This window comes from Coffea arabica, chromosome 2e (genome assembly GCF_036785885.1).
Source record: "Coffea arabica cultivar ET-39 chromosome 2e, Coffea Arabica ET-39 HiFi, whole genome shotgun sequence".
NCBI lineage: Eukaryota > Viridiplantae > Streptophyta > Magnoliopsida > Gentianales > Rubiaceae > Coffea > Coffea arabica.
In genome coordinates this window covers 27764017-27835247 of record NC_092313.1, presented here as the reverse complement: position 1 = coordinate 27835247, position 71231 = coordinate 27764017, and the positions used below count along the sequence as shown (strand labels likewise).

General features: G+C 33.2%; 7 protein-coding genes across 10 annotated transcripts in view; 5 read left to right on the top strand and 2 right to left on the bottom strand.

Moving 5' to 3' along the window:
- LOC140036957 (disease resistance protein RGA2-like) overlaps positions 1 to 171 on the bottom strand; it is a 3271-nt gene extending 3100 nt beyond the window's left edge. The window contains exon 1 of the mRNA XM_072080247.1: positions 1 to 171. This exon is cut by the window's left edge and continues 3100 nt beyond it. The gene's annotated coding sequence lies outside the window, so the exon portion shown is untranslated.
- Positions 172 to 10279: 10108 nt separating this feature from the next.
- LOC140036956 (NAD(P)H:quinone oxidoreductase-like) lies at positions 10280 to 11856 on the top strand. Its single transcript, XM_072080243.1, has 3 exons — positions 10280 to 10504; positions 10943 to 11134; positions 11431 to 11856. Exons 1-3 carry the CDS (start codon positions 10420 to 10422, stop codon positions 11730 to 11732), a joined length of 579 nt encoding a protein of 192 aa, XP_071936344.1. The 5' UTR covers positions 10280 to 10419; the 3' UTR covers positions 11733 to 11856.
- A 914-nt stretch (positions 11857 to 12770) lies between these two features.
- On the top strand, positions 12771 to 14737 carry LOC140004325 (potassium channel AKT1-like). Its single transcript, XM_072080242.1, has 6 exons — positions 12771 to 13088; positions 13215 to 13460; positions 13537 to 13635; positions 13776 to 13808; positions 13941 to 14126; positions 14274 to 14737. Exons 1-6 carry the CDS (start codon positions 12864 to 12866, stop codon positions 14385 to 14387), a joined length of 903 nt encoding a protein of 300 aa, XP_071936343.1. The 5' UTR covers positions 12771 to 12863; the 3' UTR covers positions 14388 to 14737.
- Positions 14738 to 16602: 1865 nt separating this feature from the next.
- Positions 16603 to 18154, top strand: LOC113729415 (uncharacterized). Of its 2 annotated transcripts, none has more exons than XM_027253715.2 (3): positions 16603 to 16864; positions 17003 to 17215; positions 17906 to 18154. In XM_027253715.2, the coding sequence occupies exons 1-3, from the start codon at positions 16820 to 16822 to the stop codon at positions 18053 to 18055; spliced, it is 408 nt and encodes a 135-aa protein (XP_027109516.1). In that variant the 5' UTR covers positions 16603 to 16819; the 3' UTR covers positions 18056 to 18154. The 2 variants fall into 2 exon arrangements, with proteins under 2 accessions (XP_027109516.1, XP_027109515.1); XM_027253714.2 differs by having other exon boundaries at positions 17894 to 18154.
- A 22437-nt stretch (positions 18155 to 40591) lies between these two features.
- Positions 40592 to 41149, top strand: LOC140036196 (zinc finger BED domain-containing protein RICESLEEPER 1-like). The gene has a single exon (XM_072077501.1). The coding sequence runs from the start codon at positions 40592 to 40594 to the stop codon at positions 41147 to 41149; it is 558 nt and encodes a 185-aa protein (XP_071933602.1).
- Positions 41150 to 43711: 2562 nt separating this feature from the next.
- On the top strand, positions 43712 to 47412 carry LOC113732248 (zinc finger CCCH domain-containing protein 30-like). Its single transcript, XM_027257925.2, has 2 exons — positions 43712 to 44084; positions 44854 to 47412. Exon 2 carries the CDS (start codon positions 44866 to 44868, stop codon positions 47071 to 47073), a length of 2208 nt encoding a protein of 735 aa, XP_027113726.2. The 5' UTR covers positions 43712 to 44084; positions 44854 to 44865; the 3' UTR covers positions 47074 to 47412.
- A 4894-nt stretch (positions 47413 to 52306) lies between these two features.
- LOC140036955 (protein DETOXIFICATION 43-like) lies at positions 52307 to 67375 on the bottom strand. Of its 3 annotated transcripts, none has more exons than XM_072080239.1 (15): positions 67278 to 67375; positions 66597 to 66722; positions 56783 to 56958; positions 56440 to 56561; positions 55993 to 56265; positions 55666 to 55859; positions 55404 to 55539; positions 54969 to 55065; positions 54743 to 54843; positions 53876 to 54039; positions 53606 to 53677; positions 53196 to 53312; positions 52984 to 53079; positions 52747 to 52868; positions 52307 to 52624 (listed from the first exon to the last, which is right to left on the bottom strand). In XM_072080239.1, the coding sequence occupies exons 3-15, from the start codon at positions 56857 to 56859 to the stop codon at positions 52570 to 52572; spliced, it is 1626 nt and encodes a 541-aa protein (XP_071936340.1). In that variant the 5' UTR covers positions 56860 to 56958; positions 66597 to 66722; positions 67278 to 67375; the 3' UTR covers positions 52307 to 52569. The 3 variants fall into 3 exon arrangements, with proteins under 3 accessions (XP_071936340.1, XP_071936341.1, XP_071936342.1); XM_072080240.1 differs by having other exon boundaries at positions 56783 to 56925; XM_072080241.1 differs by lacking the exons at positions 66597 to 66722; positions 67278 to 67375 and adding an exon at positions 57895 to 57913 and having other exon boundaries at positions 56783 to 56925.
- Positions 67376 to 71231: the final 3856 nt, after the last annotated feature.

Here is a 71231-nt window from a genome sequence, read left to right as displayed (position 1 = left end):
CTAATCAAAAGAGGAGAAGGTTAATGGGAAACTGAGAATATTTTTTGTTTTCCTAAGCCTTGAGGTCATTGAGTCCTATAGATCTAGGAAATTAAGAGGAAACTTCAAGATGCTGACTAGCCATCACCTTCAAGTTTCTTGCTTCACACAAATAAGAGAAAAAAAATCAATTTAAATTGAGGATGTTGCTGAGGTATGTTTATTGGTAAAAAAAAAGAAAAATTTGTCAAATTGATCCCTAACATTTTCACAAAAAATTTTTTAGTCCCTAATATTTAAAATCAATCAGAATAGTACCTAACATATAAATTATGAACCAATTTGGTCATAATGCTCGTATTTGTTCTTTTTTTCGACTAAAAATAGCACACCGGTATAATTTCAAGGGCAAAATTGAAAACATTCGTTAATCCCGAATTTTCCAAGCTCGGATCTGACTGAAATTTCGGGATAAATCCATAATTTCCCAAGCCCGCATTTGACTGCTTCGCCATTTCAATATTTCATCCCTCGTTGCACTTTGCTTTTCGGTCACCTCCTTAGTCATGTTTCTAGCCATTCTCACGTCTAGGTACCAAGAAAAAGATTTTGGCACCAGCTTGCCCAGTAAGCTTTTGTTGGGTTTAACTTCGTTTGTATCCATAGCTTCCATGCTCATCTCATTATGCTCCGGCCACTTTTTTGTGCTCAAAGATAAGCTCAAGTTCGCGGCCTTCCCCGTTTATGCAGTGACTTGCTTGCCCGTCACCTTGTTTGCTATAGCCCAGTTTCCTTTGTACTTTGACCTTATTTGGGCTACCATTCAGAAAGTTCCCCAGCGTAGCTACAAAGCCGATTTATGACACAGATTGATGTATTTTCAACTGTATCTTCAACCCAAGCATGTTTATGTAGTACATTATTTTTTGACAAAAAAATTCTAAAAATACGGTCCAAACTGAAAAACTTATCAAAATTTCAGTTTCCTAGGCCTTTGGCCTTGGCTGTATTTGCAGATTTATCCCGAAATTTCAGTCAGATCGAGCTTGAGAAATTTGGGATTAACGAATGTTTCCGATTTTGCCCTTGAAATTATGCCGGTGTGCTATTTTTAGCCAGGAAAAAGAGTAAATACAAGCATTAGGATCAAACTGACTCATAATTTATATGTTAGGAATTATTCTGGCTGATTTTAAATGTTAGGGACTAAAAAAGTTTTTTGTGAAAATGTTAGGGACCAATTTGGCAAATTTTCCAAAAGAAAAAGAGGTGTGGAAAGGTAGGGGAAAAGAAGGAGCAAGCGATTGCAGCCACAGATAATAGGGAATTTGTCTTGGATGGGCACGTGTAAAGGTATTTTGTGACCTGGTACTTGAAGAGCCTTTGGGTGTTGAAGTTGGGTGGAAGGACCATACGAAGAGTTGGGGGGATTTGAAAGCGTAAATGGGAAAGGTGGAGTGCCTAAAATAATCAACTGCTAAAGGCAGAGGGTCGCGAGCGAAACTAAGGGCATTGAAAAAGGCGCCAAGCTTGACCGAGTAGCTAAACACTGTACACATATAAAATGAAGGTTCGCAAAATCGGACAGGAATTACCGCAAAAAGGGTATTCGTTATGGAGTTGGCGGCCGAAATAGATGCTTCAAAAATATATATTTATATATATCCTAGCATGCATGTCTATATATATATTTTTGTGAATGGGATAACTTTGTACAAACTCGGATGAGTGATATTTTCGAAATATCATTGGACTCCACTGAGTATAATTCTGTTTCTCGTGACAGTAGTTTAATATGCCAATATCAATGGTGAAAAATTATCTAATAATACCCTCATATTTAAATTTTAAATTTTTTTAATTTACATCTAAATTTCCTACTTTTTTAGAATGTGTATACATACATACATTTTAAAAATATACATTTATACATATATATAGATATATGATATGTATGTCTTTATATAAATATATTGTGAATGGGATAACTTTGTAGAACCTCGGATGACGTTATCTGAAATATCATTGGACTCCCCTGAGTATAATTTCATTTTTCGTGATAGTAGTTTAATATGTCAATATCAAAAGTGAAGAATTCTCAAATATTACCCTCATATTTAAATTTTAAATCTTTCTTTCTTTCTCTAAATTTCTTACTTTTTTTTACAATGTGTATACATACATACATTTTCAAAATATATAATTATATATATACATATGTATGTCTATATATATATATATATATATATATATATATATGGTAAATTCATATAAACAATTAGACTTGCAAATGTCAATGCAAACTGCTGTGCACTTGAACCTGGAATAATGGATAACTATGCAATAATGTATTTCTAAATTATAATAAATAGAATTTTGTTTTTCTTGTAGTTTTTGTGATTGTGATCAAATGAGGTATGACTATGCAAGTGTATTTGTTTTCAAATATCATTTTTACTTTTCAAATTTACAATTTTATCCGTGATTGTATAGCATTATGATGTAGTAGTAATACAAAGAAATACCATGTAAATGATGATATAGTTTTTTTCAAATGAACAAAGTGGTTTACGAATATTCCTATCTAGCGAGCAAAAGGGTAGTTAGGATATTTAAAAATCTTGCTACACAAACAACAAAAGTTAAGTAGGTGAGTGATATTTTTAAAACTTCAGGGGTTTCAGGCGAAATGAAGAGAAACCTCAGGGGAGGTTTACGATATTGACTTACTGAATACACTTCTTTATGCCAATTATACTCTTCATACTAATTATATTTTTAAACTAAATTACTAATTACGCATATTTTAAAACTTCAAATTCAATTGCTATTAGCGAAATTATATTGGTGTGTTTTTATACGAGTAGTATTTTTTTATTTTGGATACTACTTTAATTAGAATTTAGTTTAAAGACATTCACTGGAGTTTGGACGCAACCAGAGAGCACCGATCGATGTATCTTCACGCGTAAATTGGAATAAATATGGAACTTAATTTTTTTAAAAATAAATTACTACTCTATATCCAAAATTTACTTTTTGGAGAGTAAGTTTAGTTCATACTATTTTTCATAGTATTTTAAAATATATAAGTACAAAAAAATTTTAAATTATACCTATAATCATGTATTATATGAGTTTATTATGAGTACTTACTAACTAAGGTACTAAGCTTTAATCATTGATAAAGCATCTTATCGATATTTCAAATAAACTTCCTAATACTAGTTTGAGATAAGTTTTAAAGTAAAATAGTACATGTGTGCCATAAATCAGTAAATCTTGATTATTAATCAAATTTACCATGTTATCAGTAATAATTACTATTTATGTATAAAAACTTACTATTACTTGAATTAAACTTGCTATTACTTGAAGTAAAATAGTATATGCATTTGCTTGCCTTTTGCTTTGGCTAATTATAAAATTAGACATAATTATAGAAACCTCCTATAGGTTTCTGACATATTCATATGGCCTTCCCTAACGTTTGCAAAACTATACAAAACTCCAAAAACTCTAAGGTTTATATTACAAATTTAAGTCCAACGAAGTTTACTAACATTAAAAAAAATTACTTTACATCGGGGAGTGAAGTGAAAAATAGGAGTATAATAATATCCCTTAATTGTTTATTCCATAAATATCCCTTATACATGTATGTGAGTTGAATTTGTTTAATAATAGAAATAATTTTGGTGTAATGGGCCATTTTTGTGTGCAGTTGGAGCATATTTTGCCTGAATAAAGCTAGTTCTAAGATTTTGCCTGAATACCTAAATTATGTGTGCAGTTGGCGGATTTACCTTTAATATAATAATAATAGTAATAGAATTACTATTATTATTTGTTAGCAAAGCACAACATTATTTCCCTTCCCGTCTACATTCTCTGTTCATGCAGCACTTCCCCTCGACATTTCTCTACTTTTCATTGCTCTCTTATTCACCATACTAATCCAAATGGATATGCGATTTTATTAGTTTCAAATGGGTAGCTAAATAAAACCAATTAAATAGTGGCTATTAAATGGATAGATTTCGAATACCTATTTATAATTAATTCAATTAGACGTAAATTCAAATTCATTAGTAAGCAAATGAATTTGAATTCGTATACACAATAATTATATCAAAGTTTGTGCAAAGCCATATCTATCCGGTGTTTCCTATTCTATAATTTTCATTTATTAAAAGTTTTGGAAACGAAATTTGTTTTCATTTATTAAAAGTTTTGGAAACAAAATTGGTTATAGTAAAACAAACTGCCAACTATTTATTAAACACTCATGTGAAAGTATTTTCAAGTACCTTTGTCCGCTTGACATTTAAACTAATTTTTTATCATAACTTTTTATTATTGCCACACCCATTCGGTGTGTCAGAACTAGTGCTCATAATAATGAAGTTTTTGCACCAGAATACACTATGTCTAATGTTAATTGTTGGGGTTAAATGCAATAAAATCATGACTAACTATACACCTAGTTGCAGTTTACCCCATAAACTATAGTAATACGCTTTTCCTCCCTTGAATTATATGTTTGAACTTTGAACAACACTACCATTTATCAAACAATTTTTTTCTTTTCTTTTAAACTATTCCCTTTTCCTCATTTTTCCTGCTTTCTCCCATTTCTTTGTCATTTTATTATCTTCTTTTCCCCCCTTCTCTCATTGAACTAGCCAATGTTCCTTGTCAATGCAAAAATACTTACAAGTTGTTGTGTTTTAATCCTAGGCCCATTTTATTTACGTCAATTCCATCGCACCCCTATACATTGCCACCTTCCGCCGGGACGCATCAACACTTGCTTTTTTAAAAATCTTTCCTTTATCCTCCGTACATGTGAGTTGCCACGTGCCTGCTTCTATACGATTCCTTTTACCTTTCCACACCTCTCTTTTATTTGTTGAATACACTTCAGAAATTACCTTTAAATGGATGCCATTTACAGAATTAGATTAATGACTCTATAAATCACTTGGCTTAATGTAGAATGTGTTAACCAAGTTTCAGCAATTTTTACTTACCAAAAAAAAAAAGTTTCAACAATTTTAGTTGCAATTCATTTTTTTTTTTGTAACATCTCCTTTTTGTGTACCAAAAATGCCCTCAATACGACAGTACCATACGTTCACCGAGCATTACTTGAGCGTTCTGATCCATGAAAAATGTGAGAGCAGCCAGTGCTGTTGGGATTTAGTACAGTTTGATTTGGTTGCTATACTTTTTACATTAATTAGTGTATAATTACGTAATATTATTGTAATTAGGGTAAAAACGGTGCACATGTATAAAATATTTGATATATATTTAATGCAACATTATGATGTATTTGCATACCAAAAATTTAAATATGTACAACAACGGGATGGAATTGCATAAAGCACAATTGTACTGAGTCCTTGTCCAAAAAAACTCCTACTGTATCTTTTTTCTTTTTTTTTTTTAATTTTGAAATTGAATGTAATGAATGACATAATACGTACTTGAACAATATTTATAAACCCGGGGCAAAAAACAATTGTTTTAATGGTAGAATGATTTTAACCTAAAATTCGAAACTACCATGATTCAAGAAAAGAAAATGCAAAATTATCTTCGTGGCACATGACTTTGGCTTGAAAGGGAAAGAATACCAAATAAAGATACTAATCAAAACAAACTGTTTTATGACTCTTTTCCAGGAAGGAAAATTTGTTTAAAAAAAAGAATAATATATTTTATTCCTTTATTTATTTGAGTATTTAGTAGTAGTATTATTCTAATGATTCAATTTTCACAAATCATGTTCCCCACCTTGTAAAAAATTCTTTTCTTTTTGAAGAGAATAATATTTTGAAATGAAATAGACTAAATGATTCGTTTTGAAATATTTGAACTCTAGATTTTCTCACCTCTTGACAAAAAAAAATGAGTACTTCCTTCTAAATTAAATGATATTCCAAAAAAAAAGTGTAATTATACATCCGAAAACATAAAAAAAAAGAAGGAATATTGGACCCCAATGAAAGCTTTTGCCTTTTTTATATAGGAAATCTCTTTCCATAGAAAATTTTTAAAATATTTTTTTCTGGTACAACTGACAAATAATTAATAGAAGCCAAAATAGGTTTTTTTTTTTTTTATTTTAGCCAAAATAGGTTTTGTTTTCACTAGAGTGCTAATCAGCTTTATCTTTAATGGCGGGTTTGCTTAATGCGAACACTAGATTGGAGGAGTGGAAACTATTCAAAAGTCAACTAGTATTTTTTATGTCATTCATATAGATAAAAAAAAAGTAGAAAATGTGAAACTTGCACCTTCTCTTGTTTGTATCTATTTAATATTTCCAATGTACAAGTGTTTGAGTCTGGTGTAAATATTTTACTCCCACTTTTTATAATTCTGCTTTTACCTTTCTAATTAACACTCACTCAATAATTTTGTTTCTTATCCAAAGAGAACCGATCATGTTACGCAATTTTTCCTCCACAAAGATTATTTGTCCGCATTTAATTTTTTTGACAACTTTATATAATTTTTATGCTTTCCTACTGTCGGATACAGTTATACTATTTTCATATTTCTTACTGTTGAATACAATTAGACTAACGCTTAAATTGGATTTTTATCAAGAAACTATATATGGTAACCTCTTGTTACATGTTATATTAAATTCGACTTCGTGAAGCCCATGATGTATATCCTCAAAAAAAAAAAAGCAATCATTTGAGGAGTGATGTGTTACCTTACGTATATAAAAATAAAAAAAGACAAACATTCCCTCTACTAAGATGAACTAAAAATTATGATTTGTGGTTAATATTCCCTTCATTGTATACTTTTATAAATTATTGACTTAAAATGAATTTTTCCTTCTTTTCTTAAAGATATGAAGTAGCAAGGTTTAGAACTGTCAATAGAGTTCAGTCAGTCCAAACTAGATTCAGAAAAAAGCTGATGGGCCTCATTATTAGGCTCAAATTAAATGTGAGTCAAGTTTGAGTCTTACTAGATTTAGACACAATTGAGACCCAATCCATTTATAAGTATAATTATAGATATAATAAAATATACATATAATAATATTTATAATTTATAATTATTTATATTATTAATATAAAATATTTAATATTACTCCCTCCGTTCCATTATTAACATCATGTTTCACCTTTTTTATTGTCCCAAAATTAGAGTTATGCTAATATTTTTCCCTTCCACAGTTCCATTTTTATCCTTGTTGTGCACATGTAAAAAAGTCCCAAGAAATTTAATAGGACCCACCATTTATTCCCATTTAGAGAAGCTCAAAGAGTGTGCAAGACAACTCCCACTTTATAAGGCTACTATTGATGCGGGTCCTTAATGTACGAAGAGATGCAAAAATTTGATTGAGATGGGACTCACAAAATTATGACTCTTTGAAAAATACAAACTTTAGTTGACTAAAGTACTTGCAGCTGGGTAAATTTGGAAATAAAGCATCGGTTGGCAATAATAGTTTACTGTACATAAAAAGTTGCAGTCCCAAGAAACGTCGCTAAATTTGGGACGAAAGGAGTAATAATTTATATATAAATTTATAGTAATTCATAATTATTATATTTATTATATGTAGAATTATGTATTTAATCATGAGACTTGGGTTGAACTGGAAACTTATATAAAAGTGTGAGCTGAACTTGAGCCCGAAATATTTTGCTTAATCCATTTGTAAATATATATAAAATTGCTTTGTCGTTGTTTTCAAAATTTTTTTGAATACCAAGAAACTTTAAATGGGATCAATTTTACACTTTAGCGGATACAATATTCAAAATTAAAGTTTAAGGACTAAGAAAAAAGCAGGTGCACGTTTATAATTTAAGAGTCCAAAGTGGAACTTAATGGAATTTAAACTGTCTTACGACATGTTAGATCACTTGAAACTAGTGTAGAATATTTATAAGTTTTACATAGAAATAGTAAAAATAGTATATTTAACGGTTTTACTAAATTTAAAAATGAAAAATAAGAGAAAACACTTCTTCAAGGTACCAAAGTAGACGGAACTAAATTTCGAGGACCAAGGTTGTAAAGACCCTTAAAATCTTGTTCTTTTCAAGTTGGTACACAACTAGGGGTGGCAATGGGGAGGGGGACACCTCCCCCAACCCCTGCCCTGTTGCATTTTAATTCCCCCCGCCCCTGCCCCCGGCTTCTCCCGCCCCGCCCCGCTTCCCCCGCGGCGGGCACATGTGGGGTTAAAAAAATTTTATTATATAATTTCATTATAATTAAATTTGAGCAAATAATCAAGTACTAAAATATCAACACATCACCAAATTATTATTCATTGTAACTTCACAATTGAAACTCATAAAAATAATTAAACAAAGGTTATTTTGATAAAACAAATATAACTAAAATAATCAAGTTTTCACTTTTGATACAAATACAATCACTAAATTATTATTGTGTTTTTTTTTAGAAAAAAGTGTTATTGTATTAAGTGTAGTTAGGAATTTAACATAAATGTATTAATAAATTTAGTATAAATAATTAATAATTTTTATTAATAGACATATATAATTAGTAGTATAATTGATAATATCATTATATATATAATTATGTACATATATAAATTTTCAAACGGGTGCCCACCCCCGCCCCAATGACCCCGCAGGCACCCGCTCCCGTTGCCATCCCTATACACAACAGGCGCCACATAATTTAGCATCTAGAATAGTCTAAATCTGTAATGTAAGTGCATGCAGGCATACCTAACCATCCCATATCCTTGGTGATTATCATTTAGAAAAAAAGGGGAGGTTTTGAATATTCAGAAGTCACACTACTGCTAATTCATGCATGAAGTCTTTGTCAAACACTAAAATTGATTATCGAGGTTATCGTAATGGTAACTCATGCATGACATCTAAGTCGAATATTAAAATCCCGAATGGCCAATTAAACCCTTTTTGTTTATTTTTGACAAATATGTGTCTATGTAGCAAGTCAATGATGCTAGTGTGTCAAATACGAGAGAAATTTAAACTCAGAATTTTTAAGTATTAGAGTTTTATTTTTAGTCACTGAACAAGATAAATATTTCTAATAGATGAAAAATCTTGTAAGAGTCATCTTCAGACAATTGATCTTAGAATGATTCATCACCTTTTTCTTGCTCACGATTCAAACGAGTTTAAGTGTATCTAGTGAATTATTGAACTAACCCTAGTCAACTGAATTATATTATATGGTCTGTTTAATGAGTGTTCATTGAGTACTCATTAAGATATATTTCAAGTGTTATATTTTTAAAAATATAAAATTAATTATGAAAAGTAAATAAATACAAGAAAGGGTAGCTAAAATTAAATAGAAAAAGTATATAAATGTAACGAGGTTAATAATTATTAGTATGTATATATACATGATAAGTCAGATATATTTTAAATATGTTAATGGGCGCCCAAATAGAAAAACCCGATATTAAATAAATAACTAGAATGTACATAAAACAATGGAAGCAGCCTACATGCTACTATTTTGATGCGAGAGAGAAATATTTTAGTTTGAATGACATAGGCACTTCAACGCTGTGTATTGACTCCTAGCCAATCTACCATAGAGGCCATCTTGCTAGTCATAAAAAAGTTTCCACCCTATTAATGTTCAAAATTATAACAATATTTTTTACTATGAACAAAAATGTCAATTTCATGTAAAAATAGTTTTCTGCACGCTCTCTCCTTTCTACTGGTCTTTTTCTTTCCATATTGGTCCTCTTCCTTCACCTAACCTTTTATGAATAGTTTTTGGATTTTTTTCAATGGATATTTAGTCGGCACTTGTTTAAATATCTAAATTATATTTAATTTATTATGTGAATACCTATAATTATATTATTGCCCCCCTACAATTGGATACTTTGCTTTTTCAAATTAACTATAGTTTTTTAAAGAATTAATACATGAAGCCTTTCTTAATCAGTGTTCACTGGACACCTATTAGCCAAATCAATAATTTTAGCATTATGTCTAGACGGAGTGGTTTTAAATCATTAGTTTTGGCCAATAAAATCTTTAATCTGAACTCATTAGAAGTAAATTGGCATTCGTAATCAATTACTTTCTCAAAGGAAAAAAAATTGTCAAATTTTCAAACCTTTTAATTATTGGAAGATTTGGACACTCAAGATTAACAATGAGGCAAAGGAGTAGTATATTTCTCATTTGTCAATAATTGCGTGGTCTAAGACTATTCCAAATCACGGGCCCAAAAAAAGGAATACAACCATCATTAGGGGCGGTTGAGTTGACTTTGCTTGCTGCATCTTGTCCTTTTCGCTCAAAGCTCAATCCTTTTGAGACGATAAACATAGCACTTTGGACATCCTCTCTGGGAAGAAATACCAGATTGAGTGTACCTGGACGATTTTTTCTTGTTGGGTTAATAAAATTCAGAGAAGAAATGGCAGCAGCTCAGCCTATCAAGGTGGTCGCCCTCTGTGGTTCTCTCCGCAGAGCCTCCTACAATCGTGGTCTCGTTCGTGCAGGTACCCATTCTTTGATCTCTCCCCTTTACTGGATGGTATTCTAACTCTTTGAATTGGTTCGGAGTTAATTCTAACCGAGTTTAGAATTGTTTAGGAGACAACCCTCTTTATACATAGTAGTATTAGGTCCCATTTTACCTTTTTTTTCTATGAGAAACTCAATCTCCATGTATATTTATGCTGTGCCTATTCACAAGGATTTGAAACAGAAAAAGGGCACTCATCATCCAGCTTTATACCTTGGAAAAGATGATAGTGATGCAAGAGAAGAATATTGGAAGAGAAAATATGAAAACAATTCTATGGGGAAAAAGATGAAAAAAAGAAGGCTCCCTAATGTTTTTTCTTTTCGTTTCTTTTTTTTTTTTTTTTTTGGGTTTCTTTGGTTGGTATGGTATAAATGCAAGGCTGATATTTCTTATATATGGTCAATTTTAGCAACTGAGATTTGCAATGAGTCAATCAAGGATGTGCAGATCGAGTACGTGGATATTTCTCCTTTGCCATTTCTTAACACTGATCTTGAAGTGAATGGAACTTACCCTCCTGAAGTTGAAGGTTTCAGGCAAAAAATTCGCCAAGCTGATAGCATATTCTTTGCCGCACCAGAGAACAATTATTCCGTTTCAGGTACCAAAGCATTTGTATTTACGACCAAATTGCAAGAAATTTTACGAGTTTGAATTAGCTGTTTTTGAAAAATTTTACAATAACAGTTATAGATAAGATATTTTTTAATTTATTGTGTATTACTGTAGCATTATATTTGAAAATTTTATTTTTGAAAAAATGGCCAATCGAACGGTTGTGTTTGAATAGGAGCAGTGATAGTTAGCATAAGGAAGGGGAAAAAAAAAAGGAACACTAGGCCATGTGATTCTCAATAAATCTGTATGATAATTGATTTTTTATGGTAAATTTTGTAGCACCTCTGAAGAATGCCATTGATTGGGCATCTAGACCTCCCAATGTTTGGGCAGACAAAGCAGCTGCTGTAGTCACCGCAGGAGGAGGCAGCCCAAGAGCGCAATATCATCTTCGCCAAATTGGAGTTTTTCTTGATCTCCATTTCATAAACAAACCTGAATTTTTCCTCAATGCATTCCAACCCCCTCAGAAATTTGACAGCGATGGCAACTTGATTGATGCTGATAGCAAAGAGAGGTTGAAGCAACTTCTTTTCTCCTTGAGAGCTTTTACACTTCGCCTTCAAGGAAAGGCTGAATAATTACCGCACTGTTGGGACCCTATGGGTATCAAAAATTTGTTGCAAGTTTTGGTGAACTTTTGGAAGTGTATTTGATCAACTTTATACTTGTCTTTCCTAATCGACAAACATTATGCTCATCAAATTTTCTTTGGCTCAAAGCTTAATTTTCTGTTTTAATTTTTTAAACATTTGGTTTGTGTCAAAAAAAAAAAGTTAGTTGGTGTCATAAATTTGTATTTGTTTCAATGGTGGAGGTAAAGGTACTACTGGAACAAATCAACTTGAAGAATCACATGTTCATAGCAAAAACCATGACAGAGTACCACTAAATCAAGAAGTAGAGAATACCAGAAGTCCACATTATCAATAACAGAAGTCTTTGCATTTAAATTTGATAAGCATGCAATTACATGAATGAAAACTCAAGGAAATAAACTTGGAATTTAATAGCAATCATAAGTCCTTTTTTTAAGTGATAAAATCTTTTTGGAATGCCATAATTTGCATCCAGATTATTTTAGTACCCAAAATCTAGGGTGAAAGATGTTTCCTAAACATCTCCAAGGTTTCCTCAAAAAAAAAAAATGTAAAAGTTATGGATGGATAAATACAATAGAGGCACACCTAGGGGATATCAATTTATATCAAGGATTTCTCCTTGAATTAAATTCAATGAAAGTAGCTTTTTCAATTTATTGGAACCAATCAACCAAAAGAGTTGTGAATCCATAGCAAAAATCATGGGAAAAATCCATTTTTCATCCTCAAACTTTGTGACTAAGATATATTTGGTCCCCAAACTTTTTGACCAGACACATTGAGTACATGTATTAACTATTTTTTGCCACATTTAGTCAAAAAACGGGAAATTTTTCAATTTGGACGGTGAAACCCACGTGGCCGTTAACTTATGCATCGGGAATCAATGCAAGTCAGACTAAAGTCCACACATTCTCTCTCTAATGCAAGTCGACACAAAATGTTGACTAAAAGTACACTCAAAGTCTAAGGGTGTAGCTCCTTTTCCTCTCCAAGTTTATCTCTTTCCCACCGAGCTTGTGGAGTGAAAAGCTGCGTGAGATTAGCAGAGGTGGGTATCTGCTTGCTGCTCGTTATCACAATCACAAGAAGACATGGATTGGGGCTTCTATGGGGGACTTCCTTCGGGAAAGTCTGTGGATCCGTTATGTAACCTCAATGTACTGGTCCATCACTACTCTAACTACAGTTGGTTATGGTGACCTACATGCCGAGAATACGAGAGAGATGATCTTTGACATCGTTTACATGCTCTTTAACCTGGGGCTGACAGCATATTTGATAGGAAATATGACCAATTTGGTTGTTCATGGAACCAGTAGGACCAGAAAATTTGTGAGTAATACCTATACATTGTTTTTTTGTGATTTCTTAGAGTCAAGTCTAAGTTTAGGATATTTATGTTAACTGCTTGCACATGATCTTCAATTTTAATGAGGCCGTGCATTCATACATAAACAGAGAGATACCATTCAAGCTGCATCAAGTTTCGCTCAGAGGAACCAGTTGCCTCTTCGCCTACAAGATCAGATGCTCTCTCACTTGTGCTTGAAGTTCAGAACTGACTCAGAGGGGCTGGAGCAGCAAGAGACTCTAGATTCTCTTCCAAAAGCCATCCGGTCAAGCATTTCACATTTTCTCTTTTACTCCCTAGTGGATAAGGTGTACTTATTTCGTGGCGTGTCCAACGACTTGCTCTTCCAACTGGTAATTCTTTGGAACGGTAGAACATTTTCACTTTTCAAGTTTGAGGCCTTATAGCATATACTTCCTATACTGCCAGGTTTCAGAGATGAAAGCTGAGTACTTTCCTCCCAAGGAGGATGTAATTCTGCAGAATGAAGCTCCAACAGATTTTTACATTCTTGTGTTAGGAGCAGTGGTAAAATTGGGCTTCCTTTTTCATCTTTTTCATTGTGATTTATCGAAAGTCATGTGCTTGTAATTTGTTACCCTCATTTGGACTTGTAAAAAAGTTGTTGACTCATAAATGCCTGCTGCTGATGTTTGAACTGCTCACAGGATTTACTGGTTTTCAAAAATGGTGGCGAGCAGGCAAGTGCAATGCATATGCTCGGATCAAATACTCCCCCCTTGTTTTTCCCTGGACTAGACTATCTACTTCAACAAATAATGAAAGATTTAGACTTTCCTCTTATATTGAAGATGTTGTGACTGAATTTTCAGATTGTTGGGGAGGCAAAAAATGGTGATCTCTGTGGTGAGATTGGGGTTCTTTGCTATAGGCCTCAGCTGTTCACTGTACGAACAAAAAGACTGAGCCAGCTATTGCGACTGAATCGAACCACATTTATGAATATCATTCAGGCCAATGTTGGAGACGGGACCATTATCATGAATAATCTCCTTCAGGTCCGTCCGTATGCTTCGTTAACTGGAAGACGATTTTCAATTTTGATTGAAAATTTTCGTTACAAGGTCCTTTTGGGTTCACTACTGCACACACTCTGTCATTGACTATCATTGAATTGCTTTTGGCTTTCTTCATTGGTTGCGCAGCATTTGAAGGAGCTAAAGGATCCAATCATGGAGGGAGTGCTGATAGAGACAGAGAACATGCTAGCTTGTGGAGTGAAAAGCTGCGTGAGATTAGCAGAGCTCCTAAAATTATGATTTGTATTATCTTGATATTGGCCATGCTACTTATGATCTCTGTTGCTGGGAAAAATAGGGGACATGCAAGAGAAGGAAAATTGGTACTAAGCTTGGAATGAGTTACCGAATCTGGGGGTGATGACTGTGGTTCGTTCCTTTCATGGGGCAGAACTTTGACTGAATTTGTAAATGTAGAAATAGGATGCTTTCATGGGGCATGCCTTTCCTAAAATCTGCACTATCATATGTTTCATGGGGCATGCTTTGTAAACGTAGAAATAGCATGCTTTCATGGGGCAAAACTTTGACTGAAGTTGTAATAAAATCTGCAATCCCATATGTTTAGTATATATTCTTTATTTCATGCTTTTCCTATTATTAATTGCGTGAAATGGTTGTTGTGCATCTTCATATATGAGATTGTGTGATATGAAGATTGTGTTATCTCCTCAGTGCTTTTTCTACTTAATGGTGTAGGAAAAGAATGAGTTTTTGTTTTCTTTTTTTTTTTTACTTGTTCATTCCAAAACTTTGTCTCATAATCAACTTGAAACGTAATTTTTGAGGGATATCAGTCCATGAACATGAACCTTTAGAAACAATAAATATAGTGATCACAAGAACTACCAAAAAGAGAGCTACATGAGATCAATAAACAAAAAGATGTAAGAATTACCCTGTGAAGAGCTCATTGTAAAAAAAAAAAAACTGCAGACCTCAGAACTCATCATTTAGGAGCTCCACCCTTAGACTTTGAGTGTACTTTTAGTCAACATTTTGTGTCGACTTGCATTAGAGAGAGAATGTGTGGACTTTAGTCTGACTTGCATTGATTCCCGATGCATAAGTTAACGGTCACGTGGGTTTCACCGTCCAAATTGAAAATTTTCCCGTTTTTTGACTAAATGTGGCAAAAAATAGTTAATACATGTACTCAATGTGTCTGGTCAAAAAGTTTGGGGACCAAATGTGTCTTAGTCACAAAGTTTAAGGATGAAAAATGGATTTTTCCCCAAAAATCATAGTAGAGTACCACTAAATCAAGAAACAGAGTATCAACGGTCCACATTATCAATAGGAGAAGTCTTTGCATTTGGATCTGATAAAAATGCTATTACATAAATGAAAACTCAATTAGTTTTTGTAAGTATATGTCTAATGACAAAAAATAATGATAACATAGTTATGACAACATGAATCAATTATGGTTAGCTTGAACCAATGGTCCTTAATCCAGTCCATATTTTGATTCAATGAACGACATGAGTTTCAAAATCTTACAATGTATATCATCATGTCTATCAGAATGGATTTTCATCTTTTATTGTATCAAACAGCATTCTTCAAACTACTGTTAGAACTAGTTTGATCCATAGCTAGGTTTAGGAAATTAGTGTTTAATCGCGGATTAAAGAAGGGTGTGTGTATTCGCTTTCTAATTATCAACAAATTTATATACTAAGTGGTAATGAGATAGGTATTTGCATGGATTAGAATAAGAAAAATTCAAAGCCCCCCATGTTTAGGTAATAAAATAAGGATTAATATTTCATATACTGAAGATGTATACACTTTCATCATTAAATACATGACACATATCTCGAATTTAAATTTGAAACTCAAATCTTATATACGTATCATGCATCCAATCATGATAATGTGTATACTGTCAGTGTATAATAGATTTACTCACTAAACAATGCAAAAGAAAATAATAATTCGCAACACTTTTGGGTATGATAAGATGCAAAAAAAAAAAAAAAAAACTATGTCAATCAATTAATGAGAAAAGAACAAATTTGCATTTACTTAAAAACTTGGATAAGTTTTGAGTGATTTCCTACTGGAAAAAAAAAAAAAAAAACCCTGGTCGAAGGATTTAGCCTGCCATTGTGACAGCATGTGGTCAACTTTTTGTTGCGTTTTCTTGAACAATTGTTATTCAAAAATTTCTCCATTTTTCATAAAATCTTTATGGCTTTATCTAAAGTCATTTGGAAGCAATATAACAATTCATGATTTATTTTGCTCAATTTTTTTGATGAAATATATATATATATTACATGTCCTTAGAATGTTCTAATACATAGTCCACTGCACGTATCATGGGGCACGTGTATCTACAAAATCCACTGCATGAAGCATCGTACGTGTCCCATTTTCGTTACTCAGAACATCATTCTTAACTCATAACATTTGTACATTCATGCCATGTGTTCTTAGTTCTGAAACTATGTAACCAGAACCCCTTCACTATTTAACAAGTGTCACGTTTAAGCTAGTGCTGATAAAAACTCCTTAATCTTGCCATTATCCCCTCAATTCCTACCAAGGAAGGAAAGACGAGAAAATTAAAGGGCCAGTTTTGATTCCCTGGAAAATTCATCTTTTTTGTTTTTGGCTGGAAGAAGTTTTGGAGGGACGAAAACCAACCAAAATAATTGGCCACTATGGAAGAACCAGTTCTCTCTAGACTAGACCGCCTGGACAACATTGTAAGTCGATTGATTAATACATACATATCTATGTGTGTGTGTGTGTGTGGGATTTTCACGTAAATGAACAAACAAGAAAGAGCTTTTATGTTTGTCTGCTTCATTTGATTCTATACATATATGTATATTTGTATATAGCTGAAACAATTGGAGGAAATCAGAGGATCAGGTGACCATTCCCCCAAGAGTTCTACTGCATCAACGCCCTCAAGCGGGACTTTGACAAGTGAAGACTTTTCTCCAAGACGCTTGGAGAAGCATTGTCGCCCTATTGAGGATGTAATATTGGAAATTGGGATCAAAGGCACCCTTTTTGAAAGGATAGTCCATGTGGAAGATCGTTTATTAAAGGTAAGAGTCCAATTCCTCGAATAAAAGGTCTACTTTATTGGATGGGCTGCATGATTTTGGACCTCATGCATCGATTTAATGGGCTGCCGAGTTGGTGAGTTTTGTAAATTGTGCAGATGGGTTTTAATCTTATTTAAGTCCTTTTTTTTTATTTAAATCTTGCTAGTTGTTAGATTCTATTCTTTTGGGGGAAAAAAGAATTGGATTCTGAACTTTTATAATTATGAGATTTTTTTATTTTTGGGGGGAAAAGGACTAGTTCTATAAAGGATTAGTTCCATAAAGTTTTTCCCCCACCAAAGTTCTAAAAATTTATGTATTTTAATGTCCTTTGTGTATGGATGTAAATTAAAGGCATAAAAGTTATAAAAAGAAGTCCATGCATTCTTATGTCAATAGTTTTTTTTTTAGATCCCTTTTAAGTATTATTCATATGGAAGTTCTTGTGAATCAAGACTTTGTTTTAAAACAAATACTGAATTGCAAGTTAATAATTTTGCAGTAAAATTTCAGTACTAGTGATTGCTTGACTTTTGCTCATATCTTGATAACTAGCAAGTCCATTGCATTTATTATTTTCCCACAACTCAAAACAGATAATTCAACAATGGCTGCAGCATGATTAAATTGGCCATGTTCTGTGTACATTATGTAATTTAATCTGATTGTGGTTGTCAGTTATGTCTGCAGTTAGAAGAAGAAGAAGAAGTAGAGACTGAGAAGAAGAAGAAGAAGAAAGAAGGGATTTCATCTGCAGAGAAGTCTTCCCCAAGAAAAGGTCTACAACAATTAGTCAAATCGTGCGTGAAAGGGAAAGGAAGCCATAAAAGCAGACAATGACTTCGAGGCTGTTTGTTGATTTTGCTCACTTTTGGTTCCCATTTGAAAGTTTTGTAAATGTAAAGAAATTGCCTAATAAATAAATGTTTTCCCTAAGAACCCTGCTTATTGTTGATCATTATAACTTTTGTTGTACTAATGAATGTTGAAGGTGTTAGTTGGGAGTTTGGGTGTTTACTGGTTGGTTGCAAAATTGATGTGTGTCTAGATTGACTCAATTAAGGAAGTACATGATTTGTTGTTGATTGCCAACATTTGGTTTGGGGGTTCACTGGTTGGTTAAACTAATGGGTAGGGTACAAATCTATATATGTTAGGAGAATATTCGAGGAGTTATGATATGGTCAAAAATTCCTGTTTCTATACCTGTTAGGTATTGTTTATATATGTTAGGAGAATATTCGAGGAGTTATGATATGGTCAAAAATTCCTGTTTCTATACCTGTTAGGTATTGTTTTAGGTATTGTTTGATAATTCAATTCAATATTTAAATTCATTGGATTCAGATCTTTAATATAGTCAGACACATTTGATAAATAAAATTAGAACATCTGAATTCATCACGTGTCACTGAATTTTTTAAATAAAATTAATTCTAAAAAATAAGTGATAAGTTGTTCGCTTATCACTTATTCTAATATATACTCAAATATATCCCTGTTTCTATACGTGTTAGGTATTGTTTGATAATTCAATTCAATACTTAAATTCATTGGATTCAGATCTTTAATATAGTCAGACACATTTGATAAATAAAATTAGAACATCTGAATTCATCTATACGTGTTAGGTATTGTTTGATAATTCAATTCAATACTTAAATTCATTGGATTCAGATCTTTAATATAGTCAGATCTTCAATCTTAGTTATTCGCTTATCACTTATTCTAATATACATTCAAATGTATTAAATTTAGCACTTAATAATTCACTAATTTAATGAATTTAAATTTCAGTTTTCAAATTTCAATTTTATCCAGCAAACCCTAACTCAAATATAACCAATTCATGATCATTTGAGTCTTTGGTGTTTAATTTGTTAGAAGAGCATATAATAACAATTTTTTCATCGGCTGGTGCTTGTATTGTTTATCCAAGAATAAGCTTTGGAAAGATTTTGGACCAAAATTTGCACCCAGTCAAAAAAAAAAAAAACGATTTTTGCAGTTCTGAATAAGAAGGGGGCATGCAACTGGCTTCAATAATGTGTTCCACAATGAGCCGCTGGAATCATACTAATCCATGCGGAACTTTGGGCGCCAAACAAGCATGTTTTAGGGGATACCTTTTTTTTTTTTTTTTTTTCAAATTTAAAAGCATAAAATCTGGGGCCCAACTTCCAGCGACGACTAATCATATCTGTAATAATTCCTTTCAATCCGAATACCAATTGGTGTTTCGCATGAATTAGGTGTTTTTAGATCATATTTAATAAATTTTATTATAGCAGTGTATATGAAAAAATTGTTACTATAATTGTTTATTAGAGTGTTTATAAAATTTTAAATATTGTTAGGATGTTCTTTAAAAATAAAAAAAAAATCACCCACTGCCACCATCAACCATCGCTACCATCCCTATTCTTCTCGTCTATCCTTCCTCTCTCTCTTTCTTCTCCTCCTTTCCCCTCCTCCCTCCTTTTGACACAGTAATGGAGTTTGGATAGAAGATTAAGAGAGGACAAGTATTTAATTATTTTGGTGTATGATGCAGTATGGCTAAGGTAAAAATTTTCATTCAATACATGTAAATTTTGATAAAATTGTATAAAGTTTTAGAACAATAATCATATGATAATTATTTTTCTACACCAGACAGCAAACTTTTACGTTCATTTTTTTTGGATCAAAAGTTTTAAGTCTTTTTTTTTTAAAAAAAAAAATTTAACTGGTAATTGGTTTCATTTGCCATCATTATATTAAGTAAGCGATAATTATAGATTTCAAGAGCTTAAAGGGGGCAAAGTAAGGGAATATAAGAAATTTAAAAAATTTTAGACAGTGCAAATTGTAAGACAAGATTAAAAATTAAAAATTTTTCAAGTCAATTTTAAGAGTTTTTCAAAGTTCAGGTCGAGGTGTTTGGGGAGAGGAGGGCAATTGCTCCCCCCTACTTCAACGTGGTTCTGCAACTGGGTGTTCATTTCAGAACCCACAATTGCATCCGTTATTTATCTTAATCTGTTTTTTTTCCTTTAAGAAAATTGACTTAGACCAAATAGTGTATATGACAATATTGGCATAGCCATAACATAGTGGACCTCCAATTTCTTTAGGTTGTTCTTTTTTCTTTATTGCTAGTTAATCTCTATGGTTTTTGGGTTGTTTACAATGTCTCTTTTTTATTGATAAAAGAAAAAGGGAAGTAGATTCGAGCTTTGAAGATTAATGGTTTCAAATTATTATTGCTTTTTCTTCCCGTTTCATTCTCATAAATTACATATTTAAGGTTGATAGCCTCCATTATAAAAAAATAATTAAAAACAACAACAAAAATAAAAGTAAAATTTTTAGTCCTCATGCTTTTGCATTTTTTTAAAAAAGAAAATCATACTCTAAACGACATACAACAGACCTAAATTAAAAAATAATCTACCTCCTACTCTTTAAAAGTTTTCATATTTGTATCTATCGTTTAAACATATCGGATTCTTAAACTTAAATTTTATAAGTGGATTCTTTTTTTTTTCTTTCTTTTTTGCCTTCTTCTCTAACGTAAAGAGCTGCAACTCCCCTCATAGTTTTCAGACACCTATTACTTGTCAATTTTCTGAAGTAGATATGTTTTTTGTCGCACCAAAAAGAACAAAACAGAGTAATTCTTTGACATGAAATTGAGGTACTACATTTGTTTGCGGGTTTTAGAATTGCATCTTTGTCAGTGTCTGATAGGTTGCATTTTTATCATTAATTTTATGATTATTTTCCTCTTTTATTTTACCAAATATTGTGTTAATTAATGGTTTCTACTCATATTTGGTTAATGGTGCTAATTGTAAGAAAAGGAGCAAAATGTGATTAAAAGTGGCAATTTTCCAGTTAAATTGATGGTGGCATGTTCGGGAGCTGTTTCCAAGTTCGATTCAAACTCTAGACAGCTTTAGAGGAAGATTTGGAAGATTTGAATTCTAATTATTAGTTTCATGGCTGAATTAGAAATTTTGAAATACTTTCTTTTGTGGTTTATTTTTCTATTTAGGAGACTAATTTTATTTGATAGTAGACTTGAATTAGGAAACTAGGAGAGAAAAGGCCAAATTCCTGTTTGATTAGGACTCCCAAAAATAAAAGCATGAGGACTCTTTGCTTTGCAAGGTTGAGGACGGCCGCTTGGCTGGCTCTTCATTAGTTTTAGAGCCAAAAACAATTGCAATCAGATTCAATTGAGTCTTGTGGAATCTCTTCTAGAATGCGTAGCTAAATCTCCGTTTTCTTGTCGAAGGTCAATTTGAAGATGTGGTGTCAAACATCTGTGAGATCGAATTAATTTTATTTATTTCTTTTATTCATTGGTATTCGTACGTTTTTTGGTTTAACTTTTTATGATTGTTTTGTTATTTGAATATCAAGGGTCCGATATTCGAATTAACCTAATACTCTACTGTCAATTTAACTAGTTAAATCCGTAATTGTTTGATTGGTTAATACCAGTGGCAACTAGTGTGATTGGTCCCATGTTAGAGAAACGTATGATCTAATTTAATCAAACTCTCGTAGCGTGTTTGTTGGTTAGGGTTGAGTTTTTCTAATTTTTAATGCAATTGAGAAATTGAATCCTACGATCGTACCTAAGGTTATTTCTTAGTTAGGGAAATAGTCACCGGTCGTACCTTGACTATCGAAAAAGTAAGAAAAAATTGGTTGTTCATCGCGTGTATGGCAACTATAACCAATCTATTAATGAGTAATTGAATTATCTCCGCATCGATGATCAGTTGAATGGACCGTGACTGAAAAGTTTCACCTTTAGCGAGAGTCACATCTATTGTTGATTAATTCCTATTTATTTTCTTGAGTTGCTTTTATTTAGTTAATTCATTAATTTTATATTTTTATAAAAACCTCCCATATTCTGGACTCTAAAAGAAACGAATTTCCCCAATTCCTGTGAATTCGACCCTACTTACCACAAAATCTATACTTTATTTGAGCAGGTATTTAATATTGCACAGGCTCGACACCTATCAGTGTCCAAATGTTTATCTTGAAAAGAATATAAAATTCCTTTATGTGGCAAAAAGAATGGGGAAATCATTTTTTATTATGCAAAATTATGAACATTTGTTAAATATGACACTGTATTAAATAGTATCCTTACAACTCTAAATATTCATAAGAGAAGATAATACACATAATGCCACGGACGCCAACATTTAATATGTTGATTGATTCCTATATAATTCAGAAAAGAATAAAGCTCCAAAATATGTATTATTGAAATCATACCATGAGGTATGAAATCGACCAACTGAAAGGTGAGAATGATCACAGCTGGTCATCAATATTACCAGCAACTTCTGGTGATGGGTCCAATGATAGATAAGTTGCAAATGGATGGTCTGACAATTTTCTGCATCTGGGCCGTTCTTTAATTGCCTCCAAAACTGATTGATTTTTCTCAAGAAAAGTCATCATCTAAAGATTGGAGAATTGTTCAATTTCTGTTGCTTTGTCATTTATCGTAACATTGATGAACAGAAATTTTGAAAATACAAAAGAAATATACTTACAAAAGAAATATACTTGCCTCATTGCTTTTCCCTAACTTATTGATATGAAAAATTAAGGATGGCAATTTCTAGCATAACATGACAACACAATTCCAATACGATACGAAATTAGGGAAAAGCAATGTTAACAATACAAATATAAGCGGATCAGGTTGGATCAACCTGCAGGTTAACGATTATACACCACTAAACCATCCCTCATATTTTTTTTTTCCTATTATTTGTATTGTAACTTTCATGCCTAATTATGTATTGTAGTATTAGACTTTATTAATTGCTACTGAAAACTCTAGATCTTGAAGTTTGTTTTGTGTTTTGAAGACTTAATTTTGCATTATGCCTTCAAAATTTTGAAAACTCTTATGTTATGTGTTTTATTATGTTAAGTAATGACCTTTCCTATTGTTGAAAGCTGCCACTGGAATTTTGAAATTTCTTTTATACTTTGAAGACTTTGTTGTGCAACTTGTCATTGAAATCTCTACAATAACAAGAGTGGATAGGTTAAATTGTATGCTAAACGGATTCATTTGACAAAGATGATTATTGTGCGAAATGTTTAATTAGTTAAATAGGTTTGATCGTATCAACCCATTAACAAGCAGGTCATGACGCGACATTGAACAAAAGTATAATAGGTTCAGTCCGGGTTGAGATTTTTCAATATGAACATGAAAAAAATACGACAATACAATCTATTCCCACCCCTACAGTATAAATGGAAATATATATTTGAAGGAGGCCGTGCATACAAAATATAAATTGTTAAGAGTTAATGATATTTACTATGTCATTTTTTGTGATCAATTATTTTTTTTATGGATTTTGTGATCAACTTTTAACTTCATTTCGTGAGGTTATGCTTAGACTACAAATTCCAACAAAAAGGGGAGAAAAGGAAAAGCAAGAACCATATGTCTTAGCAATGAAGCAACTAATATCTTTGAGCCACTTCTACACATGGTCCCCAAATTTGGGTACTCAGTCAATGAAAATTTGCCACAATACATTTCCATCACCGTGAATTGATGAATATCAACCCCATGATGTCGAGAATTCACCTTGAAACCTTTTCTCCTTCGGATTACAATTTACATCACATCAACCTTGTAATTACACAAGCGTCATGCTTTCAACTATGATATTAATTCGTTTATATGCATGTGTAGGGTGCAAATATTTCGTCACTACCCAATTCAAACATATGTGAGTCTAAAATTATTCTCTAACAATCTTATCAAGAAAGAGATGGGGCACTAATTAACCTAATTAATCGATAGAATTTTATCAAGGATGACAAAGAACTGCACCACCTTGTGTATATTCATTTTAAGTGTAAAAGATTGGTATAACTATTATAAAAGTTTGGCAATACTAGAATTTCTTCAAAATTTTATCATGCACTTGTCAATAGCACCATATGGAAAACAAAAATGTTTTGACTAAAATTTTTGCTCTCTATAAAGGTTGGTTTGGTCTTACAAATGAACTTCCTAATGCAAATTTTGTACTTCAATACAAGCACAATTGATCTCAACAATAGGTTCCAAAATGTTGTACCCAGAAAAGGAAAGACCAACAAAAGAAGATGGGATATAGACAAGCAAAGAAGATGAATATCCGCTAACAATTTTTTCCCAAAGGAAGAACTCAAATTTAAATCATAAGAAAAGCTAAAAGCACTAGTAACTGTTCAAGATTACAACTATGAAAAACCCTATGAGTTTGTGGCTAAGATGAACCAACTTTTAGGCCTTCATTTGGTTCCCCATTTGGGGAGCTTCTACCTTCTATAGATAAACTGCCCTCTTCACTGTCATTATCATATAATGAGATGTTTGAAGAAAGTGTCAAATGCTCGAATTGCTTTTCTCCAAAAACTGATTTTTCAAGATTTGGAGTGGGGACCTAGTATTCATGTTAGTTTATCTCTATCACCACTGGACCCCTAAAACTTTATTTGCCAAGACTTCTAGCTAGTTTATATTGAATCTTGAGCTGGTGAGACTTCCCCACCTCCAATAACTAGGTGAACGCTACCAAACTCAACCCAACATACAAATTTTTTGCAAAAAAAAAAAAATTAAAGTTGAGATAAGAAAAAGAATATATTTACATTCTGTGGGATGCAGTTTTTTCGTGCAAGAAATGAAGCAAATTTCTTCTTTAACACTTACTTTTGTTTGAAAGCAGGGACGATTAGATAAGAAAAAGAAAACTTTTAGCTAATTGTGATTTGTGATCATGCTCATTCTTTTGCATATTTAGGAAATTCTCTTACTGACATTAATTTAGCATATCAAACGTATTGTCTAAGAATGCCAACATTTGTTAGTGCTATTATTGTTAGTTTTGGATTTTTTTTTTTTATCATAGTGCTAGTAAATATTATATGGAATTTCCAAGCAAAAAATAAAAAAATCTTTGGTCCGCAAACAGCCTTAGGGAACAATCGGTGTAGTATATAATATATATATATATATATATATATATAGCCATGTGCTTAAAGTACATGATTATAATTATGAGAAGGTCCGAAAGGGATAAAACAAGAAAAGCTTGTTAATCAAGAAACAATGATGATAATGATGATGTTGTTGCAGATTATTTGAGTTAGCCCTAATTCTGCTTTCTTGTAAACAGCCTTTGGGTTATTTTCACTTTAAAAACTCCTATGAGCTTTTATAAAAGTTGTACGTACCTTTATGCTAGATGCTTGAGCATTTGTAGAAAGAAAACTTGCATAATTAGGTGGAATTTGCCATGAATGCAAGCACATGCTTCCAACATCATTGTACAAGAGGGTAACATTAAAACCCAAAAAAAAAAAAATTTCTTGCAGTGATAGTGATAATATGATTAAGAAGAAGAAGCTGATCATGCCTTGGTAAATATGCGAGGATTTGAAGAAAAACAAATTAAATCACAAGAAATTAGAAAACAAGAAATTGTCAAATCAACTTATACTTCTTACATCTTATTATGGCATCTTTGACGAGTGAAAGAAAATTAATGAAGTGCTGTTTGCCAACATTAAAATCCAAACAAGGCATGTTCTTCCAGATTGTGATCTCAATTGAGCATTGCTGATTTGACTTATATTTCTTTCGCCCCATTTCAGACGTAGATATTGAACTGCCTGTGTGCCTAAAAACCGTAGATTTGCAACATTATTGTTATGGCAACTTTATCAAATTGATGGCAACTAATCGTCCACAAAGAAATGCTATGTGAATTAGTTGGAGGACAATATCGAGTGAACCAAAATAAGTTCAGCACACGCTGTGTGACTGAAGTAAATGTGAAGTTATGAAAATGAGATTATGAGAGTTGTACGTTGCCCTTTCTCGAAGGACATGCACGATATGTAATATCTATATATTTATATTAGGGTTTATTGTTAGCTAGTTTTGGATGTAGAAGGAGATGCAAGATGTATGTTTAACTAGAACCAAGTATCATGCAAGATGTACGATAAAGTTTAAATACGAGTTTGCATTCGTTATTAAAAAAACGCTAATACGTCTTACTTTACATAACACGGATAGTATACAAGTACTGTGGGAGTATAGGTGGCAAACCAACCCACTTAACTAAATTTATCCATAGCCGCCCATGAATAGATGGGTATGGGTATCTTAAATTTTTGTATATGGGTATAAATGAGTTACCCAATAATATAAATGGGTATTATTGGATAACCCATCAAACCCAATTAATCCATTTAGAATTCTCTTCCCCCATCCATTTTTTTTTTCAAAATTTTCATTTTGTCATGATGTTAACTACTTTTGTTTCATTATTATTATTATTTGTTGGTTTTATCTTATTATTTTATTTTATCTTAGTTTGTTAACTTGCTCATTTTTCAGCATTACCAATTTATGATAAATTTTAGGCTCTTTTCTTATCTTTCTAAAATGAAATTTTAAATTTATTTATGAAAATAATGTTAAGGATTCAAAATTTTTGGTTTAAGTTTTATATTAACTTTTATAGTACTTAGTTCAAATTTTTATATTCTTATTATTCAATTATTAAATAATATGTAAATTTGCTTCATAAAGTATAAATGGAAAAAAATTGGTAATTAGGCTTGTTGAGCATTACAAGTAAATATTTAAAACTAATGACGGATACAAAGAGCGGTATAAATTGATAACTTAGTTTGCAAAAATGAATTTAAATGAATTTACAAAAAATTAAAATAAATGGGTTATAAATGGGTAATTGGGTTACCCAATTCATTTTTTGACTTACCCATTTATACCCACCTAATTAGATGGGTATAAATGGGTTGACTCACTTATACCCATTACCCATTTTATCCAACCCAAACCCGCCCAAGTCACCCATTTTGACACCTCTAAGTGGGAGTAACAACTATACAAAATAGTGAGACGAAGTCGAATTTTCACCTCATATATGAATTTCTAGACAATTAAAAAAAAAACATTGCATTGATATTCGATTGTATATGGATAATTCGTGACTATACTTTCTCAGCGACTATATATTTCCTTGAGCAGAAGCCGGAATTTATTTTGTAAGATTGTTCAATTTTTGCTTTGATTCATATGATCATTTTCTTACCGTATACAATTGACGCACAGATCGTACTTAAAAACATCTCCCAATGAAGTAAAATTAATATAACATCTAGGAAGCATTACATATCATAGATGACTTGCACAGCCTACTTCTAAAAAGTTACATAGAAAAATATATAAAAAGAGATATCTAAAGAAAAGAAATGAAGAAGAGTCCATCCAGTAGGATAATATGGTGTCGTGAGTAGTATAATCATGATATCTAGATGCCCCAATATTGATAGTTATAAAACTGCTTCCTTAGTTTATAAGTCGAATCCGGAGAAAAGATGTGCCGGTTCCAACTGAAATAGATCAGGTCAAGTTAAATAGATTGAAGTGGGGATGTGGACCTCTCCAGTTGAATTCTATCTAGTGAATGTAATTCTTATAACATCTAGAATAAACTCGTATGATTTTGATGTATTCATAAAATTTGTCAACTCATATAACTAAATTAGAATAAAATTTTATTATTACACAAAATATAAAAATTACATGAATTGGAGTGAATTAGATAAAACTCAATTGCAGAGATCCGGCCGTTTCGATTGAAGTATAGAATTGATCGTCAATGAATTGGAATCAACTGGACAGTGAGTTGGTCCTTGAGTTTTTCTTTGTCATTTATAAGTTAAAGCGTAAGTTTTTTATACACTGTTAAAGAACAAATTTTTTTACACTAATATGGTTAGATTATGCTACATAATAAAAATTCAAATTATGCTGTTAGTACATAAAAAATTAATTCTAAATTAAATAGTATGTAACTATGTTGGCATATTAAATCAAATCTAAAAAAACAAAAGTTTCTATATTGTTATTTAACAGTGTTTTAGTCAAGTTTTAAATAGTTTTATTAGAGTCAAATTTTGATAGTTTTAGTATTTAGAAATTGGTATTTTATTAGGTAATTTATTGTAGTTGTCAAGACTAGTTTACCAAGCCATCTAGTGTCTAAATAAGGAGTCTTATTATAGTCATCAATTGAGAAGAGAGAAGAGTGAAGAGTGAAATTTGATATTTATTCTTATGGTATTATTGATTTATTCCTCTTTTTTCACATATATTTTTATGTGTGTAAATTGTCTTTTCATATGTATTGGTTTTATAAAATTTATCACCTATATCTTTTTGGTAGAATTTGTTGGGTTTTACATTTTGTATCAAAGCCCTAGGTTTAACAAATTGATCCTAAGATGTCTATGAATATTGAAGAATCATCTCAATTACGAAGTTAGTTTTGGGTGTTTTCTGCTGTTAGATTTAGAGCATAGGGATTAATTACTGTAAAGAAATCACATGGTTGGTACTGAAGTATCTAATCAGTGAAGACTGGACTAAAAAATTGGCCCAAAAATTGTCAGATTGATTGTCATTGCAAAGACAGGGATCGGTGAAGAATCATGTCAGTTGAATTGTGATTATTAAGATCATTTAATGAGTTGTCAATAAATTGACATGAAACTATGCACCAAAAATAGTCTATCTAGGTGTATGGATTATTGCAACAAGAAAACTGTCTGAATATGAAAAATCAAGACAAAGTGGTCCGAGCTGAATTTGCAAGAGGAATTATTGATGATGGTTGCGATGAACTTGATGCAAAAGAAAGCTTGATGTAAAGGAGGTAATGCTGGCATATTAAATCAAGTCTAACAAAAATTTAGTAGTCTTATTAGAGTGAAAATAAATCAAGTCTAAATTTTATATATACCGTCAGTGTATACACTATCACAATTGGATATGTGACACATGAGCAAATTTTGGATTTTAAATTCAAAATTTGCACATGTGACATATATCTAATGGTGATAGTGTATATACTGACGGTATATATAAAATTAAATCCTTTTAGTATTTAGAAAATGATATTTTGTTAGGTAATTTATTATGGTTGTCAAGACTAGTTTATACACAGAGAGTCTTGTTATAGTCATCGAAGAATGAAGAGTAAAATTTGGTAGGTTTGTTCTTATGGTTATTGATATTATATCATTGATTTCCTTCTCTTCTCCTACACATATTTTTATGTGTGTAAATTGTCTCCCTATATATATTAGTTTTATAAAATTTATCTCCTGTACCTTTTTGATAGAATTTGTCGGGTTCTACAAACGCATACATTCTTCATCAACAGGAAAAGTAACTATCTTATAATCTCTACAATTTCTGATTCATTCGAAGTTTGAACCATCCGCTAAGAAAGAATGTTGTTAGCTTATATTTTTTGTCATTTTACTGTTCGTAACTTTCGGTGTTGGCTATTGAAATTTGACTTTTGTTTGAAATTATTTGAGGGCCAATTGATCTTCGAGAAGGTAGAGTGTAATTGACTAACTATGAATTATTTCAAGAATAACACTCAATTATTACTCTGATAGAATTGAGTTTAAGCATATAATTTGAAGATTTTATGTCATGGGTCCCTATATTGAGGCCAATGCTTCCCAAGAAAAGACATGCGTAGAAGGGATGTCTTTGTCCAAGAATGGCTGATTAGAACCGAATCTAGGAAACTATCAAACTTCTATTTCATCTAATTATTTGATTAGGTTGGACCTTAAGTATCTAGATTGGTTGACTAAGTCATTCAAGGGGCTTGAATTGGTTTTAAGTTTAATTAATTAATGATAAAAAGTGATGTTCCAGTAGACCAACTTGACAGCTAAACGATGTGTTCTTAATTCGTTTTAATTTATGACTGCCTTCAAGTTGCATGAAGATTTCATATTTCTTCCAAAATAGTAACATATGCAGGATAAACAAGTTTTTTGCTGTTTTGTTATGAATATTTTTCATAATCCCAGATAGTTATATTTTTTTTTTTTGGCAAAAAAACTCCAAATTCGGAGTAGGGATGCCAGCCCCATATTTTATTATTAAAAAAAGTGGATACAATACACTAGAAGATGCAACGTAAAAATTTTAGTTTTACTATATTTTGTTTCAGAGTACCACTAAAATTTATTCAAACGGCTTTATTAGAGACTCCTTTCCTACTCATTAACAGTTTCCTTGAACTTTAGTGGGTTTTCGCATCATTAATAGCCTTTTAATTGTACTAATGAGCGGCACAAAATATTTTAATTGTTGGAAAAAAAAAAAAGTTCCAGTTTTAGTATTAAATTTTGGATTACCTGTCAAAGAAGTATTTGTAGGACTTATAGGTGATGCTGTCTAGCGACTCTAGCCTGAGCTTCCCCCTCGAGCCTTGCTAGAAATATGCTCCAGTTTCATTTGTGTGATTTTTTTTTTAATATTAAAGAGTACTTGTACTAATAGTCATTAAGTGTCATTTACTTGACTGATAGTTTGGTTGAACTTGAATCTAAATGTTTGGCTTGCTTGAAGTATGAGCTGACTTTGGACCAAATTAATTAAGCATAAATTGATAAAAGCATGTATCTTTTTTTTTTAATTCTTTTAGCAAGAGAATGATAGAATTTAAGAAGCGGAAAAGGGGAAGGGAGACTAAAACTCAGAATCTTTAAATTTGAAAGTCTCAACCTTAGCCAACATTTTGAAAATCGGTCCAGACCGGCCGGTTCAACAAGTTGAACCGACCATGCCTCCGATCCAATTCAATTAAAAAATCAAAGAATTAATTGAACCGGTCAAGAACCGGTTGAACAGGTAAAAATCGGGAGGTTCAATCAGTTTTTCATTAAATTTTTATTTTATGAAATAAATATTTTAGTTTAATTCAAAATTCTTAATACTAAAATGAATAAAAAATTATTAAAACTTTGAACTAGGGTCGAATCAGTTGAACCGGTCGAACTGTGAACTGGAAGGTTTCCGGTTCACTCTACCTTCCGAATTTAAAAACATTGACCTTAGCTTGTATCTACTTCCATCTGAATTATTCTAAAGTCGGTTTCTTCAATTATATTTTCTTACTCAAAGACTTTCTTCTTTAATTATATGGAATATATAATTTTGTATCGAATATATTTACTAAAGTGTGAATTATATCTAAGTGATAAAAATAAGTATACAGTATCTTCTAAGTGTTAAATATTTGCTGCTTCTTAAATTATATGGAATATGTAATATTGTATGAAATATATTCACTAAAGTGTGGATAAAATCTTAGTGTTAAAAATACCTACACATATGTCATGAAGTACACAGTATCTGCCAAGAGATCCATTAGTAATATAAATAATCATCTAAATACATTGTGCTAAAACATTTATGAGAAAAATGTAATTTTATTCCCCAATGTTTAGCTCCTATGCAGTTTTAGTTCTTAAAATTTTGGCAAAAGCAAATCTAGTCCTCAATGTTTAGCTCTTGTGTAATTTTAGTCCCTAAATTTTTAGCAAGAGTGAATTTGGTATCCAATATATCCAATTTAAAGCAAATGTACATTTGAAAAACTTTTTTAATTACTTATAGAATTTAGTCACATCTAATCATATGTCCATTAAGTTAAATTTGAAAAGAAAGAAGCAAAATAGTGCCTAACTTTAAACAACAAAATTAAGAACTAATAACTCATGTACTAACTAATTAACTAGTGAAAAAAAAGAAAAATTTTTAAACTAAAACTAGTCGGATCACCTAGTTCATCAATATGAAACTCATTTTTTTCTCTATCTCCACTACCCCAAGCAAAAAGTCGCATTTCTTAATTTCTCATAACGATTAACAAATTTTCTTTTTTATTTTTGTTTCAGAGATAATTAGTTACTAATGCACCATCATATAAGCTATCTTATTGTTTAAATTCAATCAATATTTGAAAAAAAAATTCATCAATTATCCTAAATCTAATTCAAATTGATAAAATAGGGGACCAAATTAGCTCTTGTCAAAACTTTAGGAACTAAAATTGCACATGTGCTAAATCTTGAGGATCAGATTTGCTTTTGCCAAAACTTTAAAAACTAAAACTGCACAAAGATTTTCCCAACATTCATTAACAATACGAATTAATGGAATTAATGGTGATTTTTTGCTATCCAATGAGCACCAAAATAAATGGTATTTGTGTTTCTAAATACCTTGTTTGGCAGACAAGTTTTTTACCAAGTTTATCTGCTACAAGTTTTTTAAAAACTTTAGCTACAGTAATCTCAAAAAACTTCTCAAAGTTTTTAAACTATACATTTCAAAATATTCAAAAAAAAAAAAACATACTTCAAAAATTTTTTAAAAAACTTCTACAGTAACCTACAGTAAAGTTTTAGACAAACACCCAAAAAACTCACTTGCCAAACGGGGCTGTACTGTACAGAAAACTATTTTGGCAAAAAATTAAAAGTTTAACAGAGGAATTAAGGAAGAGGAGATACATTAACCAATGATTAAGAGTTAATACCACTTATACAATCACACATGTTTAAGGAGAGTAGTCTAAATTTGGTACTTTTCAGTTAGTCATGGGTCGGTCCAGGGATTCAGATATATTAATAACAGCAGAAAATTAACAATCATTATAAACTTATCACATGAATAAGTTAAGTTCTAAGTTCTAATAGAAGAAATTGTAAAGAACCAATAAGAATAAAAAAAAAAAAAAGAACCATGCCTTGAAACAATGGAGTTTGAGAGAGTCGATAATTGAAATAAGTGCAATTGGTACTTGATCAGAGTCAAAACTTTTGATGCAAATCACACATGTTTAAGGAGAGTAGTCTAAATTTGGTACTTTTCAGTTAGTCATGGGTCGGTCCAGGGATTCAGATATATTAATAACAGCAGAAAATTAACAATCATTATAAACTTATCACATGAATAAGTTAAGTTCTAAGTTCTAATAGAAGAAATTGTAAAGAACCAATAAGAATAAAAAAAAAAAAAAGAACCATGCCTTGAAACAATGGAGTTTGAGAGAGTCGATAATTGAAATAAGTGCAATTGGTACTTGATCAGAGTCAAAACTTTTGATGCAAATTCAAGTGAATTTAGTGTTAACAAAATTGTGCTAGTAATTGAATTTCATTTTTTGAATTTTGTTTCCTACTTGTATGATGTTTCTTTAGATGTCATTTTAAAATAGGTTTGGCTCATGACTGCACCACAGCACTCGTAGAGAGATACTTTCAAGTGTTAATTTTATGTCAAGAATGAAACCAATTCAGAAAATTATTTAAATGTAGGAGTTGTAATAAATATGTATGTGTGCATTCACATGCTAAGTAAGGTGTAATTTGGGTGTTTTAATAAGTGTTCCTAGGGCACTCATTAGGCAAAAATCCTTGTCAAATTAGGGTTTGTCTGATATATTAAAATATTGTCAAGATATTAATATTTCAAATAGGGAAAACTTATAAATGTAAGATGTGGTAATAATTGTAAGTGTATGCATTTGTATAGTAGGTTAGGAGTGATTTAAGTGTCTTAATAAGTATCCGTTAGCTATTGTTAGAGAAACCGTTAAATTTATGCTAATTATATTTAATATAGATAACATAGTGTTTTCTTAGTTACTATTTTATATTTAGCAGTTAAACATATACAAATATTAAAATAAGGATTCCTACAAAGAGAATCTTACAAAGAGTTGGATTTCTACAAAATAAAGAGTTGGATTCCTCAATGGCAGTCTTACAAAGAGAAATTAAAGGGACTCATTTATTGCGATTCAATCTTCTATACATATGATATATAAAGGGAGAGGGAAGGGGTTGGTGTAAATTTTTTGTTTATCCTCTAAATAAAGGGTAAAATGGTAATGTCATCTTTCTAACATAAACACACATAGAGCTGTTAAACGAACCGAGCTGTTCGGTAGCTCGGTTCGTTTCAACTTATTCGTGTTCGTGAAAGGCTCGTTCGAAACCTTAAACGAACCGAGTTCGAACGAATTTTTTTGTTCGATTAATAATCGAGCGAATACGAGTATGTTCGCGAATTTTAACTAACGTTCGCGAATATGAACATAATTATCATTTGACAAATTTTAGGGTTAATTTTATAGCTGGACTTTTATATTTGGAGGGCAAATTGCTTTGTTTTATTTGTTATTTTTATGTTAATGTTAGTTATATAGTTAATGAATAATAGAATTTAGTCACTTAGTGTTTTAATTATTTTTTAGAATGATTAATGATTTGCATAACATATTTAAGGCTTAAAATAATTTGGATTTGAGCATTTCGAGCATGTTCACGAACGACTCATTTATGTTAAACGAGTTGAATACGAACTCGAACTCGAACACGAATTTTGCTTAACGAGCCGAACACGAACACAGGTTTGGAGTTCGAAAATTAACGAACGAACACGAACGTTGTTCGAATCGCTTAACGAACAGAGCTCAAACATGAGATACTCGGTTCGATTCGGTTCGTTTACAGCTCTAAACACACACAAACACATAAACACACCCCTATTCTTCTAGCCTAATTTAAGTTCCAATAAAGCAATAACTATCAACAAATTCCTATCCAAAAAAAAAAGAAAAACACAATTCTGCTATCCATATTTCTAAAATAAAAACTCCAATAACTACTAAAAAGTTTAATAATTTTTCTTTTAAAAAATTTTCTTCTAAATTTGTACACATGTAGGGTGTGCCATTTCCACTAGTACTAAATATTATTCATGTACTAAAAGTGAAGTTGTGCTAATTGCATACCAAAATAATGAAATTAATAATTGGATTGCTATGATGTACATATATAAAAAGAAATTAGAGGTGATATGAAATTAGTAATAACTATGTTAGGGGGACCAAAGCTCGATCAAATTTAATTTAAACTTCATTAGCCTATATATAGATTTTAAGAAACTTTGGAGGACGGCTACTCCTGCCCACCCCTAAATTCGTCCTTGGGTGAATCAGAGAAATGTTATCAAAAGTCAAAACAATTAAAGGTCTTGAGTCATAAAATTCAGTCTAGAAATGGGAATATGTTTTTAATCTAATTTTGGGCTGACTTTATTGCTTTAGCGCTTTTATACGATACAAATTCAGTTTAGATTTCTTCAAACAGTGGCTATTTTATAGTTGGTGTAAATATGATGTTGGTTTAAGTTTGGTGTATCTTATCCCCATCAACAAACATGTTCAAGACTCATCATGCTAATATGCTAAAAGTAATGCATCAATTTTAAGATAATAACATCCGTTTTTTTTTTTTTGAGTAAGTGAGAGGATTTGAACTTAAGATATCTTACTTACAACCCATCTTCCACTTTACCATCCAAACCAACCTTCATTCCCTTAAGATAATAACATCCTACATGCCTAAATGGATGCAAGTAATCATAATGAGTTTGTTTAGCACAAATTTATTGATTAGGTCAAAAACATATTTTCTAATCACTTTTGTATCTGGCATACATTAAATAAAAAAAAATTGCTACAGTATTTTTAAAATTAAATTTCCTATTTGAAAATGCTTCACTCAATTTTGGCATGCAAATAGAAAACGTAAAGGTTTGATATTCATCTAAAAACAAGTTTTTGTTTAGTTCAACAATTAAAAGCATTAGTTTGGTTTTGCACTTTGTTTTCTTTTTGGTATAAAAAAATGAAATAAGAAAATGACATCTTTCTATATCCAAACAAAACAAAACATCAACCAAAGAAAAATTTTCAACATATTTCTAGATGTAGAAACATCTTTCTAGATCTAAACAAACAAAACATCAATCAAAGAAAATCTATGATTTCGTATTGATTAAATATTTTTGTAAGTGTTTTTCAAATATTACACTATAACATTATATATGAAAATTTGCACTGTAGTCATATGTTGAGGTATTTTTTAAATTTAAAATTTTATTGAAGTGTTTTTTTTTAAAAAAAAATCACACACACCACACACCACCATCCACCACTTCTTCCCTCTTCTACCTTTGCCACCATCGCCACATCTCTCCCTTCCTTTCTTCCCCCTCTCCTCTTCCTCGTTCCCTGTTCCTTCTCCTCTCTCTTCCTTTTTTTCCCTTCCTCTTCTTCTTCCTCCTCTCTCCTCTTTGGTTGCGACCTTATGATTGCCACCAAAAGTCAGTAAGGGAGAGAAGTAGGAGTCTGACGAGGGCGGCAAAAGAGAGTGGAAAGGTGAGAGGAAAATTGAGAAAGAAGGAGAAATGTGGAAGATGAGAAGAACGAGGGAGGTGAGAGGAGGGGGGGAGGAGGCAATAGTAGATGAGGGAATACGATGCGAGGGGTAGTGGTAGGTGGGAAAAAAAATGTGGTAGGACTTTTTTTATAATTTTGTAAATTATATATGAGATTATGTGAGTTTTTGGAGTTGTTTTGGAGTTTGTTATTGTAAATTGTATAAACAAGAATATTTTGTGGAAGAAACAGCAAATCCAAATAGAGCCTATGTTTATTTGTACACATAAATGATAATTATAAGGGTAAAAGGAGGATTGCAAAAAAATTCAAATTAGTGGTCTTTATACTAATTAGTTAGATAAAACTTACCTATACTGATAATATATATATATATTTGCGTGTTTGCATAAATGTCGCATGCCAAGAATTTATATTTCAAATTCAATATTTACACATGTATCCTATATTGGAAGTCATTAATGTGTACATTATCATCGTTGAAAAAATTAAATCATAATCATATTTATATATATGATACATATGATTTAGGGGTGTCAACGAATCGAGCTGCTCGCAAATAGTTCACGAGCAGCTCGATCAAACGATAGGTTCGAGTTCGGTCAAATCGAACTCGAGTCGATCTCGAACTATTCGAATATTTCAACGAATCGAATTCGAGTCTACAAATGTTATGCTCGAAAAGCTCGCGAGCTTTTCGAGCTTTAGGTATATTTAAATAAATATAATTTTATATTTATAAAATTACTTAGATATACATAGTTGTAAGCTTAATTACATTTTTACCTATTAAAATTCAAAATATAATAGGGGTATTCTTGTCTTTCCAGATAATTCTTAAAAAAAAAAAGAAATTCACATACTAAACTCTAATTAGGTCAAGGAGCTTCAATCTTGTATGTCCGCTGTCTTTCTTCTTTGAACGAATCGAGAGCTTCCTCACCTCAGTGGCTCAGTCCTTATTCCTTAATCCCCATTCATCACCTCAATCCCTAATTCCAATTTCAAATCAAACCCATTTGGCTTGCTAACTCCAGCAGTCCAGCCGTTTCATTTCGCTGTTGCTAACTCCACCCATTTGTTGTCAAAATCAAACCCATTTGGATTGTGCAGCCAGTGCAGCCGTGCGGTGAGCGGAAGCTTGGATCTTGAAGCAGGTGTAGTCGTGCAGCAAGTAAGATGTTATCCTTAAGTAACTACTCTTTCTTTTTCCTTGCATTTTTATTTTTGTCCATTTCTCGTATCTTTCCCTTAACAAGTAAAAAAAGTGTAAAGCCAATTAGGAGGACTGCTGAATATGGCAATGTTGCAGAGTATTAGGAATACGTAATTCTCATTTACTATTGCTCTACCTATCACACCGTTGATGACAATAATAAATTGTTGAATGAAAACGAAATACATACGCAAACACAATTAGTTTACCAGCTCTCAAACTTTTTCCGACCTAATAGTTCAAGAAAATGTTTTTTTTTAAAAAAATTTTTAGTTCAACAAATTAATTGAAAAGAAATAATTTGACCCTATTCTTTGATTTCTGAAAAGAAGCTAATTGTAACAAATTTTTTTTTTTAAGATGAAAGCTTTTCTTTGTGTGTTTTTGTTTCCTTTTATCTTATAATGTGGGAATTTGTTTTTCTTGTTAGGCTGAGACAAAAAAAAAAACTTTAAGATTTCTTAGTTCTTACCAGCAGCAAGAATTTCTTAGTTCTTACGAGCAGCAAAAATGTACTCAATTGTATCAATTTGGTAGCTGACATAAGACGGAGAAAGATCATTCTATGAGTCTTAAGGCTAAGGCACAAAGAATTGCTTCTCTTTTAAAGCATTGCTCCTAAACTTGTAAAGATTAGTCTCTTTTATGTATGTAAACACGTCTAATCCTTTTTTATTTCAAAAGTAAATAATGTTAGTATGTTGCTCTTCCTCTAATATCTCTGTTTAGGTAAGATAAGGACACAGATTAAAAAATGATTGCATCTAATCTAGAAATCATGATCAGTGATTTTATGCTAAACTTTGATTAAACACAAATTTTTATTAAACACATCCATCATCATGATCAGTGACAATTTGAAAATTCTTAGTTTTTACACTGTTGCATAGTTGCAATTTGAAGATTGTAATGCATGTCTTTGTAAAACCAGTTTTTAAAATCCTGTGTCAGTACTCCATTAAGCATTTTCCAACCTAACACATGTAATAGCTGGTCCAACCTTCACATGCACAGCTTTTGCCAGGCGAGTTTAGCTTCTTTGAAACAGAACAATAGAAAACCATGCAAAGTAAAGCTGACAAATTTGGTCTGGCATGCATGAGGACTAATATTACTTCTTCTGCACGAAGAGTCGAGCTTGTTACCTGCCAATTCCAACCTTGTAGGCCATGATCACAAACCTAAAATGAGAACCTTTTCAGCAGCTCTCTGCCACTTCATGCATGCAATGACAACCAGTTTTTCTATTGTAATCTCAAAATTTTCTTGTTTTGGGGAAGGATATGTTACCTGAATTCAAACTGGAATTCATTGTACTAGTTAGAATTCGCTCTTTTTTCTCATTCAAGTGCAGCTTTTGATTCGAAAATCATCTAAAATTTCTTTGTTATAATTTTCAGGTCAGCCCATAGCCCCACTTGAATCTTATTGCAATCGAATTATGTCAGGAAAAGATTCCTCTAATGGAAATAGTGCAGAACAAGATTTGGTAAGAATGGAAGCCGATTCTCAAAACTCACACAATATTAGTAAGGAAGGTAATGAAACAATAAATCAAGAGGGTGACGATGACTAACAAACTGAAAATAGAGAAGATGGAGATAGAGAAAGTGGGCAGCAAGGTACGGAGGAGGCTGAAGAAGGCAAAAGAGTAAAAAAGTCTAAAGTTTGGGATGACTTTCGAGAAGTTATAGTAAAAGGAAAAAGAAAGGTATAATGTATTCACTGCCTAACCAAATTAGCCCGGACTGCAACGGGAACCACTTCTAGTATGATAAGACATAGCAACAGTTGTGTCAAGAGAAAGATTCATTTAAGACAATTATCACAAGTTTCTCAACAATCAATGCTCAATTTTCCACCAGCTGATGCATCTATATTTCCTATTCCTCCACTACATTCTGGAAGTTTGAGATGGAGATGATGAGGGAGGCAGCTTCTAAATGGGTGTTGATGCATGAACATCCATTTAGTGTTGTAGAGGAAGAGGGGTTCAACTACATGCAGAAACTAGGGATGTCGGAGTGGAAAAAATTTACTCGGAATACTTGTAGAGCTGATTGTGTGAAGATTTATGAAGCTGAGAAAAAGATATTGAAAAATCAGTTGAAGGATGTTGAGAAAATAAGTTTAACCACTGATTTGTGGAAATCCAAGAACCAGAAGATCGAGTATATGGTGATCATAGGGCACTGGATTGATTGTTCTTGGAAGCTATAAAAGAGGATCTTGAACTTTATCAATCTTCCTCTACCTCGAAGAGGTATTGACATTTCGGATGCTCTATTCAAATGTGTCACAGAGTGGGGCATCGAGAGCAAAATTTTTACAATTTCGGTCGACAATGCCTCAGCTAATGATATGGCTGTCCGGTTACTAAAGGACACGTTTTCGAGGTGTAACCCCTTAACTTGTGGTGGCAAAATTTTTCATGTTCGATGCTGTGTTCATGTGCTAAATTTAATGGTGCAATATGGTCTCGGAAAGATTGTAGACATAGTAGAAAATAGTCATGAAAGTGTTGACTTTGTGGGCCGAAGAGAAAGTCGACAAATTTTATTTTCAGAAATTGTGCAGCAGCTTCGACTCCCCGGAAGAAAGCTTATTCATGATTGTAGGACACGGTGGAACTCTACATTTGAGATGTTGAACTGTGCAATCAAATTCAAAGAGATTTTCCCAATGTATCGAGAACGAGACATATAGTATTATTGCTGTTCATCCGAAGAAGATTGGGAGAAAGTTGAAAAAGTATGCAGCATTTTAGAGACATTTTGGGCAACTACGAACATCATTTCAGGTAGCGACTATCCAATTTCGAATTTGTTTCTTCAAGAAGTTAAAAGAATAAAACTAGTTTTGGATAGTAAGTCTAATGATGATGATGATTTCATAAGAGCAATGGTGAGAAAGATGAAATTCAAATTTGATAAGTATTGGGGAGAATGTAATCTATTAATGGCTGTGGCTGCTGTCTTAGATCCTCGACAGAAAATGACTGTTATAGAATATTATTTTCCTAAACTTTTTCCACCTAGTGAAGCTCAGCAAAATATTGAAAAGGTGAGAAATGCAGTCTTTGAATTATACAATGAATATTTGCAAGCAAATGAATTACGTGAGGGTGGAAATAGAAAGGATTCTCAGGTTTCTTCAAGTAATGTTTCTGAAAGCAGTGCTTCTGGTTTGGGTTGGGATGATTTTGATGAGTATGTGAGGGGATATCAAACTGGAGCGTCTCAAGAATCTGAATTACTCATTTATTTGGAAAAGGGTCCAATCAAGATTGATTCAAGTATGCCGCGACATGAATTTGATTGTTTGAATTGGTGGAAGAATAGCAGGCTGACATACCCTATTTTATCCAAGATGGCAGCCGATATCCTTGCCATTCCTATTACTACAGTTGCTTCTGAGGCTACATTTAGCGCTAGAACAAGAGTAATTGACTCTTATAGAGCCTCACTAGCTCATGAAACTGTAGAAATGCTTATGTGTGCTGGAGATTGGTGCTGAAACCTTCATGGAGTGAAAAAAAAGATAAAAGTAAGTTTATTTCAAATTCATGTTATTGATACAAAATTAGTTTATTACTTATTGTTATTCTTCTTATTATTATTATTTTGCAGAAATTGAAGGCAGCAAAAGAGATTCTACTTCCCATAAAATGAATGTGATAATTGAAAAGGTACATAGTTTGTGTTTAACACTTCGATTCCTCTTCAAATATCTTGTTTTAGATTTTACCACTACTATTTTATTACTTAAATTATTTCTTTTGTGATAGGGCCTGCAGTTGAAATTGGAAAGTTGGAAAGGATTATCGTGGAATGGACAAGAAGCTGCTGTTTTACTGCTTTAATTGCAAAATTTGTTTCGCTTTTTTAAGTATGGTTATTTCTTGACAATTGACATTGCCTGTTGAAGACATGCACTTGAATGTTGACACTTTGTCTTTGTTTTTCCTATTTGTGTGACTTGGTGGATGTTGGTTGTCTGACTTATCTTTGAACTTGGATGCTGGTTTTGATGTTAAAATATGTATTTATGAATTTGGATATTGGTTGGCATAACGGCTGCAAAATTTTTGACAGTTTGATGCTTTGGCTTTAAATTGATATTTAAAACTGGCTTGTATCTTCCATTTTCAAGATTGTATCAAATCTATCCATCTTTGTGATGCATATGCATTTTGTCTCGATGTAACTTTGCACATAAATTGAGATTTATACTATTTGTTTTTGCATTTGCATTAGCTTGTCATTACCCCGTCAAAATTTGTTAGGAAATGTCACTGCTAAAGAGCAAATTCTGCTTACTAAGAATAGTAGATTGTTTGGTTCAGCAGGCTTTAAACGAGCACAATTTGTAATGGTTCGAGCTCGAGCTCGACCGCAATTCGAGCAATTTCGAATACGAGCTCGAACCTTACGAATTTCTTACGAATCGAATTCGAGTATATAAAACTAATATTCGTCGATCTCGAGTTCGATTTCGAGTCTTAAACACTTTGTCGAACTCGAACTCGATCAAACTAGTATTCGAGCTCGATTCGATTCGTTGACACCCCTAATATGATTCCTAACTAGTAGCAATTACGTGGAGTGTTTTCAAAGATGGAAGAATAATCAATTTCGCATCTCCACATAGCAATTTCAGTAATGTTGAGTGCTTACTTTCCTAGAAAATTCAATTGTAAAACTAATGGTGACAAAATGATATTTTCCAAAGCTTTGAGGATGGTGTAACAATTCCTCATAGCCCCTGCGCCTAATTTGACTAAATGTTCAATTAACCCACAATTTAATCAACCTCAATTCTCAAGTCACGCCTTTTATTCTCTCTCTTCATCCCATTGGCGGACTTCAAACTCCAAATCCAATCCACTTAAATGGTCCACCTCTTTTCACCTTACATTACTTTTAAGAAAATCCCGTATTTTATTTTTTTTGGAAGTTACTTTAACGCGTCCTTAGATAAACCACTTTAGACGCGACCGCCCTTGTCATGTGAACAAATCAAGATTAATACCTTTCCGTATTGCGAGGAGGGCTACAATTATGTGGCAAAACTGACAAAGACAAAATTATCCATTAATGGAAATTGTTTAATCTGATTAAACATCTTTAATTTTTTATCATAGAATCTAGATTAGAAGAGCATTTAATAAATTTTTTTTAACCACCAGTACAGTGTTCATTCCAATTTGCTTTAAGCTTGAATAGTGTTACAATTGAGACGGTGTATTTGATAAAATTGAAATTTGATAATTAAAATTTGAAATCTGAAATTTAAAATCTAAATTCATTAAATTAACGAATTATCAAGTACTAAATCTGACATCACATTAAGAAATAAGTAAATTATTTAGCTCTAATTTTTTAGAGCAAATTTTGCTTGAAAAGTTCATTGTTATTTAATTAATTCAAATGTTCTTTTTTTTTGTTATTAAATACATTTAAACATCAGATCTTAATTTATTAAATTTAAATATTTAATTGAATTATTAAATAAAGTCAAAATTGAGCATAAGTATCTAAGATGAAACTCAATTCTGAATTCGTCTTAAAATCAAACTCACGTTCATTTTTGCTTCAACTTCCTTTTTAGCTCGATTATACTCGACAAACTTTCAAACTCAAGTTTCTCAATTTATTCGGGTTTTTCGATCTCAAAATGTAACCGAACATATTTCCAAACCACTTTAGTTAAACTCAATTTATTTGCAATCCACTGCGCTTAACTTGACCTAAACATAAAAAAAAAAAAAAAAAAAAAAAGAGAAAGAAAGAAGAGAAAGAGAGAGAAAAAAAAAAAGAAGAAGAACCGGTCACCCTCCCTTGACTTTCACCTACCCAACCGGTTCCCCCCACCCCAAAACTCACCTCCACTTTGAAATATCTGCCTCCCCCACAATCACCGCCACCGCCACCCGCCCTTCTCCTCTAATCTCAACCAAATTTCATTTCGCGTAAATTACAACGTCATTTCTCTGTCATTTCAATCTGCATTTCCTTTCCATTTCAATTTCAATATCCCCTAACCGGGTCCAAAGTCTCCCAAAGCCTTTCGCTTTCTCTGGATCTTTCTTTTCACTGCCCTTCACACTCGCTACTTTCTCTCTCTATACATACAGATCAGTGTATGTATATATATACAGTGTTTTCTAGTATTTTTTTCGCATTGACAAAACCAACCTGAGAACTTGTTCGGAGATGACAACATTTGTAGATAAGGGAGCTTCTTGCTTCCATTTTCTATTCTTAACTAGTTTCCTACTACCACTGCTACTACAACAATTACCTTTGATCATCCAAGATTGAAGTAAATTAATTTCCCTGTTTTGTCTTGGCTTACCATTTGATTTGTTGTAAACGAAGAAAATCATTTGAAGGGACGGAGAGAAAGAGAGATCGCGACGAAGTTGCCGATTTCTTCTTTTAGATCACTGGTAAGTTCTTTTTTTTCCTCCTCCTTTTTTCTTTTTGTTTTTTGAATCTCGTTTTTCTGTTTGTTTCTGTGAATTTCTTTGAGTATCAGTTGATGCCCGAGAAGCACGTGCTGTTGTGTGTTTGTGTGTGTGTGAGTCTTTATTTTGTCTGAAAATCTGCTGGATTTGGTTCATTTGAGATCTATGTTTGGGTCAACGGGTTTTCAGTTCGTCGTTGACTTGAATCTTTACCAGGTATTTTGATGATTTTATTTTATCTTTATGTCACCACGCTTTGATTAGTCCCTTTGTTTTGCCGGAATGTTAATTTATTTTTGCTGCTTCTATTTTCAGAGAATCGTGCTGCCGCTGTTTTAAGTCGATTGTTTCCTATGTAAATAATGCATTTTTGGAATAAATCGTCTTTATGAATAGCTTGGTTAGGGACTAATCTGTGAAATGATGCGAGTTTTAGGTATAGTTTGTAGGTAACGATGTCATCTTTTTGAAGATCCGTCTCTGGTGAATGATTATTTCCCTCAACTTGTATGAATTGCTAAAAATCCTAAACTTGTTTGGTTGTAATGTTTATGTTAGATGCATATAGTTGACTTTAATTCAAGGTTATTTTTCTTGTTCTTTGTTTATGCCAACCCTTTAGTTTGTTCTTTTTTCCCCGGGGTTTGAAAATTTTTAAAGGCCTTGAGACTCGTCTTTCAGTGAATTTATTCATATGGACTTGTAATTTGGGGTTGATCTGAATTTAATTTAGTGTTGGGTTGACTTGTAGTTTGTCCAAAGCATGTGCGTTGGCCCAGAGAGATCAAATTCATCATCATCATCTGCTGCTGCGCAATCTCCTGTTGATATCAAAACTAACAACACAAAGGATATGAATAAATTATCTGTTGTAACTGAAGATTGTTTTTCGAGTTTGCTTGAACTTGCTGCTGACAACGATGTTGACGGCTTTAAGCAAATGGTTGAGCGAGACCCCTCAGCGATTGATGGGGCTGGACTTTGGTTGGTGCGTAAGAAGGGGACAAAGCAGATTGTACGCGAGGAAAGAACTCCACTGATGGTTGCTGCTGCATATGGGAGCGTTGATGTCCTGAAGTTGATTGTTTCTCTGCCAGAGGTTGATTTGAATCGAGCATGTGGGCCAGATAAGTGCACTGCCCTTCACTGTGCCACAGCTGGTGGTGCTGTCAATGCTGTCGATGTGGTTAAGGTGCTTTTATCGGCTGGTGCTGATCCCAACATTGAGGATGCCAATGGTCTGAGGCCTGTTGATGTGATTGTTGTTCCTCCAAAGCTTGCAACTGCTAAACTTGCACTGGAGGAGTTGCTAGTGAACAACCCTTCTGATGGATCATTTGGCAACTGCAATTTAAGCATATCAGTGACAACTTCAAATGGTTCCTCGCCAATCCTCTCCTCATCGCCTGAAAATGGGTCTCCATGTTCCCCCTCCGAGTTGGTATCTTCTCCTATCACATCAAAGTTCATTGGTGCTCCAGCAAATTCTGTCTCTGAAAAGAAGGAATATCCTATTGATCCATCCCTTCCTGACATTAAGAATAGCATTTATGCAACTGATGAGTTCAGGATGTTCTCGTTCAAGGTTAGGCCTTGTTCTAGAGCCTATTCTCATGATTGGACAGAGTGCCCATTTGTTCACCCAGGAGAGAATGCTCGCAGAAGAGATCCAAGGAAGTTTCACTACAGCTGTGTTCCTTGTCCTGATTTTCGCAAGGGTGCCTGCAGGCGAGGTGATGCGTGTGAATATGCGCATGGGGTATTTGAGTGCTGGCTACACCCAGCTCAATATCGGACACGGCTATGCAAGGACGGGACCAGCTGTTCAAGAAGAGTGTGCTTTTTTGCCCACACGGCTGAGGAGCTTCGGCCACTGTATGTTTCAACTGGGTCTGCTGTTCCCTCTCCTCGGTCAGCAGCTTCAGCTGCTGGTGTCATGGACATGGCTGCTGCTCTGAATCTTTTGCCTGGTTCACCTTCATCCCATCCTGTGATGTCTCCGTCTGCATTTAATCAGCCTATGTCCCCAACTGCTAATGGAATGTCGCATTCATCTGGGGCATGGACTCAACCAATTGTTCCAGCCCTTCATCTACCCGGAAGCAACCTTCAATCGAGCCGCCTGAGGTCTTCCCTGAGTGCACGGGATATCCCACCTGCGGAATTTAACATGTTGCAGGATTTTGATGCCCAGCAACTAGTACTAAATGACCTGGCTTGTTTTTCACAGTCACGTCCTAATTCTCTCTCTTTGAATCATTCTGGTCGGTCAAAGACACTAACTCCTTCAAATCTGGAAGAGCTATTTTCTGCTGAAATGAATTCTTCTCCTCGATATGCTGATCCGGCAGCGGGTGGTGGAGTATTTTCTCCATCTCATAAATCAGCTGTTCTCAATCAATTCCAACAGCAGCAAAGCATGCTTTCACCAATCAATACTAATGTGTTTTCTCCCAAAAATGTTGAGCACCCTTTGTTGCAGGCCTCATTTGGCGTTTCATCTCCTGGAAGAATGTCACCAAGAAGTGTGGAGCCCATTTCTCCAATGAGCGCACGCCTTTCTGCCTTGGCTCAGCGTGAGAAGCATTATCAACAACTGCGCAGTCTTAGCTCCCGCGATCTTGGGTCTAAAAATGTTTCTGTTATTGGCTCTCCTGTGAATTCCTGGACCAAATTTGGTGGTTCTCCCAGTGGAAAAGTTGATTGGTCTGTTAATGGAGATGAAATTGGTCAGATGAAAAGGTCTTCATCCTTTGAGGCTAACAACAATGGAGAGGAGCCTGACCTGTCATGGGTGCAATCTCTCGTCAAGGAATCATCACCTGAGATGAAAGACAAGCTTGCAGCACCGCTTTCTGGTGCTGCGCCATCCGGTGAGGGTTTGAAATCCAGTTCTCAAATTGATTCAATTGATCACTCAGTTTTAGGAGCTTGGCTCGAGCAGATGCAACTTGATCAGCTCGTGGTCTAGGGAAAGAGCCCAGATTCATTTTCATTTAAACAAACTAAACTCGTAGAAGTATATATTCTTTTTGAGGTATTTTTTGTTGGCGGAAAAGGCTATTTGGCACCGGTAAAAGCTGGCAAGGTTTTCTCAAAGGGTACGAGGAGGCTAGAAATTTTTATGAAAGTTAATTCAATTTTAATCATTATTTTGTTTGCAGCAGAAGTTCTAAATTGTTATCTGGGCTGCATTTATCAAAACTCAGTCCAGAATGGGTAATATGTTCTTACTGTATTTCATGGTTATAGTAATATTTTTTTTTTGGGATTAATAAGCTTTGGATCTTCGGACTCCCAATTTACTAAATGCTGTCATACTCCTGTATGTCTGGGATTCTCATTCCGTTTTGCTGTGATTCTTTTTCCTGTTTTGTTCAACCAAAATGGTTCTGATTCTCTTATATGCTGTACCTTCATCTTTTCAGCGTATTGGACTGACCTACCTACCGATATGGTATCCATTAATGAATATCGAGTCAAATGTGTGAAGGGCATAATGAAGTGGGTGGGTCACTTGGTGGATGTAGTGTTGATTGTTTGGAGGATAAGGTTTTGAAGTTTTTGCGACTGTGTTTTTAAGTCATCATAGTAATAGATGTGTTGGTTGATTGGGGACCTATTGGATAATTTCATTATCGTCGTCTTGGAGTTGGGGAAGTGGTTATGGTTCTTGACTTTCCATCGTAGACAATAATGAGTTGGGGGTGATGTACCTTATTTAATATGGGCCATTAGCTTAGGCTGTAGTTGGCAGGACCATGGTGGACTTGAATGCTTAATGTGTTGAGAGAACTGGTTCTAATTTACTGGGGATTTTTACCTTCAGGAATAAGCAGTAAAAATCAGTGGCTTGAGTTAAGAGACATCTTTCATCTCTAGCCTTGCCAGCATCTGGTAATTTTTAGAAGTTAAATGTGTGACGGTCAGCTTCAATAGAGTTGCAATTAGTATCTATTTATTACCCTTTCGGAAAGTGGAAAGCTTGGTCGGGTAAAGCTAGCAAATTCTTTTGGTCTTAGAAATTTCTCCATTTTAAGTACACATTTGTTGGGGTCGGTTGTGACTTTGTGAAGTAGGTGTTCTTTTCGGAAGTTGCTTTGAACTCGGGTTGAAAAGTTGGAAGTGAAGCTCTCTGGGGGTTGGTGGCTTTGCTAATTGCTACTGTACGGGAAGAAATGAGCAGTAGGACTACGGATGCTTCAGCAATTACCATTCTGGATAAATTTTTTGAGGATATTGAGAAAGTTGGGACTTTGTTATCAATTAGATTGCTGACTATTAATTACCGCAAGTATGCAGGAAAAATTAATCTCTGTATGCTCATATTTGGTACTTCATTGATCATTATTGATTGGTTAAATTTGGACTTCTTGTGTATGTATTGTTAGATGCCTAAGGACGCTCTGCCGGGGAATGCTTATGCAAAGTGAAAAGATGCTAATCATCCACTCGGGCAATTATCTCGAGCGAATTAAATAAAAAATTTAAAATGCATTAATACTGTAGTAGTACAAGTTAAAAACACAGAGAATATTCAGTTGGTCGCCTATCGTAATTGATAAATAGAGAAATGCTAGATTTCCAAAATTTTTGTGGTGGTGGAAGGAAGAATGATCAATGATCAATCAATCACATCATGCGCACATGCACCCCTCCCCGTCGTTCACGGTGCAGCTTTATGACTTCAAGGAGGGAGTCATTCATTAGGCTTTATTTGGATTGTGAGCGGGCTTCAAACGAATCGAGCGGCTCGAGCCCAGCTCGAATCGAAATCAAGCTCGAACTCGAGTTCAAAATATCTCATTAGTCTCGCGGACTCGAGTATATACATATATTTTTTATATTTTTTATTTTAAGTATATGTATATATATATATATATTTATATATATTTTTTATTTTAATAATAAAATTACATATATATTCTTAATATATTATTATTTATAAAGAAAAAAATTATTTTATTTATTTTTTTAAAAATAACATAATTAGGTCGAGTTCGAGTTCAATAAAATTAAGTCAAGTCTCGACTCGATTAGGTCAAAACTCGATTCGGTTCGACTCGTTTGCAGCTTTAATTGTGAGTTCTCACGAAAATGAATGTGGATTTTGCAAGCTTTTGTAGAAAGATTTGTTCGATATATTTTTCAATCATTTTTTTTAAATTTTATATATATTATATTATCGAAGGATATATATATATATATATATATTATAAAAACTTTAGAAAACTTACAATTTCAAATGGACCACTGTGCTTTTCTAGTTACTAGATTGTCTAAGGCCATATTTGATAATTCAATTTAATAGTTAAATTTAATAGATTCAGATCTTAACATGTTCAGACGCGTTTGATAATAAAAAATTGAATATTTGAATTAATTAAGTGGTAATAAATTTTTTAGATAAAATTTGCTTTTAAAAATAAGTTATAAGTTATTCACTTATCACTGAATATGATATATACCAAAATGTGTTAGATTCAATACTTGATAATTCAATAATTTAATGAATTTAGATTTCAAATTTCAGTTTTCAAACTTCAATTTTATCAAACGCACTTTAAGTAATATGGAATCTTTTGTATATCATAGGAGAACTTGACTTCTCCTTTTGCAGTATTGGTTCTCATTATTTCATAGGATAACTGGTGGAATATTTTGTTGGGACATATTCTGCTACCCAATTCGTCCTGACATCCACCTTATTTTTCTTTCTCTTTCGAGGTCAAGGATAAGGTGCTGCATGCGAGAATCTGGTTAAAGTTTTTAGATAAAGTGATCATGGGATTTCACCTTTTGCACCAAAATTCTCATTGCCTTTGAACAAAATGCCTTTAGCTTCTACTTTGTCATTATTGCTTCAGTTTTGATCACACCTACTTATCGTAATCAAAAGAGAATACTTCCTTGACATCAGATCTTAGAGTAGATTTATTCAATTGAAATAGGATGGGATCCCAGTTCAAGGATTGGAATAATTAGCTTTGACTATTTTTTTAAGGGTAAATGGGAAATTTTTTTTTTGAAGGTGGTTAGCTTGCACCTCTTTGGAAAGCAATTTTTCTCCAAAATTTTTTTATGTTTTTCATGAATATATTTTTGTCTCGTAAACGTCAAATCATTACAGTATAATTTTTTCTACAAAAATTCAAAAAATAGCAATTCAAATGGGCATGCAAGTCTTTTATTTTAAGTGGGAAATCTTGAATTTCACATTTCTCACTATCACTCAACTCATTCCTCCCCCTATCGCATGAGCGGAATTGGTCTAACCCAAAACGAAATTAGATGGGATTAACAACATAACCGTGATTTCAAGATTCAGATGCTACTTACTAAGCACTAGAAGGAAATGTTTTGGTCTCTATTTTTTTCCTTTTAGTTATTTTAGAAATCCTTCCGTGAGTAAACTAAAATAAACCTTAAATATTTGTGTTTTATTTTTGTGTGACGGAAAGGTGTTGATCTACGTTGGGCACTTGCTTTCTGGTCATTTAAAAACCCATTCGCAGCCAAACATGACAGGGTGGTTTGGACTTCGGTTTAGGTCATCGGTTGGACCCTTCAAATGGGCAACCCAAGTTAAAAACGTGTGGTCGTAACTTTACACTAGTTGTAGATTATCCCCTAAACTTATTAAATAGACACTTTGTCCCCTCTCTTTGTTTGATGTTTAAAAACAAAAGTGCCCTGATTAAATTATTTCATCATTCTCCTTGTTTATTCATTCTTTTGTTTTTCCTTTTTAACTATGTTCTTTTTTTTTTCTTTTTCACTTATTTGGTGTCACTATTTCCTTCATTTTTCTAGTACTAGTACTAATTTTATGCTTATTGTAACATTGTAGTTTTTCTTGCTTATGATTTTTTTCTTTTAGTTTATTTATTTAATTACAATATTAAGAAATTCATGAAAAATTATATAGCATGAGAAAATAGTATATGTGTCATAGTCAAAAAGCATATAACTAGCAATTTAACTATTTAAACAGGTATTAACCAACTAAAATTTTTAATTACTTAATATTTAAATTTATGTACCTAATAAACAAAGTAACAAGAATACTTATTAATTTTTTAATTATGTATAGCTAATTAAACATTATATTATTATGATATCCTTATTTATTACTTTTACTATTAACAATTAATTAATTCTAAACTCTAGATGTATTAACTTAAATATAATACAAAATATTCCATGTGCATAGCTAATATACTAATATGTACTTTGAAATAATATAGACTTTGCGATTATTATTACTCCTAATAACACAAAAAAACATAAGAATAAGATTAAGAAGATTAAAATTAGTCTATATATAATAATAGTAGCCGCGAGAAGAAAGTAGTTGGTCACACGAGAGAAGGAGAAAAATTTAAAAAAAAATAGAAAAGAGATAAATAGAAAAAGAAAAAAGGGTGTAAAAGAAATTATAAAAAATTTAACATAAAAGGGCAATTTTGCCCTAAAATATCAAGGAGGGAAAACTACCTATTTAATAAGTTTAAAGGGGTAAAGTGCGAATGGAGCAAATTTCAAGGGATTTAGAGTTTAGTTCACTTATTCTTTTAATCCATATGTCTTACAAACATGGTTCTGATAAATTAGTCTTTAAAAGTTACACCTTGTAAAATTAATGCGGGTTAACATAAGCAAATGTATCATTTTCTATACTTTGTCTTCTGTTATTCGAATTTCTCACTACTGTGAGTTATTTGTACTCTTACATGTATGTCCAAACCTAGACTCTCGTACATCTAGATATCCAATGATTATCCATTGTATTTTTTTGAACATACTAAAGTAAAAATATATTAAAAATATATAGAGTTGAAAAATAATATAAATACTATCCAGTTTTTATTTTTAAATAATAAAATTAATATTCAAGATGTAGAATGCAATGTTATAAACTCCCAAAAAAAAAAATATTACCAACTACTTCTATTTATTTTCAAAGTTTCAATTTGTATCCACGTCCAACTCTCTTACAGGTTTTGAATTTGGGTAGAATTTGAATTTGAGAAATTAAAGTCCAAACCCCATCCAAGTAGATTGGGTCTGGAATAGATCCGTGCAAGTGTCGATCTATTGACATGGCTAGAAGTATCTATTTTCTTTCATTGTCCGCTAAAGAGAAAATTGTATGCATTTTTCCATCCCTATTCCTCATCAAAGATTGAACACACAAATGCACATTTTCATCAACCAGTCATGCGGCTCCAATCACAGTATGGCCGCTCAATATATAAGGCATCTGTTTCATACATTATTATTACATAGTACATTATATAGGTCTAACAAAATCTACGAGAACGGGTAGAAAATCTCACAAACTAATCTCTACCCCATAGTACATACTCAATATTGATACTTGAAAAGAAAGGGAAGAAATGTGATTATTTAACAATAACGTGTTAATGCATAGGTTCTAGATTTAGAGAACTGCTTCCTTTGTGTCCTAGGACAATGATGTCCCTCGAAGGTATCTCCAGGGTCCTGTGCCTGAACCCACCCTGCCAACATTGTAATAAAACATGGTTAACAGATTACATGGATATGTCCAGTTTGATAAATTTGTCTGTAGAGGCTGCTAGTTTAAGTGATTCATTTGCGTCAAATTATCAGATTTGATTACCTCAATAAGCCAGCAAATGCACGCAGAACCATGTAGATGGTTAGAGCAATCCATATTCCAATGAAGCCATGAGTTTTGGAGAGGAGAAACAAGCATCCAATGCTCAGTGCAGCCACCATAACCTTGATCAGTTGAGAATGTGTCATGAAGGATGCTAAAGAAATGTAAGATAAAAATGCTAAGACAGTAGAGAGTTGGATTTTGTATCGTTCTTTTTAGAAGGTGGAGAGAATTTACCATGGAGTATGCAGCGTATGCAAAATCAAATGATCCGTAGTTGATACCGTCGAAAACAAAGGCTACTGAGTTGATTGGTTGTGTGCCTGCAACAAACTGATGAAAGAAGAGAGAAAAAGCTTCAACCGATGATTTTTAAACGAAAAGAGGAAGATGGAGATTATGTGCATCAAATCAAATTATTTGATTAAAATTAATTGCATGCAACATACCGGCACGCCTATACTTATAATTGCAAGTACGTGCTTGTCCTTTGAAAAGATTCCAGAACCAAAGTATAGGCCAAGTCCAACAACTAGGCCTAGACCAATTCCAAGCACCAACCCCATCTGTGGAATAAAGAGTGAATGTAATCAAGATGGTTTTTATGATCAATCCTTATAAGTAAAAGAAGATTCCATGATAAAGTTTATGTTTTGCGAAACTGCCGTATATGGAGATTAGATGTCATAGTGTTAGTTAAATCCCTTTTCGCGGATAACTAAAACTTCCAAGTCAAAAGGTGAGTTTCATTTCTTGAAGCCTTCAGCAGCTTCTAGTAAGAAGATGACAGTATATGATCCTTGAGGTTTTTGAAGGGTTGCCTTTTTTCTGGAAGAATAAATGGCAAGCACTTATTTACCTGTAACACTCGTCTTGCTGCTGCTGTTGTCTTTTCATAGTCTTTTTCAGCAAAGGCACAAGCAAGAATGGCCTGAATAAAAAGAAGCAGAATTTGTAAAAGCTTGGCAACATGATGTGGTAGTAGTTGATAGTTTTTGCTTGCAGGATATATTGAAGGAAGAAAGAATGACTACTTTCTTGATGCATAAAAGAATTTGTCGTGCATGTTAATGGTAAATCTCATTTCTTAGGTCTCCATCAATTGCCAAAAGGAAAAGAAATTTCTTACCTGTCCTGCAACAGCTAAACCATCAGCAAGAAGTGACGATGTCAGCCAGACCTGTAAGCAAACCTGAAATGCAGCCATAGGTGTTGGCCCAAGCCTTGCAGCCATTGATGCACCCAAGGTCACACAAATTGTTGCAGCCAGAACCCTCGTTAATATTAGGGAACCTGTGCTCAAAAGCCAAGGGAAAATCAGTGGAAGGCGTTTGATTGGTTCATTTATACTATTTAAGTTTTCGGATGTGATAGTTGGATAAAGGAAAAAATGTGACTTGGATAAGGTGACAATTTTTTCATACCCTTAGTAATTAGGAGTATTTGAGTAACAAACACGGGAAGAAGTAATGAAATCTTTGAGTGTACACCAGCATTTGAAGAAAAGAAACATCAAAGGACTTCCAACTTGAAATTTGTAAAACTCATTTCAGTTGAATGACAAGCAAAGTTGAATTTGATTGTGTGGATATTTTCACTTTTCCTATTACCGTCTAATTGAGTTGATAAATGTGCAATGAGAATCAGAACAAGGTTTCTGCAAATACATGGACGGCTTCAAAGCTGCTGTCTTTGTGTTATGGTCCGCTAGTTGGATTTATATTTCATTCTTGTTCATCGTCTAAAAGAGTTATACAAAGATTTTAGGTTCTGGGACATGTGATCATGATCAACTATAAAGTAAGTGAACTCTGCTTTTCCACATCAGAAGTCATTTCTGGTTTCTCTAATTTACTTGAAATCTTCATTACAACGTTTATGTATTATCGGGTATATGCAATGCTTTCACAGATATAATGTCATTAGGTTTAGCAATGCTCTGCATAGTAAAGTAGCATCAGTACAAATTATACTATCAATCAAGCATGATACCTACCGCTCCTGAGAAATTTGCTGAATTGCATACGTTTAGTAGTTGGAGGCAATAGGTCAACTTGCTTCATTAGCTTGCACAATAGTATAATGGAAATCAAGTACCTGTAAGAAAGTAAAGCTGTCGGTCAAGTGAATGAAAATTAGGTGATTCATTTTTGCAGCGCATTAGGAAGAATAAGGCATTTTGAAATGCATTTAGTGCAGAAAGTTATGGATAAAATACTTACTGGGAAAGAACATGGGCAATGGCTGCACCACTAACACCAAAATGGAAGGCAAATATGAAGATGGGGTCTAAAATGATATTTGTTGTATCTCCTGCAACTGTTGGTACAAAAACACAAGCAGAAATTAGCTGAAGTGTTTTGACTTGTGATTGTGGTATGTCAAGTACTGATATTTTGGTTCCGGACCAGAGAAATAATCTACAATTCTAAACTGCTCTTTTAGCTGGTGATGATGGATACTGTTTTACAAAAAAAAGTTGCAGACTTGGTAAAACTTCTTTTCAATTTGAGTGCCTGGAAACTAATGAAAGCTGTCCTAATGGTGACATCCAAATGTTTCATATAAAGGTGTTGGTTTTATTGCTAAAAGACTAATGCAGACATATAGAAACGTAATAGAAACACAGAAGAAAAGGTAATGAAGGAATGCATTACCAGTGGCGTACAGAGGAGTTTTAGTATCCTTGAAACCTCGAAAGACGCCTTGCATGGCCAAAGAAAGTGCAACAGCAGGAGAACCAAGTGCCCTCAGTGTTAGATACTTCTGTGCTGGGGCCAGCATTGGAGATCCCTATTTGATCCAAAAAAGGACAAATGGCATTAAGATGTTATCACCTTACAGAGTGTTGGAAGTGTGAAGCCTGAATCCTAGAGTTCGATGCATTTTTCTGGAGGTGTAAGTACTCCTAATACTCACAGATTTCACTCCCATGAATCCAAGGATGGGTTTTGCCAGAAATATAAGCAACACTGTTTGGAGAAGGCCAAGCACACCACCAACAACCAGCGCAGTTGATGCTGAAGGGATATGTCGCCTCTCAGGTTTGTGTTTTCCCTCAGCAGCAGATTTTTTAGTTACAGGTGAAGATTTGCATGAAGCTGTTTTAAAATCTGATTGAAGAAAGAAAACGAGTTAATATATATATACCTTTTGATCCTCAGAAGTTATGACACGACCTGCACATATACACTTCACCAAAATAAGCTGCTCATCCATCTGAGCTCTTCAGGTAAGGAAACATACCACATTCCTTCTCGAACTCCTTTGGTTCATTCTCAGGGCCTGAAGTATCCAACTTCTCCACCTTAGCATCTTCTGGCGTCTGTTCTTCTGTTTCATTGATCTTTACTGAACCTTTCTCCAAGTCATTGGCTTGCGATTCATCAGCTATTCTTTTGACTGTGTCTTCCTCAGCAACAAAGGAGGTTGTAATATTAACTATCGGGAATATGGCTACCTTTGACACTTGATTGAAAATAGCAATTGCAACACCAACAGCTGCAATTTCTACTGGACCTGCACAGTTAGGAAAAGTTGATCAGTAACCATTTGTGGTAATCTGTTTCCAATATATCAGAATCGTCATAGTCTGTAGTTGGACTTATCCACATAAGGAGGCGTTCTGGACATAATTTTGGCTTATGATAGATAAATGTGCTTAAGGTAATGGAAAGGGATTATAAAGCATACCCAGATGGCCAATAAATGCTGTATCAATCAGAGAAGCAATGGGGTCAGCAGCCAATGCAAGAGCTGCAGGAAATGCAATGCGCAAGATCTCCAAGCCAAGATCATCCAATTTGAAGACACTCCTGAGAAAAGATTCAGTCAAAAAAGCAGTGTCACCTTCAAGCATAGAACCGTCCGTCCCTCCAAATCAAAAAATGAGTTTTTGGCTCATTTTTAGGGTCCCAGATTACTTTTCAGGAACCATTCGTTACTAACAGATGGTGTTTGGAGGCAGAGCTGAAACTAAGAGCACTTGGATTATCTTAACAAGTTGAAAGATTGCAATAGCATCCCGAAAATGTACCTAACATCTTCGAAGAAAACCAAGAGTGGAAAATTCCATTTTCTCTCAGGGGAAGCCAGAACAGCATTATCTGCCATGCCAAAGCTATAGATCTACCACTTGGCTGATTCTTGCCGGGGAGTAGACAGCAATCCTATTGCAGGCTGTGCAACAGTGCCAACCAAACTATTATGTGGCTGCCAGAAATTATAGATATACAGTTTTAGATTATTAGACAGCAGAATCGATGTAGAACCAGTTACAGAATCTTTCAGCTTTAGAAGTGGTTAAGCATCAACTCTATTTGTTAAAGTGACTTGCCTAAATTCACAGTGGAGTGAAAACAGAAAGCACGAACTAGTAAGGTAAACAAATTGCAGCTTTTGGCAGACACGGCAAGCTTAACAATCAGCTACAAGAACTTGCAAGTTAATCTACCAAATGGCGAAAGGAATACGACTCTAGTTGATACAAAATGGAGGAATCCAGGCGCTGGGATGGTGACAAAATTGTGTCAATTTATAGCTTATTGCTCTAGAGCAAACAGTTTGAACCTCCACTGGCTGTGGAAGACATGTAATGTCATGGCAGCTTTACCAAAGCTAAATGTAATTTTACACGTACGTTGGAATTACTAACACTGATATCAGTAACAAGAAAAAAAGAAAATGTCTCTTCAAATTCAGAGCTAGCATGAGAAAGAATATACAACATCTCAAGCATAACATTCCAAATCTTGACTAAAATCAGCAGGTTGCTAACCTAATCAATCATAGTATTATAAAGTGTGCGATTCGTATTAAACATTTTTCAATGATAGTCATCGGTAGATTTCAGTTATGAACAAAAGTTAGATGAGCAGTATCACTTCATTCAGATGTGTCTAAAAGTTAGGCCAAAAATCAGCTGATTTTTCAGTCCAGTTTTCCAGCAGGAATAGGCAGGCACTCGTGGCATCATCTAAGGACAGTTTTCTCCCAAGAAAATGGGAAGATGCAGAGAACAATACCAGGGGCGCATCAAGCGCCGAAATATACTGCATTTAGCGATCTATATTAGTGCGTGAAGCAAGATGAAGTAGTCAGCAGTTTGTTAAAATTTAACAGAGCACATGAACATGGAAATGTATAAACCTTCCTCAGGTACTGATCCCCTGATATTACTGCCTAGCTATAGACAAAACCTATCCATCCATCCTGTGAAATCAATATTTTTAAAGCACTTTCCCTATCAAAACAAACCGACGATTCATGGAAAGTTGGAAAATTGCATACATTTTCCCCCAATAATGCTTCATAAAATTCATATGGACCCTCACATAATCAACTGGACTGCCACGAAATCCCCAATAAAAAATGCATGAATGAGCAGTGCCACAAAGATGAAGAATAAAAGGGAATCACGGGGAAACTTCCGACAGTACACAAGCAAATCTGTATTCAAAGACCAGCCGTAAATCAGCCGTACTTTTTCCACAACAAATGTTAGCTCATAGTCAAAAATGTTGACCATTTTTTAGACTTTAGTCTATGACTCAGCATTAAAGTGATGTCTCCAAGAAAACATTAAACAAATTAAAGAACAAAAGACACCTTAAATTCCATCAGCTCCATACAATCTTTTCTTAATCATCTACTCAAAGAGTTCTTAACTACTGTCAAAACACAACATTAGACAATAATAAAGGGAACCCTTCTTCCAGCTATAGAGATATCACCGAATCTGGATCATGCCTGTCTAGTTAAGCTACTGCAAAAATGTAAAGAATGTGGCCAGGGGAAGACATCATAGGACTAGAGAAAAACAAATTGAGAGGTCCAAAGACTTTTCTGAAGTTAAATTAAGAGGTGGCCTAATTCCTTTTCGCCACGAATACAGGTAGTACTTCTTGGGTTTAACGTTCAGGCGATTGTTGTTCTTCAGATCTACTAAACATTTACTCCTATGTTGTCATTCTCTCTTGCTTCTAAAAAAATGTGAATCTAATGCAGAACTTTGTTTATTGGTTTTTTTTTTTCTCAAGAAATAAAAAACAGAAACACAAAAACCAAATCTATAATCTTGATTTGCATGATGAGTGCAAAAATTAGGTAAAGATTCATGCCCTTGGTCGGTTATCATCTGTGGTAGGATATCTTGGTTAGACTGCATTTTACATGGGATGTCTAAGTGATTAGAGATACTAATTCTGAGCGGTGCATGGACAAACAACTATATCACCATCCCATCGACATTGGACTGGATATAGGCATTGCTTTGGATCTCATGCAACCGTCTCTGCTTCTTAGAAACTTGGAGAATTTGCTTATGATTGTAAATTTTGTGGCAGCAGTCATTGTACGATTACCAATTCCACTGCATTTCCACCGACCACGAAAAAACAAAGAAAAACTTGTCACGTAATTGCTAAAGTTGCCAGAATAATTCAAAATCTTGAAATTCATGAGTTAGGCCAATAGGGATGATCATCCCTACCTAGAAGCCTTGATCACTTCAGGAAATTAGGAGGCCTACAATAATCCAAAGTCTGCACATTGCAACTGTGATATGTTTCTTAGCTTAGCCTTTGTGCAAAAATATACTTGACTCTGCTAAAGCTCCGTACTTCTATTTCTTGGAGCTACTCTTTTTTAGTTATTGGTAAAACGAATAAACAAAAATCTACTGTAGTTCTGTACTTGTGTTTTTCAGGCAGAAAATAACACACAAATGAAAACAGATACACTTTAACTGAATCTTAACAATGGCAGATCTTGTCACATTTTTTTTTTACCTCCAATTTGACTTTATATTGTGAAAGATCCTTGTACAAACTCAACTTCAAGGAGAGAAAAACTGAGTAATTTTCTAGTGAAAGTGTAACCATCGATTGGAAAACCATTCTATATTCGGAAAATGCAAAAACAATCAGCAGTAGTTTGTTGTTTTCTTTAATGTGTTATCTTACCGTCAAAATTTTGTTGCATGTCATTTTCTTTTCCAATTTGAAGAAGAAAAGGGACACAAGAATCAACTACACATATTCTCAGCACAATAAACTATAGAGAAACGCCAACAATGTCCACCAAACCTTCTCACATATATATAACCATTCAATCTCTTTCACAGTCCACTTGGTGTGCTGTTTGAGAACAAGACAAAGGAAATGGTAGTAATTCACTCATTTGAGTGGTTACCCTATGCTTAATTGTCAAGTTTTCAAGCACTTTTAAAAGTTTGAGATGCAGATGGGAATATTTCAGAGATCAATAAAATAATGATCATGAAATAGTGGCACGATTTTGTAGGTCAGTCCGTACATTCGTCTTCTTCAAGTATAATGCCATCTTTGACTTCTCCATTTAAATAGGCACATCAAAAAATTCAGCTTAACATTTGATTCAATCCAGTGTGACACATTCACACACAGTGAATGCGCAGACAGGCACCAAAGATGAAAAATATGTTCTGGTTTAATATATACATATGTAGACATTAAATGTTCACGTTACCAACACTCATTAAATATACACGTTACCAACACTAATTAGTTTGGTTAAATGCAAATGTTACAGAAACTTCTTAAATTCACCTTAGATTGTCTATACATTTTCTCTAATTTTTACTTGTTCTATTTTGTAGACCATCAATTTTGTTTTTAGAAAAAAAAAAACCATCATTTTTTTTGGAGCTAAGATGGAACTAAATAACTGATTTTCTTGATCTGAGGAGGAGGCTTCGTCACCCATTGATAGTTAAAAAATAATAATAATAAAAGTTTGAAGAAATTCATAATTATGGGAATTGATCTATACCTATTCAACGTATTCATGCTTGATGTCTGTGCATGTTTGGGGAAGTTTTAAATTTAAAATAAAAGCAGGCATATGGGATTCGTTTAAACACTTCCAAATTTTTTTTTTTTGGATTGTAAATCTGCATATCACATGAAAAAATCATTGAATCCGGAAGACAAGATGCAACTAAAGGAGACAAAGCACATGCAAGATTAAAATTCTAAATCATCAAGAATTGCTTAATTCTCTTAATCATCGTTTGACATCGAAAAGCTATTAAATTAGAGACATTAGGTAAAGTTTCTGTACAGCAAAGACGTTCTAATTAAATGCTACTTTGTCTTAAGGAAAGACCATTTAGTAGAAGAAATAGGAGATCATTGGCCAATGAAAGAAAAGTTTATAGCATTTGTGTTAGTGTTGATATTTGATCCTCAAGTTATCAAAAGGCCCCAAATTTTACCAATATAGTAAATGAAATAAACAAATACAAAACCAAGAAACCAGCTCTTCAATTTGAGATTCTTAAGGACTAATTAATGTTAGTGCATATTTTTGAAAAGAAGGTAAGTTGTGTACATGAGCATTGAGGCGATAAGGGACGAAAATCTAGGTTAAAGGAGTCTCAAATGCAAGGGCTTTAGAATAAAATTTGAGATGATTATGGACTATGAAGCATCCGAAATCAAAAGTAAAGGTGTGATTGAGAATTTATAATGACACTAAGGATTAGAAAGTGAAATTAGACCTTTTGATTATTGGATGGAAAGTGAAATTAGACCTTTTGGATGATAATATACCTGTCAACACCTGCACATACTTCTAGATTTGAACATGCAACGGATGATTACAACTTAGTTGGCAATTCTAATGTTACCGGTACTAATAAACACCTTCCCTGGACACAAATGACATAAAGTACTAATATTCCTCTGAAAAATTCTCCTTAGGGTTGGAAAATGATTCATAAATAGGAGAAATGTACTCTCTCTCAAGTTTGTCCTTAATAATCTAAGATAAACCAGTTATGAAGAGAATCGAGGACACCACACACCTATGCAGTTTAAGAGGTGGGAGATCAAATTTACAATGGTAGATATATGGGACGGTATTTTTAGGATTTTACTAAATTTATGAAGAGAATAAATGTACATAAATTTATGACCTTGTCACATTAGAGAAGGGTCCAATAGGGGCTTCAAAAACCATCTACTTGGGACATTTTGGGATATGAACACGACTAATGTTTATATTGGACTTGGAGGTGGCAGCTCCCTTTTCATCCCTTTACAAGGGAAAGAAATTTGGCCCGAAAACGCAGATTAATTATCAAGGGACAGACCTTTCTAGATTGAAGCTTCCCTTTTGCCCACTTCGACACGTCTTCTCCTTATATATATATAGGAAACCGAAAATGATTGAAAGAAAACGGAAGGTGACATTTTACAAAGGGCTAGGACTAGTTGTGGCTGTGAGATTTGAGACTATACAGTCAAAGGTGCAAGTATAGAATTAAATTTGCATGCCTTGAGCTAAGGAGATTAAATTTACTTTCAAAAAAACAATTGAATCTAAAATTAGGTTTTAAGATCGAACCATATCAACTCTGTTTTGAATCTAAGCTCGTGATTGCTGTTTTCTCGATTCAATTGTAAGTTGAGGTTGTTCATGCACCCAAGAAAAGCACTAGGGGTATCTTCTCCATAAGGGGAAAAAATAAAGTGTCGTTTTTAAAGTTTAAACAAGACGAAGAAAATAAGTTTTTCTTTCTTCAGCTTTTAGGCCTATAGCTAATTTAAAAGTGAAAAGTAGTGTTGTTTAAGGTGCACTTGGCTATTCAAGACTAACTTGTGAAATAATACAAGTCTTCGGAACTTTGAAATCATTTTGGAGTCTTCTTATAAGCTGCATTTCAGAAGTTGAACAAATGAAACGGAACCTAAATAGTTCTGAAACGACAGATGAAAAAATGCATTGTGACAGCATGCCACAATTTTATTGTTGATGAAGAAATGTCGCGGATGAGATATTGGGAGACAAACATTTTGTTGGTGGACATGAGATACGCTGAAAAATAATTGATTTTCTAAAAATCAGGGAAACGAAAGTTTTATATTTTATCTAGTTGTCAGTATTGAACTCCTTGTCAGCACTTTATTCTGTCTGTTTTTCTGACAAAAGTTTAGGTTTACCTTGAAAAAAAAAAAGAAAGTTTAAGCGGACGGAGTACTCTATCTTTTGCTAGTTAATTTGAGAAGCAAAATGGAGTAATATTCTTCGATAGAATACAGGGTGTGTTTGGCAGTCATGTTTTTACGGGTGTTTTAAATATATATATATAGACACATGTATTAATTTTAAAAAAAATCCAAACAAAAGAAAAGAAAAAAATAAATACACACCTACCACCGCCACCTCCTCTCTTCCCTGACAACCACCCCTCTCTTCCCCTCTCTCCCACCTTGTCCTCCTTCCTCCCACCCGTCACACCCTCCCCTCCCCTCCTTCCCCCTACCTCCTCCCTCTCTCTTTCTTTTCATTTCCATACCCCTACTCGTCCCCCGCTCCTTCCTTCGTGGGATGAAAGAAAGTTTTACCATCTTCTTTTAAAATATTTAAAAAAATACTATAAAATGCTCTGAAAATACTAAATATTTTTTGTATAAAATAATTAAATGCTGAAAGTTTTAAACAAATACCTTGAAAACTATTTACACGGATCACAAGTTCACTTAAACTTTGTGTTCCTTAAGTAGAAAAGTATTGCTTTCACCTTTTATCAAAGGAGGTAAAACTTAGGTAGCCTCTTTCCAACTGGACCTAACAAGAAGCTAGTCCACCTGTTTTGTCCTTTGAAGAGGGTCCTCGTTATATTTCCATGCATATGTCATTTCGAAGTAGGAGTGTTCAAAATCGAAAAATTTCGATTTATTGACTAACTTTGAAATTTTCGAAATCGGTAAATCGGAAATTAGAATGGAATTCGAGTTTTCCAATTTCAAAACATACAAATTTGGTTCGAATTCGATAATTTTAGTAATGGGGTTTTTCAAATCAGAAATTTCGATTTCGAATTCACAATTTGAAATCGGTGTGAAATTGGAAATCGAATACCAATTTCGATTTCAAATTCATTTATATATATATGTATATTAATATATGTAATATAAAATTTATATTATATAATAATACATCTAACTAATAATTATATTGTTTAACAATACAATAATAACTCTTATGAAGTTAGTTTTATATTATGTTATAATCATAAACATATATTATACAAAGTTAGCATTTAGTTTAGCAAAACTTATATATAATTATAATAAAAAATTAGAAATACAAAACAAAACTCCAAAAGAAAAAAAAAGGGTTCTTGAATTCGGTGAAATCGAAATTTACAGAATTCTGAATTGAATTCGCTACGAATTCGAATTTGGAATTAGTGAATTCGAAATTGAATTCGATCGGATTTTTTGATGTCAAAATTTCAAAAAATTCCAAATTTAAAGTTCCGAATTATCGATTTCGATGCACACCCCTAATTCGAAGACACCTCAAATGCCATAAATCTAATCAAATACTTCGACAATATTGTCTCAAATTCCAACTTTGGTTCCATATGTTACTCAAATCGGTTTTTGATGTTTTACCTTCAATATTTTTTCGTTTGGTCTTTTGACAAGATTTTAATCAGTCCATGTCTTACAGTAGATTAATTATAAACCCACAAAGCACCACATTTGACAAATAAAACTGCAAATATGCACGTTAGACAAGCAATGACAGGAAATGACGGAAGACATGGAACAAAAAGGGGGGAAAAAAAAGAATGATTGTAGATGCAAACTAATAAGCACCGATTTAGTGGGCTGGTGGCTGGCGGATGGTCAATCAAATCATGCTGGCATTCGAATCCGTTCCCAAACAGTGTATGAAATTAAAGAATAAATATAAAAGAATTTGAGAATGAGTAGAGCTTTTCACCCAACAATAATCACGATTCAAGCTCAAAAAAAAGAAATTTTTTTTTTGGGTTAACCTTTCCCCTTCCCTCCCTACCCACAAACCTGACAGCCAAGTTCCAACGCTAATTTGTCAGGCGGGATATATGCAGCCCCTAAGCTCAAAAAATTTGATGAATACTTACATATATATTTCACATTTCATAACTGAATATTGTGATTTTGATTTTTATTCAAGTTCAATTTGTCAGGCGGGAATTGCTTGGTTGAACTAGAGGACTCAGGCTGATTTGCAGCAGCTGCATCATCAGCACCGATTTTCATCAACGTTACCACGACAATGAAATTGCATCGACCCTTCCCCTTATTTTAACGTTTTACATCTTTGCCTTGATGTTATTGTTGTAGTTATTATTATTGTTTTGGTTGTATTTTGTGGTAAGAAATTAAGAATCCACCTTAATGTAACATAGGTGTAAAACAATGAGCAGGCCGGACATGCAATGCTACAAACTTTTTTTTCTTTCTTGGTGAGACAATGCTACAAACCTGTTAAAATGACAAATATGCATCTAACAACCAAACAAGATAGAGGCTTCAACACTCATTCAAAGGGTCCAAGTGAAAAATTAGTATGAGTTGTAAAGGCTAAAAAGTACACAAAATAATACTAATAAAAAATTGCACAAAATAGCATAGGAAGACTAGCTAGAAGTTGAAAAGTAAGTAAATGTGTGTTGTAAAGGCCACAAAGTGCATAATATAACAATAAAAGCAAAATGCCACGTTTCTGCGATTCTTGTAAGTACTTTTAAACGGTTTTCATGGAAGAAAAGTGTATGTTATTAAGAAGCTATTTCAAATAAATGCACCATAAATAAAATGACAAATAGAAAACTGCATTGCAAGATTCTTATTTACTAACCAAAAAAAATAAAAAATTGCATTCCAAGTCTTTTCAATTTGACAGCATGCCACAAATAAGTTTGAAGAAGAAATGTTGGATAAGATTTTGAGAAAATTCGGGAAAATGAAAGCAAAATCGGACTAAATTATCTATCCTAATAATTTCAAAAAGAAAAAAATGGAAAAAATGTTTTTGGAAATACAATACAAGTTTAACTGAAACTTTGTACATGTTGAAAAGTAAAATTTCCTTCTTTTTTTTTTTAAATCAAAGGAGGTAAAAAAATTCAGCTAGTTTTCTAAATTATTGATCTGACGGCCTTCCAACTGGACCTAACAAGTGAAAAAAAAATAAAGGACCTAACAAGAACTAGTCGGCTTGTTATCTCCTTCTATAAGACATGCCGCTGTCCTCGCCATATTCCATACATATATGTCACCTGAAGTGCTTCCAATTTATCAAAAAAAGCCATACAATCTTTTTCATGTTAACTCAAATCAAATAATTCGACTATGCGAGTTCAAACTATGGTTCATATGTCACTCAAATTGGTTTTTTGATGTTCCACAATCTTGATACCAGCTCACAAAATGAATGAATTTGATTCTTGACATTTCACGTTTCATAACTGAATGTAATGATTTAGTTTTGTACTTGAAGTTCATGTATTCAATCTTGAATCAAGAATTATTTGATCGAACTAGTTAGAGGACTCAGATTCAGCACCCACTAGAATAGAAGCTATCATGCACTATCGTGGAAGTGCATGAACCCTTCTTCTAAATTTAACGTTTTACATCCACCTTAATAGTAGTATTGTTATTTTGACCATGTTATGAAAAAATCTACCTTAATGTATAGTAGAGGTGTAAAACACTAAGCAGGCCAGACATGCAATGCTACAAACTTGTGAACAAGATAAACTAGCATCCAACAACCAATCAAGATAAGAGGCTTCAACACTCAATTCAGCCAGCTTCATCTACTTTACTTTTTAGAAGTGCAACTGATGAATAATGGTCCAAGTAGTAGATTAGGATGAGTTGTAAAGGTTACAAGGTACACAGAATTACACTAATAAAAAACTGCACAGGGTATACTATAGTAAGACAGAAAGTTATAATAGATAAGAAAATATGTGTTGTAAAGGCCAAAAATAAGAATAATACCAAAACTAAAATGCTTACCTTTTAGTTTGCAAAATGAGGAAGTGGAGCTCCTGCCTGGCTTCTCACTTGCAGACCTTGGAGACTTGGGCTCAAGACTTAGCTCTTCCCGCCTTCCAAATTAACACTTAAGACTGTTTTTTCTGGCTGGGAGAGGAAGAAAGATCAAATGTTATTTATAGACAGAAAATAAACTGTTATTTTCTCCTAAAAAATTGATGCAATATATGGAGAAAATAGTTTTGGCATTCGTCTTCCTTTTTGCCCTCGTGTGGCTGCTTCTGCCACGTTTCCTGCATGGGCATTCCGTAACGTACGGCTTGGCTTGTGAGCAACTGACGTAAAACTCTGGTAATCTTTTTAGTACTTTTTCCGTTTTTCATGAATGAAAAGTTTGCTATACAACCATATTGCTTTGTTTTGGTTAGGAGAAATGTAAAATTATGAAGCCAATATTCAGTCACTAAGTATGTGATCCAGCTAGAAACTTCAGCAGTAAAACGTGATAGAGAAGTAAAGACAGAAGCCATTGTGCTAGATTTGCATTAGATGATGGGAATGGTAAGAAAGACAATGCAAGGAAGAAAAAAGGAAGGCAATTCATATACATGAATTCTTCAATGACCCTTGGATAAAGGAACGAATAGGTTTTGAAGAGAGAAATCAAGGGAGCTTATAACTGAGAAATTGTTGATTACTTACCTTTGGAAATTTGGTCTAGAGGAAAGCAGAGCTTGCAAGCTTTCCACCACCAACTCCTCTCTTTTTCAGTAGCTTCATGCACAAAAGCAGGACTCAACCTAACTTGGGCGTATAAGAATCAATTCTTGAACCCTTTATACTTGTTAAAAACTCTGTGGCCGTAAAGTCAGAGCCAATCACACAATTTTTCCATTCTTAATTTTAAGGTTATATCTAGTGCGATTCGACATCATGAATGGATGCATCACGTACAAAACAGCCAAAAAAAAAAAAGAAAGAAAGAAGAGCAACGTGTCGAGCGGATGTATTAGTGTGACAACAATTTACGTGAAAGATCTTCTAAATTACGTAATAAAAACAGTAGGATATATCAATATTACATTATTCATGCACTGCAGTGGAGAAGAGCTGAAGAGGTATCTTATAACTATACTCAGACAAATACAAAATATGAGTGCAGGCATTTGATAAGCTGTTTTGCCTATTACTTTATCTACGTCATACGTAATTGTCGTAATTCCTATTCCATGAACAAAAAGAAGTGCATCCTCTTCTTTGTTTCAACCGTTTTTTCTTTTCTTTTTTTTTTTTCAAAAGAATTGTTCAAAGTTCTTTTTTGCATTCCTTTTTCTTTAGCCTGAAACAAGCTAGAATCAAAACGCTCACCTGAAACATAAAGTTCTCAAAACATTTTTTTATTGAAGGTGCTAATGTCTGTGTTATGTCCACATTCATGGTATTAATTTTAAATAATTGATTGGAGATTAATGATATCTTCAAATTGTATAAATTACTTTCAATAGATTAATTTTCTATTTTTACATATTTTGTACACCTATAAATATAGATTTTTGGTACTTTTATGCTAGAACACCATTTTATTAATACACACTGTTTCTTCTCATTTTTTGATCATCATTCTGACATCGTATTAGAGCTTTTAATCCCTTAACGGGTCATCGGTATTCCATAGTTTGACAATGTTAATTATTCGGATTCCTATCATGGGTGTTCCTTTTCTTTTCTTCTTTTTTTTTAAGTGCTTTCACATCATCCTGTGAGTGTTATTTTTCATGCCGTGAGAGTTATTTTTCATGCCATAAGTGCTATCACCTCATCCCGTGAGGGTTATCTTTCATGCCCTCTTTTGTAGATGCGGCTTTTGCTCCTATTATAGGTTTACACATCTTCATAGTGTTTCATCTTTTAGGTATTTATTTCATTTTATAATTTCAGTTTGGATGTTTATTCCCTTCAATACAACAGGTCCTATTCCCTTTTGAGGGTGTTTTTCATGCCGAAAGTGCTGTCACCCACGCTAAGGGCACAAGCCCTAAACTCAAGCGTTCCAGTGTGCGTTAATATGGAACTGGTGCCTGCATTCATTATAAAATATATGCATACAAATTGTCATGGACTAGTGCCTGTTTTCACTCCTCCAAGTGTGTTTCCTCATCTGTATGCCAACAACTTAGCATCAAAATTCTCCATAATTGTTATTTGCAAACAATTTCAGTGGATACTCTAATCGAAACTAAAGTGGAATCCATAACCTATGTCAGCAATTTGTATAGAGCAATTAAAATTTAAAACTATGTAATCTCTTCTATGGTAGTGGTCCAAATGTCAGTGCTTGAAGTTGGTACGATTGGAGGGCTTTAGTGATATGGGGCACGTTGGATTCCCAACATCATCCTTTGCTTGCATGCCACTCCCATAGTTGGGTAACCTAACTTTTCCTGGTTTTAAGCATGCAACATTGAAATTTTGGTTACAGGGGAAAAAAATAGTTGTGAGAAAAGGTAAAGAAAGTGATTTATCAATTGCCTTGTGATCTTGCGTTTAGCATTTTAATAATTAGTATTTAGATCTAAAGATTACAAAAGAATGGATCAACTCTTTGAAATGTGTTTCTGTATTTGATTTGTAAAGGCAATTTTTCTCTGTGCTAACAAGAGGAAATATTTTCAGAAAAAGTGTATCTCCTTTCCCTTCAAGCAGCCTACGAGAACTGAGTATCACAATGAAATTTTCTTGAAATGTATGTGAAAATATCTAGAACAAGATTATATTGTCGTTTGATTAATTGGATCGGGGTATAGTTCGTGGTCCGCATTGGACCACAAATGATTTGTATGTTTCCGTACATATTGTATGAATTGTGATAGACATGCACTGATATACATTTTCATAGAACAATGTGTGCAGTGGCTATTTCATATATGATTGTCAGATTCTAAATTCTTTTGGATGTTGAATCTATTTCGACACATTTCATCATTATTATTAGAATTTAAAACTACCAATTAGCAAATCTAGAGATTGCAACATACACAAAGAGGAACAATAGTGATATATATATATATATATCATAAGACAATTATGAAATTTGTATTTTTTCAGATCTATTGTACTTATTAAATTGTAAATCTGTAATTTCTAGTGCACATTTAACCAGCTCATTAGAGTACCGATATAGATCAAATCATGTTGGATGATTCTCAATAATATGCTAACGAAATTTTCTTTTATCAAAAAAAAAAAAAGTGTGCAGTGGTTAAAATTGTACAAGTTCTATGACATGCTTAACAATTATCGAGGTCCCAGCCAGCTTTTTGACTGATGCAATACTATAACCTTGGCTAAATGGATTGTAAAGAAACTTCTTTTTTTAGGTAAAGAAATATATTTATCCCTTAAATATTTGTAAGACCATCCATTGTTATTATCCCTCATTTTAAATGATTAAAGAACTAACTTCGTTTAAATGATTCATAGCTATATTGAAGAATAGGCCGCACTTGATGCATTAATTTGATTTCTCAAACTTGTTTAAGCTAAAAAAGCATTTTTATCGATGGGGAGCAAAAAGCATCTATTATATTTGTTTTTAGTATAAGTTGAAGGTTTTAAACTCGACATATCTTACTTATACTCCCTCTTCCGCCCTCGTTTATAATAGTTAAATCTCAAAATCTCAACAACTACTTGCTAAAAAATATAGCTACATCAGCTGAAAAAAAAAAAAAAAAAAAAGCTTTTCAGAAGACTTAACCAATGGACTAAAACTAGCAATGTTTCATACTTTGGGACTCAACAATTTGTCATGTTTTGGGATCTCAGCAGTCTTCTTGAACGCTTATCAATGTTTTCAAATTATTCAGACTCTATCAACTCTTTGAGGCACTTTTCATGGTTAAGACCAAGACTTCTTCTTCTTCTTACTTGTTCTTCCAATATAACCGTGTATTTAGTCAATTGATTGAACGCTTGGTTATGTAATTTACCACAATTAAACTCAGAAAAACATAAGAGCAGTTAAGACTTGAGTGGACGTAATGAAGCAATTATTAAGTGATCACTTAGCACAATCAACATGGAAGTCCACACCATTAATTTACGTGGAAGGCCTTAATCATGAATTGCGTAATGCATCATTTGACACTTAAGCAGAAATATTGAGACAAACCAACATAAAAGACCACCATAAAATTGACATGGGGAGACAATAATTATGAATTGAGTTATCTACCAATTTCAACGATAATCAAGTAAAACTCTAGCATGATTGAGGAAATTTTTTGACTCTTAGCAAGGAAAAATGTGGTTAACAAGCTGCATAATTTAATCGTATCCATTAGGACAAGAGCACAAGTGGAGTCATCATTGATTTGAAAGTTTCACTATTTGCTCATTATTATGCCTGAGTGGCGTAGTTGTGTCATCATTTGCTCCATCTTCTCTTAAATAATTTTCTTTTTTTTCACAAAATGGAATCAAATAAAGACATTTGGTACCTATCTTCTTTTCCTTAGTGTGTTTTAGTGTAGCTCAATAGAATAAAATACAGAAATTAAGGCAAAAGAAATTGCTTCTAGGTTATAGTTTTGAATTGTACATGGCCCGGATATGAGTTGCTTAAGCTCAGTTGCATCTCATGTTTATTAAGCTAAA

Coding starts and splice junctions, on each gene's coding strand:
- LOC113729415 (XM_027253714.2), top strand. CDS start 16,820: ATGGAAGAACCAGTTCTCTCTAGACTAGACCGCCTGGACAACATT. Junction 16,865..17,002: donor TAGACCGCCTGGACAACATT/GTAAGTCGATTG, acceptor ATTTGTATATAG/CTGAAACAATTGGAGGAAAT. Junction 17,216..17,893: donor TGGAAGATCGTTTATTAAAG/GTAAGAGTCCAA, acceptor TGTGGTTGTCAG/TTATGTCTGCAGTTAGAAGA.
- LOC140036956 (XM_072080243.1), top strand. CDS start 10,420: ATGGCAGCAGCTCAGCCTATCAAGGTGGTCGCCCTCTGTGGTTCTCTC. Junction 10,505..10,942: donor TCGTGGTCTCGTTCGTGCAG/GTACCCATTCTT, acceptor GGTCAATTTTAG/CAACTGAGATTTGCAATGAG. Junction 11,135..11,430: donor GAACAATTATTCCGTTTCAG/GTACCAAAGCAT, acceptor TAAATTTTGTAG/CACCTCTGAAGAATGCCATT.
- LOC140036196 (XM_072077501.1), top strand. CDS start 40,592: ATGGCTGTGGCTGCTGTCTTAGATCCTCGACAGAAAATGACTGTTATA.
- LOC113732248 (XM_027257925.2), top strand. CDS start 44,866: ATGTGCGTTGGCCCAGAGAGATCAAATTCATCATCATCATCTGCTGCT.
- LOC140036955 (XM_072080239.1), bottom strand. CDS start 56,859: ATGGCAGATAATGCTGTTCTGGCTTCCCCTGAGAGAAAATGGAATTTT. Junction 55,540..55,665: donor GATTCATGGGAGTGAAATCT/GTGAGTATTAGG, acceptor TGGATCAAATAG/GGATCTCCAATGCTGGCCCC. Junction 54,040..54,742: donor CAGCAAATTTCTCAGGAGCG/GTAGGTATCATG, acceptor TTTTGAGCACAG/GTTCCCTAATATTAACGAGG.
- LOC140004325 (XM_072080242.1), top strand. CDS start 12,864: ATGGGGGACTTCCTTCGGGAAAGTCTGTGGATCCGTTATGTAACCTCA. Junction 13,636..13,775: donor TTCTTGTGTTAGGAGCAGTG/GTAAAATTGGGC, acceptor AACTGCTCACAG/GATTTACTGGTTTTCAAAAA. Junction 13,809..13,940: donor TCAAAAATGGTGGCGAGCAG/GCAAGTGCAATG, acceptor CTGAATTTTCAG/ATTGTTGGGGAGGCAAAAAA.